This window comes from Mercenaria mercenaria, chromosome 7 (assembly GCF_021730395.1).
Source record: "Mercenaria mercenaria strain notata chromosome 7, MADL_Memer_1, whole genome shotgun sequence".
NCBI classification, from domain to species: domain Eukaryota; kingdom Metazoa; phylum Mollusca; class Bivalvia; order Venerida; family Veneridae; genus Mercenaria; species Mercenaria mercenaria.
The window spans coordinates 60,961,772-61,033,860 of record NC_069367.1 but is presented as its reverse complement, the minus strand read 5'-3'; the positions used below and the strand labels follow the sequence as shown (position 1 = coordinate 61,033,860).

The 72,089-nt window shown below is 35.8% G+C and overlaps 1 protein-coding gene across 1 annotated transcript; it reads left to right on the top strand.

The window, feature by feature from the left end:
* The first annotated feature begins 52,618 nt into the window (after positions 1-52,618).
* LOC123554078 (ubiquitin-associated domain-containing protein 2-like) lies at positions 52,619-65,848 on the top strand. Its single transcript, XM_053548502.1, has 9 exons — positions 52,619-52,743; positions 56,173-56,300; positions 56,756-56,875; positions 57,457-57,560; positions 58,072-58,240; positions 58,902-59,055; positions 60,412-60,512; positions 63,845-63,920; positions 64,362-65,848. Exons 1-9 carry the CDS (start codon positions 52,710-52,712, stop codon positions 64,508-64,510), a joined length of 1,035 nt encoding a protein of 344 aa, XP_053404477.1. The 5' UTR covers positions 52,619-52,709; the 3' UTR covers positions 64,511-65,848.
* The last annotated feature ends 6,241 nt before the right edge of the window (positions 65,849-72,089 follow it).

Below are 72,089 nucleotides of genomic sequence, written 5' to 3'. Positions count from 1 at the left end.
TGTAAATGATATACTACCATATCATAATTTCATAATGATTATGTAGCCATTTACTTCATCAAGTTTGGAGAAAGTCCTCAAGGAAGTTCAGTGGAGAACAGATAATTAATTTTGGTTATGACGTTCATCTGCATTTAAGGTACAGTTCAGACATTGTTAATTTTTTTTCATACATTAGTTTTAAGAACTGTGGTAGAGTTAGCCAGTTAATCATGTTAATCAAAAACTGGCTGCTGGTTATGAGTGAAAGTAAACTACCACTTCTTTTATATTTGGTAAAGGCATATGGTAGTATAAGCAAAGAAATATTGGCTACTGGTTACAGGAAACTACCCTATGACCATAATTTAAGGGCAATTTTGGCAAGGTCATCCTTAAAACAATTTTTGATTTCTGTGCTGTGACCGGCCTATCATTTGTCCCTACCTCCTGTTCTTTTGGACTATAATTAAGGGACAAAAAGGTTTTGTAATAGAAGTTGAAATGTACTTTTCAATATAACAAAAAATTCTATCCAAAACAAAGGAACATTGACCGTCCTTCAACATTCAGAGCACAGCAAACAAACAATTTATTAAGGATGGCCTTAACATGTATTTTTGGACTAAATTTCAAGTTATGGTGATGATATGGTAGACTTAATAAACAGAGATTACCAGCCATTGATTTTTTTATAAAATGGCACTATATTCACATTTTGACAGATATATTACAAAACTGAACATGCTTTTAGCTGCCAGCAAAACACACATTTTTTTTAAATGGCTCTTCCTACAACTCTTTCTTTCTAAATACTTACTTGTTGTTAAGAATAAGCTAATGTGAGTGAATTTCAGATTGCAAGGAATAATTTACCTGACCTAAGACTTCAGTGTTGATATTCATATTTAAATAAAGCTTAAACTGTTTAAGCTGTCAGACTTGACAGTGTAAATGATATACTACCATATCATAATTTCATACTGATTATGTAGCCATTTACTTCATTAAGTTTGGAAAAAGTCCTCAACTTGGAAGTTCAGTGGAGAACAGATAATTAATTTTGGTTATGACATTCATCTGCATTTAAGGGACAGTTTCAGACATTGTTGGTTTTTTTTCCATACATTAGTTTTAAGAACTGTGGTAGAGTTAGCCAGTTAATCATGTTAATCAAAAACTGGCTGCTGGTTATGAGTGAAAGTAAACTACCACTTTTTTTATATTTGGTAAAGGCATGTGGTAGTATAAGCAAAGAAATATTGGCTACTGGTTACAGGAAACTACCATATGACCATAATTTAAGGACAATTTTGGCAAAGTCATCCTTAAAACAATTTTTGATTTCTGTGCTGTGACCAACCTATCATTTGTCCCTACCTCCTGTTCTTTTGGACTATAATTAAGGGACAAAAAGGTTTTGTAATAGAAGTTGAAATGTACTTTCAATATAACAAAAAATTCAATCCAAAACAAAGGAACATTGACCGTCCTTCAACATTCAGAGCACAGCAAACAAACAATTTATTAAGGATGGCCTTAACATGTATTTTTGGACTAAATTTCAAGTTATGGTGATGATATGGTAGACTTAATAAACAGAGATTACCAGCCATTGATTTTTGTTTAAAAATGGCACTGTATTCACATTTTGACAGATATATTACGAAACTGAACAGGCTTTTAGCTGCAAGCAAAACACACATTTTTTTAAATGGCTCTTCCTACAACTCTTTCTTTCTAAATACTTATTTGTTGTTAAGAATAAGCTAGTGTGAGTGAATTTCAGATTGCAAGGAATAATTTACCTGACCTAAGACTTCAGTGTTGATATTCGTATTTAAATAAAGCTTAAACTGTTTAAGCTGTCAGACTTGACAGTGTAAATGATATACTACCATATCATAATTTCATAATGATTATGTAGCCATTTACTTCATCAAGTTTGGAGAAAGTCCTCAAGGAAGTTCAGTGGAGAACAGATAATTAATTTTGGTTATGACGTTCATCTGCATTTAAGGTACAGTTCAGACATTGTTAATTTTTTTTCATACATTAGTTTTAAGAACTGTGGTAGAGTTAGCCAGTTAATCATGTTAATCAAAAACTGGCTGCTGGTTATGAGTTAAAGTAAACTACCACTTTTTTATATTTGGTAAAGGCATGTGGTAGTATAAGCAAAGAAATATTGGCTACTGGTTACAGGAAACTACCATATGACCATAATTTAAGGGCAATTTTGGCAAGGTCATCCTTAAAACAATTTTTGATTTCTGTGCTGTGACCGGCCTATCATTTGTCCCTACCTCCTGTTCTTTTGGACTATAACTAAGGGACAAAAAGGTTTTGTAATAGAAGTTGAAATGTACTTTTCAATATAACAAAAATGCAATCCACAACAAAGGAACATTGACTGTCCTTCTCCATTCAGAGCACAGCAAACAAACAATTTATTAAGGATGGCCTTAACATGTATTTTTGGACTAAATTTCAAGTTATGGTGATGATATGGTAGACTTAATAAACAGAGATTGCCAGCCATTGATTTTTTTAAAGATGGCACTATATTTCACATTTTGACAGATATATTACAAAACTTAACAGACTTTTAGCTGCCAGCAAAACACAGTTTTTTTAAATGGCTCTTCCTACAACTCTTTCTTTCTAAATACTTATTTGTTGTTAAGAATAAGCTCGTGTGAATGAATTTCAGATTGCAAGGAATAATTTACCTGACCTAAGACCAGTGTTGATATTCATATTTAAGTAACTTAGCTTAAACTGTTTAAGCTGTCAGACTTGACAGTGTAAATGATATACTACCATATCATAATTTCATAATGATTATGTAGCCATTTACTTCATTAAGTTTGGAGAAATTCCTCAACTTGGAAGTTCAGTGGAGAACAGATTAATAATTTTGGTTATGACATTCATCTGCATATAAGGGACAGTTTCAGACATTGTTAATTTTTTTTCATACATTAGTTTTAAGAACTGTGGTAGAGTTAGCCAGTTAATCATGTTAACCCAAAAACTGGCTGCTGGTTATGAGTGAAAGTAAACTACCACTTTTTTTATATTTGGTAAAGGCATGTGGTAGTATAAGCAAAGAAATATTGGCTACTGGTTACAGGAAACTACCATATGACCATAATTTAAGGGCAATTTTGGCAAGGTCATCCTTAAAACAATTTTTGATTTCTGTGCTGTGACCGACCTATCATTTGTCCCTACCTCCTGTTCTTTTGGACTATAACTAAGGGACAAAAAGATTTTGTAATAGAAGTTGAAATGTACTTTTCAATATAACAAAAAATTCAATCCAAAACAAAGGAACATTGACCATCCTTCACCATTCAGAGCACAGCAAACAAACAATTTATTAAGGATGGCCTTAACATGTATTTTTGGACTAAATTTCAAGTTATGGTGATGATATGGTAGACTTAATAAAGAGAGATTACCAGCCATTGTTTTTTTAAAGATGTCACTATGTTCACATTTTGACAGATATATTATAAAATGAATGTAAAATTAATTTTTCAAGTTTGAAAATACTACAGCAATTTTTATACCCCCACCAAACATGTTTGAGGGGGGTATATAGGAGTCAGTTTTGTCGCGTCCCGTCGCGTCCCGTCCCGTCCCGTCGCGTCCCGAAATCTATTATCTCAGTTATTACCAAATGGATTTGATTCAGACTTAAAATACATGTTCCACCTTATCACCCACATCATGTGACACAAGGTGCATAACTCTTGACACCAAGTTTTCATGAATTATGTCCCCTTTTACTTAGAATTTAAGGTTAATTTTGTTGTATTTTCACTATATCTCAGTTATTACTAAATGGATTTGATTCAAACTTAAAATAGATGTTCCACCTCATCTCCCACATCATGTGACACAAGGTGCATAACTCTGACACCAATTTTTTATGAATTATGCCCCTTTTACTTAGAATTTAAGGTTGATTTGATGTATTTTCACTGTATCTCAGTTACTACTGAATGGATTTGATTCAAACTTAAAATAGATTTTCCACCTAAACACCCACATCTTTTCCCCCACACATGTACACAAGTGCTTTAACCGAACCAATTTTCAAAATTTAACCCCCTTTTACTTAAAATTTTTAAGTTAATTTTTTTTTTTTTCCCTTTATCTCGGGTTATTACAAAGGGATTTGTTTAAAACCCTTAAAATATTTTTTCCACCTAAATCACCCAGATCTTTTGGCATTAAGGTCTTAACCCCTGACACCAATTTTTCATAAATTTTCCCCTTTTTTACTTAATTTTTAAGGGGTTAATTTTGGGATTTTAAACTATACCCTCGTTACTACAAGGGATTTGTTTCAGACTTAAAATAATTCCACCTCATCACCAAAAACATGAACACAAGGTGCATAACTCTGCCCAACCAATTTTTTCTGAAAATCCCCCTTTTTTAAATTAAAGAATTTAAGGTTTTTTTTTGAGTTTTTTCACTATAACCAGTTACAACGGAAGGGATTTGATTCAAACCCTTAAAATAGATTTTCCCAAACCCTCATCACCCAAAACATGTGACAAAAGGGGGCAAAACCTGACAAAAATTTTTTTTGGGAATTTTTCCCCCCCCCTTTCACCTAGAATTTAAAGGTTAATTTGAGGGATTTCCCATTTAAAATCGTTTTCTCATTCTTTTTGGGCCAGACCAAAAGGGGAAGTAACCTTTTTAAAACTTTTGTACGGGGGTTTTTTCCCCCAAAAATTCCGGGAAATTAGCCCCTATTTTTAGAAAGGCTTTTTTTAGAATTTTTAGGTAATTTTTCTATTTTTATATATTCCCTGAAAAAGTAAATAAAATTTTTCTGGGGGAAAAAGGGTCAAAGACATTTTTTTTTGTATTCACTTTTAGTTATCCAAATATTAGAGTTTTAATATATTTACTTTTTTTTTACTAACTTTTTTAAAACTAATTATTATTTTTTATTTTGGAACCAAAGGTTGAATCCCAAACTAAGTATTTTTAAGATTTTTTAAAGGTTCCATTTTTCGTAACAAAGGGTATGGGGGGGATTATCCACTCCTTGACTTTTTCTAGTTTTTTAATGAATTGAAATTCTTATTTTAAACTTTAATTTGGGGGTTTTTAACTACTATCAGTGAATTTATTGTAAAACACTGAACAATAAATTTTAAATTGATTTTAAAAATTTGTTTTACTTTCAATTTTTTCTTTCAAAATACCCCCCTTATTTTAAAATTTCAAAACTTTGAAAAACAGGGGAAAGCCTTTAATTTTAAAAATTTTTAAATTTTTAATTTTATTAAAATTAATAATTTTTTAACAACACGGGTTGTAAAGTCTTCGGTTTTAAAATTTCTTTAAGTGATCCAAGAAAATTTTCAAAGGGTTCAGGCAAGGTTTTTTTTTAAAAGTAAAATTCTTACAGTGGCAAGGCCAAAAATTTTTGCAAAGTTTTTCAAGGGGAAATTTTTCAAGATGAAAGGGTTTTTAAAAGTAATTTTTTAAAAAAATCTAGGTTTTGAGGGCAAAATTTTTGAGGGTTAAAATTTTTCAAATTTCATAAATTTTTTAATTTTTAAAACAATAAAAGGGCTTTAAAATTTTAAATTTTTTTTTAAAAACAGTGGGATTTTAAATTTAGAAATTAATTTTGGTTAAATTGAAAAATTTGTAACACAAAGTTTTGGGCCCCTTTAAAGTAAATTTCACTCAGTTGCAAGTCTTTAGAACCTCCAAGAAAAAGAGTTTTTTAAGAAAAATTTTCAAACAGGGGAAAGGGAATTAATAAATTTTAAACGGGGCAAAGCCACTTTGGGGCAAAGTTTTTCAAGGGGAAATTTCAAAAGGGGCCAATTTTTTTAAAAAGTAGATTTACCTTTTTGCTGGGTTTTTTGAGTAATTTTTTCAGTTTGACATTTTTTTTAAGGAAAGTCCAATTTGCAAGTATTCAGTAAAATAAAACCCCTTTTTGCAAGTTCTTTCACCCAAAACCCAAAAGGGGGCCAAGGGTAATTATATAATTTTTCCCCTCGGGGGAAAGGACTTAAAGTAAAAATTCACTTGAGGGAAAGGTCCTTTGTAAAACCCTTATAGCGCATTAAAGTTTTAAGAAAAAATTCCCCAAAATTTGGGGCAATCATTTCAGCTGCAAAATTTCCTTTTCACTAAGGGACCGGGGGTTCTTTTTGGGTCGTTTTTATAAAATAAATGAAAAATTAAATTTTTTTACAATTTTGAAATATTAGGGCAATGTTTTTTAACTTTTTTAAACCAAAGATTCCCCCTTTTTTTTTAAAAGGGGCCTTTTTTGGTTTCTTTTTGAAATGTAAATTTTATTTTTAAGATAAAATTTTACATTTCAAAAAGAAAAAGTTTTAAAGGGTAGGGAGAATTTTAAGGGAAAATTCTTTTTTTTGGAATTTCATAAAGGGAATTTTTTGAAACTAAAATTTTATTTTTTTGAAACTTTAATTTGTGTGCTTTAAAATTTAAATGTTTACAAAAATTTGGGGGTTTTAAATCCCCAATAAACGGAAGGGAACAGAAAATTAGAAATTTTTAAAAACAAGCAAATTTTGGGGGTTAAAAAATATTTTGTTTTTTTATAACTTTTATACACAATGCTTTTAAAGGTCTTTAAAAAATATCAAACATGGAAAGGGTTTTTTTAAACTAAGTAAAAGGGTTTTTTTAAAAGTAAAATTAATACAGGGGCCCTTGTCCTTTAAGAAAGTTTTTTAAATTCACGGGTGGGGTTTTTTTACAAAAATTTCAACAGTAGAAAAAATTTTTCCCTTTATGCAAGGCCTTTAATTTAAAATTTCACCATTTTTTTGGGGTCTTTGGGAAAAATCCAGGGCTTTTGGGAAAGGGGTTTCTATTAAAGTTCCCCAGCCCTGGGGGGCCCTTTCAAAAAATTTTTCTTTGGTAATACCCACATAGTGGCAAGGTTTTCCCAAGTAAAATTCATGGGGTAAAATTCCCACTTTTTTACAAGGTTTTAAAGAAATTTAAGGTTTTCACATTTGCAACCCCTTAGAAATTTCACATGTTTCTAAACTTTAAAAAAAATTTCACTAATTTCCCCCAAAGGGGCGTATAAATTCACACTGTTGAAAGGGGTCTTAAGACAGTAAAAATAACAAAAGGCCGGGCCCTTAGAGTAAAAAAACAAAATTAAACAACTGAAAGTTTGGCCAAAATTTTCCACCCCAAACCCCAGCCCACTTTAAAATTTTTTTCCTTTAGTTTGGAAAAATTTCCCAATAAAAAACCATCACTGGAATATGTTCTTATTTTGGGCCAATCCATCACTTTGGAAAATATGCCCTTAAAGGTTTGGCAAATTTTCCAAAAAAAAAATCCCAGTCACAAGAGAATTTTTTTAGCTTGGTCTTTCCCAAATAAAAAATTTCCCATCTTTTTGGGAGAATATTCCTTAGTTTGGGCCAAATGCCAAAACAAAATCCCGTCACTTTGGAAATATTTTTTACTTGGTCAGTTGCCAAAACAAAATCCCAGCCCACTTTGGGGGAATTTTTCCCTTATTTGGCCAAATCCCCATCAAAATCCCAGCACTGGAAAAATATGTCTTTAGCTTTGGCATTTTGCCATACAAAATCCCATTTCACTATGAAATATTCCTTATTTGGGCCAAAGCCTTACAAAACCCCCAGTCACTTTGGGAGAAAAAGTCCTTAGTTGGCCAAATTCCCTACAAATCCACTTTTTGAAGAATATGTCCTTAGTTTAAACCAAACCCCAAAAAATTTCCCCACCCTTTTTGGAGAAAAATGTTTTTTGAATTACTCAAACAAAAATATCTGATTTTTTTTTTTTTTGGGAATTTAATTTTTTATACGTATACACCTATTGTTTTCACCATAGACTTCCAAAAAAAATTTTAAAAAGCAGTGAAAATTTTCAATTTTGCAAAAAAACACTTCTAAGGGGTTTTTTTACGGCTCCAATTGAAAGGACAAACATACCCCTTTTTCCCAAAGGTTTTACACCCTTCCCCTTAAACCCCTAATTCCCCCTTTCTTTTTAATTTTGGGGCTCTGAAACCCCAGTCTCTCGTTTAGTATTTAAACTTTTTTTTACTCCATCATTAAAACAAAATGTTTTTCTAAAAAATCCTTTGCCGGGGCCCGCCCCAGGGGGCCCGTTTTTTAGTAAGTAAACTCCACAAGGTTAAGGCCTTAAAGTTTTTTCTTGTAAGTAGGGTATGTTTTCGCACACAATGCTTTCTGAGGTTTATTGTGAATTTCTTTGGTTTTAAGGGGGGAAAAGTTTTTTTTCTAGGGAACTATAATAAAACTATAGTTAAATTTCACAATCAAACTAAATAAACTTGAAAACGATAAAATTTAAAAAATGTCTCAAAACTAATGGCCAATTTTCCTGCGCTTTTCCGTGCTGGAAAAAACAAATCCCTTTCTTCCGCGGCCTAAGAGGAAATTTTTAATAAATGCATGAAAATTTTCAAATTTTAAAACAAGACTTTGATGAAAAGATATTTAAACTCCCTGTAATTTTTCCCTGGAGTTTGCGCAAGTAAACCCTTTTAAAAACAATTACCATTTAAACCCGGAAGGGGCTGCGAAAACCGGGAAACAAATAAAAAATTCATTCATTTTTTTGTTTTTATTTTAAAAGCATTGATTTAAAAGCAAACAAAGAAACAAAAATCAGGTTTTTAAAGGGGCCCAAAAACTCAAACATTTTTTTTTAATGAACATGAACAATGTAAACTTGAAGTCAAGATGGAAAACATTTCAAATAAAAGCAGCTTGCTACAGCCCTGTAACTTGGTTTCATTTGTGCTTTTTGTAAATTGGTTTTCCCTCTGTCTTCCTTCGTCTTCCCTCTGTCATAATTTTGGGGTCCCCGACATATAAAAACATTTTCCCGGATTAAAATTGGGATTTTGGAAGATGGTGAACAATTTTTTTTGCAACACATAAGGGGTTGTATTTTAAAAGGGCAAAGGTTCCAAAAAAAATTGGGGCTTAAAGGTCAAATTTAACCCCCTTTTTTTTTGGTTTTTCGGGGCCGGACAAACTTAATATTTTTCAAGGTTTTTACAATAGGGAAACTGGGGTTGCGACAAAGTACATTTCTTTTTAATCAGGTTTGTGAAAAATCCCAAAGGGCACAAAAGAGCTCAAATTTAAAAACCAAATAGCATGGCAAAATAGGAATTTGGCCCAAGGGGTTTGATTTTTCAAAAGGGAAAGGGCCAGGGCATTAGGTCAAGCAAATCCAGCAAAGGGCAACTGTCCCGTCCATTTTGTGTCTGGAGCATAACTTATAAACAATTTAAGGGTTTTTACTCAAAATTTGGGATATGGTAGGTGCGATGGACCATTTTATGCACATTTAAATTTTCTGTAGGGCAAAGTTTTAAGGGCAAAAATTAAGTTCAAAAACATCCTTTTTTTTTTTCCCCTACCCCCCTCACCACCAACCCCACACAAAAAGAAAACTCAAACTGTGGTTATTGCCCGCCCTTTTAAGCTTTTTTTTTCTTTTTTCAAAGGGCTGGCCCCCTATTTATTTTAAAAATTTTCACCCAATATTTTTTTTAAAACTAAAGGGTTTAAATTTGGGGTTTGCATTTTTAACTGCATTACAACTTTACTCGTCATGCAATTATTTGTCAGTATGTTTTCTTCTTTAGGGTTATATCTCTTATTTGATAAAATTTTTCAAACTTCAAAAAGCCAAGGGTAAATAACATGTTTAAATTTTAAGGTGAATCTACCCCGCAAATGAATCTTTTCATCAATCTTTGCCAAAGGGAAAAAATTTTAGAAGAAAAAAAGGGAAAAATAAGGTAAGGGAAATAAAAAATATGTCACTAGGGGAAGGGGCAGATGGAAATACCTGGATATTGGGGGAAATGTTTTTGCAAAAACTCAGCAAGCCCCTTAACCGGGCCCAAACATTTTCCCTCCCAAACCCCGATATTTTCCCTTTTTCATCTTTTTAAAACCCAAAACAAGATTCTTAAGGGGGAACAACCAAGCTTAAAAAAAATATTTAAAAAAAGTTCTTTTCCCGGGCCCCCTTTATGTCTTTTAAATATTTCTTTGTCAGGGCTTTTTCTCCTTGGGGAAAAATTGTTAATCCTTTTAAAAAAACCTTTAAAAACATTTAATCTCCCCCTGTTAAATTTTGCCATTTAAGCTGTTTTTTTCACTCAATAATTCACCAATATTCACCATCAAACAGAGAACTATTTTCAATAAAACCCCTTCCTTTCTGTGGGGCAAACCAAAGGGGCCCCCCAAAAAAAATTTTAAATGTGATTTTTTTCCTTTTACACCTATTTTTCTCCAAACAAAAAATTTCAAATTTTTTAACAAATTTAGATCAGAAGTTTCACCTTTGGGTTTAACTTAACAATAAAATTTGCAGGGTTCAATTTAAAACCCTTTTTTTATCAATCTGAAGGGGGGAAAAAATTTTGGGACTTTTAAAATGAAAAAAAAAATGGGAAAATTTTTTTTTAACTTTTTTGGGTATCAGTTTTCCCCCAAAAAAAAAAAAAAAACCCCGCATGTTTCCCTTTTTATATATTTTTCCAAAATTTAAAGCCACTTTAAGTTTTAAATTTCGGGACTGGTCCCTCAACACTTTTTCCTTTAAAAAACAATCTCCCCTAAACCATTAGATCAATTTTGAAGAAAAAATTTACAGGGTTTTTTTTGGGGTGGGCTTTTTAAAAAAATTTTTAAAGAATTTAAATTTTAAAATTAAAAACTGTGCCATGGCCCAAAGAAAAAAAACTTTAAAAACTTTTTGTCCAAAACCCCAGGGTAGGGTTTTAAATTTGGGAGTAGCATCACAAAATGGGCCTCGCCAAGGTTTTTCAAATTATTCTCCTAGGGATCAAAAAATGGGCCTGCCCGGGGGCACATGGGTTTTCAAAACATATTGGGGAAAAATTTGACCACAAGCATAAAACCTCAATATTTTGATGTGACATATCAATGGTTTCCCCTATAAAGATTTTAAATTTTCCCCCAGGGGGAAAAGGGGGCCCAAAAAACCTAGACCTTTGATGTTTGTAAAGTTTGCACCTGGACTCTACCAAGATTTTTTCAAAATTTAAAGTCCCTGGGGGGGAAAAAAGGCCTTCCTGGGGGCCCCCAAAAATTTTCATAGACTCATATAGGAAAAAATAAATAAAAATCTTCTTGTCTGAAACTGTAAGGCCTAGGCTTTTGATTTTTGGTATGTTGCATTGCCTAGTGGTCCTTTACCAAGATTTTCAAATTATGCCTCTGGAGTAAAAATAGGCTCTGCCCAGGGGCTCCCAAGTTTTACTTAAATTACATAGGAAAAAACTTTTAAAAATAGTTCAAGGCCTAGGCTTTTGATATTCATTATGTAGCAGCAATGCCAATGCCTAATAAGATTGTTTAAATTATACCACTGGGGTGAAAATAGGCCCCACTTATAGGGTCACTTAGTTCTTATATAGGAAAAAATACTTCAAATTTTATCTGCTCCTATTTCCTAGACTGTTTAATTATAATTACCTTATAACACAGTTCTCAACAGTTTAAAAGTATGTACACTGCTTCACACTGTCTATGTTTCTTATAACAACACTGTTCATACTGTTTAAAACTATGTACACCAATACGTCGTGTATTGACCAGTTAAAATTTCTGATATATACTGTGCCCAATCAGCATGCTTGTTACGAAATGTTTAAAAATGGCTGCGCCAAGGCTGTATTATTTTCAAAGTTTTGAAGTTATTTTAATGAAAATGCAACCACATTCAAATTGCAACGTAGTGTTTTCCTGGAAGACTGGACAATTGTCAGTGATATGTGTTTAGTCTGTGTTTAGTATACGACAACGTTTACAGTAACTGTCGTCCCAATAGCGCGATGCTTATTACGGTGATTCTATGCACTGCTTATTACGGGGACTTAAAAGCAATTTTTCCGGAAAAACATCATTTATATACATGATGATAACAGACTAACAGTATTTTTGTTTTGTGATATAAACTGGTACAGGGGACATCAAAATCATGTAATTGTAAGGCCCGGTAAGCAAACGTTCAGCCTGCCAACTAGGGGTTTTTGGCATCCGGTAACCTGTTTGTTTATAAATTATGAATTACGTATTTATGTCTCCCACCACACAGTGGTGTGGGAGACGTATTGATTTACTCCAGTCTGTGTCTGTGTGTGTGTCTGTCACAAAGCTTGTCCACACTCTAAGTCGAACATTTCTCATCCGATTTTCACCAAACTTAAACAAAATGTGTTTGACCATAAGACCTCGGCCAAGTTCGATAACTAGCCAAATCGGTCCAGGCGTCTTGGAGTTATGGCCCTTGAATTACCAAAAATCGGTCTTTTTACTCTTGTCCGCACTCTAATTCGAATATTTTTCATCCAATCTTCACCAAACTTAAACAAAATGTGTTTGACCATGAGACCTCGGCCAAGTCTGATAACTAGCCAAATTGGTCCAGGCATTTTGGAGTTACGGCCCTTGAATTATCAAAAAATTGGCCTTTTTACTCATGTCCGCACTCTTAATCAAACATTTTTCATCCGATCTTCACCAAACTTGAACAAAATGTGTTTGACCATGAGACCTCGGCCAAGTTCGATAACTAGCAAAATCGGTCCATGCATTTTGGAGTTACGGCCCTTTAATTATTGAAAAATCTGCCTTTTTACTCTTGTCCGCACTCTAAGTCGAACATTTCTCATCCGATCTTCTCCAAACTTGAACAAAATGTGTTTGACCATGAGACCTCAGCCAAGTTCGATAACTAGCCTAATCGGTCCATGCATTTTGGAGTTACGACCCTTTAATTATCGAAAAATCGGCCTTTTTACTCTTGTCCGCACTCTGAGTCGAACATTTCTCATCCGATTTTCTCCAAACTTGAACAAAATGTGTTTGACCATGAGACCTTAGTCAAGTTCGATAACTAGCCAAATCGGTCCAGGCATTTTAGAGTTACGGCCCTTGAATTACTGAAAAAATCCATCTGTTTATTCTTGTCCGCTCTCTAAGTCGAACATTTCTCATCGATCTTCACCAAACTTGAACAAAATGTGTTTGGCCATAAGACCTTACCCAAGTTCGATAACTAGCCAAATCCGCCCAGGCACTTTTTATTTATGGCCCTTGAATTACTGATTGGATCCACTCATCCAGACCATCTAATTAGATCCACTCGTCTAAAACATCTAGAGAAACTAACATTTTTCATAGGGGCAGTTGTGGGAGACATGCGCTTTTCTCAAAAGCATCTCTAGTTTTTAATGAAATTATTGTATGTTATATATTAACATCAGATTAATGTTGATTGTTTTCTCAAGCAGCTATGACAAGACCCAAGGCTCGTTTTTAACCAAATATAACCAAGGTCACAGATCTTTTAGCTCACATCAAAGGTGAGCTTTTGTGATCGCTCTGTGTCCATCATCCGTCGTTGTCCGTCATCATCATTCTGTCATCATCAACAATTTGACTGTTAACACTCTAGAGGTCACAATTTTGGCTAATCTTAATGAAACTTGGTCAGAATTTTAATATCAATGAAATTTGGACAAGCTCGATATTGGGTCATCTGGGGTCAAAAACTAAGTCACCATGTTGGTCAAATTAAAGGAAAAGCTTGTTAACACTCTAGAGGCCATATTTTTGACCATATCTTAATGAAACTTGGTAAGAATGTTAATCTTGATCATCTTTAGTCAAGTTAAAATCTGGGTCAGGTAGAGTCAAAAACTAAATCACCAGGTCAAATCAAAGGAAAAGTTTGTTAACACTCCAGAGGCCACATTTATGGCTGTATCTTCATGAAAATCACAGAATGTTTATCTTGATGATCTTGAGGTCAAGTTCAAATCTGGGTCATGTGGGGTCAAAAACTAGGTCACCATTTCAAATCAAAGATAAAGCTTGCTAACACTCAAGAGACCTGATTTTAAGTTTGAAACTCATGGGAATTGATCAGAATGTTTGTCTTGATGACTTCTACGTCAGGTTCTGGGTCATGTGGGGTCAAAAACTAGGTCACCAGATCAAATCAGATGTTAACAATCTAGAGGGCAAATTTATAATTGTATCTTCATGAAACTTGGTCAGAATGTTAATCTTGATGATCTTAAAGCTAAGTTGGAATCTAGGTCATGTGGAGTCAAAAACAAGGTCACCAGGTCAAATCAAAGGAAATGTTAGTGAACTCTCTAGAGACCACATTTATGACCATATCTTTATGAAACTTGGGCAGAATGTTAATCTGAATGATCTGAAGGTTAAATTTCAATCTGGGTCAGGTGGGATCAAAAACAAGGTCACCAGGTCAAATGAAAAGTAAAGTTTGTTAACAACTAGAAGCCACATTTATGACTGTATCTTCATGAAACTTGGTCAGACTGTTTATTTTGATGATCTTTAGGTCAAGTTTGAATCTGGGTCATGTGGAGTTAAAAACTAGGTCACCAGTTCAAATTAAAGGTAAAGCTTGTTAACAATCTAGAGGGCAAATTTATAATTGTATCTTCATGAAACTTGGTCAGAATGTTAATCTTGATGATCTTATGCCAAATTGGAATCTGGGTTATGAAAGGGCCAAAAACAAGGTCACCAGGTCAAATCAAAGGAAAAGTTAGTGAACTCTAGAGACCACATTTATGACCATATCTTTATGAAACTTGGTAAGAATGTTAATCTTAATGATCTGAAGGTTAAATTTCAATCTGGGTCAGGGGTAAACAAGGTCACCAGGTCAGATCAAAAGTAATGTTTGTTAACAATCTAGAAGCCACATTTATGACTGTATCTTCATGAAACTTGGTCAGACTGTTAATCTTGATGATCTTTAGGTCAAGTTCGAATCTATGTCATTTAGGTACAAAAACTAGGACACTAGGTCAAATTAAAGGAAAAAGTAGTTGAAACTCTAGATGCCTTACTTATGACCATATCTTAATGAAACTTGGTCAGAATATTAATCTTGATGATCTTTAGGTCATTAGTTCAGGTGAGTGATATAGGGTCTTCATGGCCCTATTGTTTGAAGGAAAAAACTTCAAATATGAGAAAGAAGATTACAACATGCAGTCTGTGTGATGTTATGTAGAATTTACCCATATTCCTTTCAAAGGTCTGTTTCCTACAGAGAAAACAAATTCTGATTCTGTTTATTTTTATTTCATTTTTTTCTCTCACCCTATGACCATTTGTTATCCTGGCGGTTTATAAACCAAAGAGGCCTAATTCTAATTTCTACCTTTTTAGCTCCACCAATCGGAGAAAATGGAGGCTTAGTTCTACTCAGTCCTGTGTCGGCGTCAGCGTTTGTGTGAGCTTCTTGGTTAAAGTTTTTCGGCAACTTTTGTTTTCTTTGTTACTATTGCTTATATCTTACTGTAACTTAAGTATGTGCAGGGGTTGGGCCCATTATACCCAATGTCAAGGTCACCAAGGTGTAATACTTAGGTTATTTTTAAGGTTAAAGTTTTTCGGCAACCTGTTTTTCTGTCATATCTTTGTTACTATATATTGCTTATATCTTACTGTAACTTAACATAAACATTGTCCAGCATACAAACAAAGTATGTGCAGGGGCTGGGCCCATTATGCCCAAGGTCAAGGTCACCAAGGTGTTATGCTTGGGGTTATTTTTAAGGTTAAAACTTCGGCAACCTTTGTTTTTCTGTCATATCTTTGCTACTATTGCTTATATCTTACTGTAACTTCACATAAACATTGTCCAGCATACAAACAAAGTATGTGCAGGGGCTGGGCCCATTATACCCAAAGTCAAGGTCACCAAGGTGTAATACTTTGGTTATTTTTAGCTCCACTATTTGGAGAGTAAGGGGGCTGTTCTACTCGCCCCAGCGCCGACGTCAGTGTCTGCATTAATTGGCATGAGCTTTCTTGGTTAAAGTTTTTTGGTAACCTTGGTTTTTCTGTCATATCTTTGTTACTATTGCTTATATGTTACTGTAACCTAACATAAACATTGTCCAGCATACCAACAAAGTATGTGCAGGGGCTGGGCCCATTATACCTAAGGTCAAGGTCACCAAGGTGTTAAACTTAGGTTATTTTTAAGGTTAAAGTTTTTCGGCAACCTTTGGTTTTCTGCCATATATTTGTTTCTATTGGTTATATCTTACTGTAAGCTCACATAAACATTGTCCAGCATACAAAGTAAGGGTCTGGGCCCATTATATCCAAGGTCAAGGTCACCAAGGTGTTATATTTGAGTTATTTTTAATTAAGGTTAAAGTTTTTCGGCAACTTTTGTTTTTCTGTCATATCTTTGTTACTATTGGCTATATCTTACTGCAAGTTCACATAAACATTGTTCAAAATACAAACAAAGTATGTGCAGGGGCTTGGCCCATTATACTCAAGGCCAAGGTCACAAAGTTGTTATACTTGGAATTATTTTTAGGTAACATTTTTTAATATTTATTTTGCAGCACAGCATTTTAGCTATACAAAATCACATTTAAAACTTCTCAATATCACTCAATCAGAACATCTTTTCTATAAATCTGGCATAATCATTGTCCTTTCAATTCCCTTTTTTAATTAATTCATTTTTATCCCCTAAAATAAAACATTTTAAGCTTTTATACCCTTACTCTTGCGCAGTAGGGTAGTGTGCTAAAGTGTGATAGGGTGGTGTGCAAAATAGTTGTGCTGCGCGACTTTTGTACTATGCAACCCTTGCGCGGCATGACCACTGCGCGTTGCAACATTTACAACAATAACTCCTCCAAATCTCTGTGCAACAAAAGCTGCCCAACCTCTGGGCAACATTCATTTTAAACATATTTGCGGAAGAACCTAGTGTGCGTGACCAAGTTGCACAAACAGTGTCTAAATTGCACTTAAAAGTCTGAGTCAGCATATTCTATTACATATTGACTAGAAAAACAACTAAAAGTATATGATTTTATACTATTTAGTGCATTACACTAAATATTCTAGACTAGTAGGTATATTTCCTATATACTTCAATATAAACCTAACATAGAATACATAAATGATACAGAGACTATATAAAATAATAAAGGGGTAAAAGAAATAACTTTCTGATACTTGAACACTTAACCAAGTATTAACCAGTGGATATTTGTAAACAATCTTTTAACTGATTACTTTGGCATTTCATTCATGAAATCTGATAGCTTGTCCCAGTTTTTGCAGACCATGCAATGCTGGATGCTGGAAATAAAAATAGAACAAAGACCTCAAATGCGCGACATTACCCTGCGCGACCCTTCCCGCGCGTCCTTTCCATATTTGGTTGTCTATTTTTAGTATACAAACAATAACAACAAGCTGAGTCAGTTAATTTCAACCCAGAGACAATGGCTATTTGTAAATTTGTATATAACTCATCAAAAATGATAGCCCAGTATATACCAGCTTTAAGATACCCTATTTCTTGAAAACTTCCTTCAAACTTTGCAACAATATCTTCGGTACTTTAAAAGATAATGACTTGAAATTAAAGAAATTTCTTTATAATCATCATCTGCGTCTGTGGTTGCATTCCCCATAACTCTAATTGTACTTCTGACAGAATTATGCCCCTTTAAGTATGATTAAAGTTTTGTTTTTTTTGCAATCTTTGCTTTCTGGATATAACTTCAGTACAATATAAGATAAAGACTTGAAACTTAAAATGTATCTTTATCATCATCAGCTGCATAACAATCTCCATAACTCTGATTTGTATTTTTTATCAAATTTTGTCCCTTTCATACTTAAACTTTTTGACAAACTTTGTTTTCTGCACATAACTTTGGTACTTTATAAGATAATTACTTGAAACTCAACATATATATTTTTACAATCATCATCTGCATGTGTGGTAACAATCCCAATAACTCTTGTATGTATTCTTGACAAAATTATGCCCCTTGATGTATCTTCCTTTTAAAGAAGAGGTCTCTTATTGAGACATTACGTTCATTTTACTGTCAAATCTCCAAATAGTGGAGCGTGCTGTCCTACGGACAGCTCTTGTTAAGGTTAAAGTTTCTCAGAAACCATTGTTTTTCTATCATATCTTTGTTACTATTGCTTTTATCTTACTGTAACTTCATATAAACTTTGTTAAGCATGCAAACAAAGTATGTGCAGGGGCTGGGCCATTTATATCCAAGGTCAAGGTCACCAAGATGTTCATGTTAATTTTTGAAAGCTTTGTTTATAGACATAAATATTATCTTTGGTGATTTAAAAGATAATGACTTGAAATTAAAAATATTTCTTTATAATCATCATCTGCATGTGTGGTTACAATCCCCATAACTCTAATTGTATTTTTGACAGATTTATGCCCCTTTCAAACTTGAAGTGTTTTTGCTTTCTGGATGTAACTTTAGTACAACATAAGATAATGACTTGAAACTTAAAATGTATCTTTATCATCATCATTTGCATGTGGGGTAACAATCCCCATAACTCCAATTTGTATTTTTGACCAAATTATGCCCATTTCATACTTAAATTTTTTGACAGACTTGGTTTTCTTGACATAACTTTGGTACTATATAAGATAATGATGTGAAACTCAAAATTTATCTCTACCATAATCACCATTACCCCTTCCATACTTGACCTTTAACCCCTCTGACTAGTAGAGTCTTTTTATGTCTTGGTGTATCTTCCGTTTAGAGTAAAGTGAGGTATAAATTCATTTTACTGTCAAATCGCCGAATAGTGGAGCACGCTGTCTTATGGACAGCTCCTGTTTTCGCTTGCCGTTGCAATTTAACGAAGCTCAGTCTATTAAATTTTACAATATTACAGAAAATTACCCGATTTTTTTATTAAAAGTATCTATAAAGGAATTATTTACCCATTCACAACACCAAACAATTGTCATTGGTCAAATCTGAGAAGTTGTAGACTTATATATACAAAGGTAGTCAATCCATGTCTATGCGACAAACTTCACATTGTCCAAGTGCTCTCATTTCAGGCTATTAAGTATTAAAAATGTAAGAAATCCAACAGAATATGTAAATATACAGTTCAGGACCTCAGATATGATAATGTTTGCTCAATTAAGCATTAGGAAACCAATATGCAGGTCTAACTGTGTGAAAATCTGCCTGTTTTCCTTCAAAATCAATATAAATATGCCAATTTCACGCCTAATGTGTTCAATTTTCAAGTCTTTGAACTGATTTTTTTGCACATAGCATGAAAACCTGCAAAATTAGAAAATTTCCAAAAATATGTAAACTGAAAGAAGGATTTTTCACATTTTTCAAGTGCAGTGTATATTTTTTACCCAAACTGAAGCAATTTCAGTAAATGTAATGATTAATCCAAATACTTACCAGATTTTTATGCCTACAAGCCATTCACTATCAAAATTATAGCCATGTAGTTCGAAAAATATAACAAAAATATTGACAATAATTTACTTTCTGACTTTTTCCATTAGTTATATTAGGCATAAGACCACAGTTATTTTTACCGTATGTTCTATATAGGCACTGGACACTATTGCAATTTTGGATGTATTTCAACCGCACCCCCCTCTCCACCCCCACACAAAAAAAATACCTGAACTAACAGAACTGTTCAAGAGAAAAAATTCCAGTCACAATAAACATGGGGTTGACCGGCTCAAATTTTTCCACCATTTTGAACCAGATCACACTGTATGAAGAGTACTCTCTAGATGGCCGCAAACAGGCAAAACAGGCCCTATCAAAAAGTCGTGTTATGCATATTCTGACATTCTCATTCTGTCAAATTGTACATGTACCTACTATTTCATATCTCCTCTATTAAATTATGTCATCTATTGCAGGTCTTTCACTCAAAAATTCACCAATATTAACCATCAAACAGAGGAACTGTTTTCTGCATAACCACTTGAGGCATATATGAGTAGCAATAACCACATGAAAGATAACTCTGCAAACAGTTGATTTAGGATTTTCAAAAAATGTGTCCACAAAAAAATTGGAATGCTAGTGTTAAGTTTTTAAACCTAGCTAATTGTGTTGCATGTAAGGTATCTTAAATACTGTATGATTTTTAAGACAGGAAAGTGTGCAGATTTGAAATTATACACTGTTTTTCAAAGTGAAAGTACCATATATTTGAATGGGACTCGAATTTCATTTTCATTTTTTTTTTTATTGAATGGCTGCGTAATCTCTTTATGGAAACTAGGAAACTCTTCCTTTTTATACACCTGTTTGAAAAACGGGACGTATTATGAGAACGCCTTGGCAGGCGGGCGGGTGGCGTCCACAGACTTTGTCCGGAGCATATCTTCTACATGCATGGAGGGATTTTGATGAAACTTGGCACAGTTGTTCACCATCATGAGACGAAGTGTCATGCGCAAGAACCAGGTCCCTAGGTCTAAGGTCAAGGTCACACTTAGAGGTCAAAGGTCAAATTCAAGAATGACTTTGTCCGGAGCATATCTTCTTCATGCATAGAGGGATTTTGATGAAAGTTTGCACAATCGTTCATCATCATGAGACGGAGTGTCATGCACAAGAACCAGGTCCCTAGGTCTACGGTCAAGGTCACACTTAGAGGTCAAAGGATACAAGAATGAAAACTTTGTCCGGAGCATTTCTTCTTCATGCATGAAGAGATTTTGATATAACTTGGCACAAATGTTCACCACCAGGAGGCGGAGTGTCATGCACAAGAACCAGGTCCCCAGGTCTAAGGTCAAGGTCACACTTAGAGGTCAAAGGATACAAGAATGAAAACCTTGTCCGGAGCATTTCTTCTTCATGCATAGAGGGATTTTGATGTAACTTGGCACAAATGTTCACCATCACGAGATGAAGTGTCATACGCAAGAACCAGGTCCCTAGGTCTAAGATCAAGGTCAAACTTAGAGGCCAAAGGTCAGATACAAGAATGACTTTGTCCGAAACATTTCTTCTTTATGCATGGAGGGATTTTGATGTAACTTGGCACAATTAGACACCATCATGAGACGAAGTGTAATTCATGCGCAGTTCCCTTCTTTAGAATTACTTCCCTTTGTTGTTACTATAAATAGCTTCTATTGTAACTTTTTCACTACTAGTCGTAGGGAAAAATTGAGACCACTTTTCTGTAGTACAACATGCATGCTACATCCAATTTTGAGGTGTATTTTGACCAATCCTCTACCTGGTAAAGATTTTTGTGTGGATTTTTTTTTTTTTAAGATTAACTTCCCTTAGTTGTTACTATAAATAACTTATATTGTAACTTTTTTATAATTGACCGTAGGGAAAAACCAAGACCACTTTTCTGTGGTACAACATAGATGTTACTTTCCAATTTTAGGTGTATCTTAAGGTATCTCTTTCTGGTAAGGAGTTTTTTTGTGGACTTAGAAAAACAAAAGACTTACAATGATTACTAAACAACCACAAAATTAAAATTCCATTTGCAAATACAGGTGCTAGAGTAAAGAAATTTGCTGTGATGGGCATATATTGTGACATTCTGGCACTCTTGTTATAGATAAATAAGTCATATTAAAATAAATCAAATACTTGTAGCAGAAAAAATGCACTTAGCTGCTGTCACTTTTGCACTAAAACCTGAAAAATGTGTTATGTGTCAAGACTTTAACATTCTATAAATCTTTATCACTAAATGTTACAATTGATTTGTCATTCATACACATACAAGTGTCCAAAAACATATTTTTCATGTTGTAATTAAAACTAACAAAAAAGTGGTGGTTGTTGCTAATATGAGTACAAAACATAAGGACTGAATAAATGACAATCTTTAAGCCACTGATAATGTATAATTTTTTATTAGCTCATCTGATTTTTTGAAAAAAAATGATGAGTTATTGTCATCACTTGAGCGGTTGTCGGCGTCGGCGTCGGCGTCTGCGTCGGCGTTGCCTGGTTAAGTTTTATGTTTAGGTCAGCTTTTCTCCTAAACTATCAAAGCTATTGCTTTGAATCTTGGAATACTTGTTCACCATCATAAGCTGACCCTGTATAGCAAGAAACATAACTCCATCTTGCTTTTTGCAAGATTTATGGCCCCTTTTGTACTTAGAAAATATCAGATTTCTTGGTTAAGTTTTATGTTTAGGTCAACTTTTCTCCCAAACTGTCAAAGCTATTGCTTTGAAACTTGGAATACTTGTTCACCATCATAAGCTGACCCTGTACAGCAAGAAACATAACTCCATCTTGCTTTTTGCAAGAATTATTGCCCCTTTTGGACTTAGAAAATCAGTTTTCTTGGTTAAGTTTTATGTTTAGGTCAGCTTTTATCCTAAACTATCAAAGCTATTGCTTTAAAACTTGCAACACTTGTTCACCATCATAAGCTGACCCTGTACAGCAAGAAACATAACTCCATCCTGCTTTTTGCAAGATTTATGCCCTTTGGACTTAAAAATATCAGATTTCTTGGTTAAGTTTTATGTTTTGCAACTTTTTCTCTTAAACTATCAAGCTATTGCTTTGAAACTTGCAACACTTTTCACCCTCATAAGCTGACCCTGTATCAGCAAGCAACATAACTCCATCCTGCTTTTGCAATAATTATGCCCCTTTGACTTAGAAAATCATTTTCTTGTTGAGTATTATGATTTAGGCAACTTTTCTCAAACTATAAAGCTATTGCTTATAAACTTGCAACAGTTTTTCACAATCATAAGTGGACACTGTACTACAAGAAACTAACTCTATCCTGCTTTTTGCAAGAATTGATGGCCCTTTTTAGACTTAGAAAATCATGGTAGGACAATATATCTATTATACAAAAAAAACAGATGAGCTTCAGCACCCGCAAGGCGGTGCTCTTGTTTGACATAAACTGGCTCATTTAGATTGTTAATAAATGCAGTTGTGAAAATTTCCAGTATCCAGGATCAGTATAGCTAAGCAGGTTAAACTTGAAACCTGCATAAATGGAAGAAGAGGGGACACAATGAAAAACCTCAAGATTCAAAATAGTAGTCATAAAAGTCTGTAAAGTAGATAAGATAATAATGAAAATATACATGATATTCTCCATACTCTGCCTATTCTTCATGTTATATAAAATCTCTACAGACTCATTGTTTGTCAAAGCTTGTTTACCGGTAGTGCACAATTATGACATTTGTAAAAACACAGGATAACCTGTAAAAGCCTTGTGGCTTATTTCCAACAGGGTCCTTTGAAAATACTGTCATAATGGACAAGAGTATTTAAATAATTAAAATAATTTAAATAATAGTAATAGATACAGTTTATGCAGAGTAAGTGCACAATTATGTTGTCAGTACATAGACATACATATATTACACGAACAATATTGTCACATAAAATCTACATTTGACTATACTTACCATATATTGAACAATTGTTATCAGTTTTATAGCTATTTCTAGATATAAATAGCTAGATTTAGCTATATAGCTAATTTTGACTTTTTTGGATCTGATTACTATAAAATAAGTACTGCAGCTAAAACTACAGTAGCTATGAATGAAGACTTTGAAATGAACCACAGAGGTTCAAACTCCACCATATAAGCAAGCTTTTACAGCTATGTTGTTGAGTGTCCGCAATATAACCACATGAAAGATCATTCTTGCATATTACCCTAATGATTCAAGATTTCGAGAATATGTGTCAACAAAAAATTGAAATGACCTACTTCATTTGCTTTTCAAACCTATCTAATATATTGCATAAAGAGTGAGCTTGAACACTGAATGATGCACTATTACTATTATTTTTGCCAGCAAAAAAATGCATGTTTGATTCCCTAAGTCAAAGCTCAAATCAAATCAATATATTTATTTATTAATGGTAAACATTGTATATATTATATATATATTCACCCTGCTCAATTTGACCATCCCCTTTTGATTTTTGAAAATTATATCCATGTATTTAAAAATTAATAATCATCATTTCAAAAACTGTTTAATTTCTGTTGAGTCTTTTTAAAGGTTTTAAAGTTAATATTTAACAAAATCAAAGAAGGAATTGTTTCCGCCTTGGTCAGATTAGCGGGAAGGATTTGTCTGGGGTCTCATAGGCGGGGGTGGGAGGGCGTGGTGGATGAAGGAGGGTCGGACTTATGTACTACACTCTAGTAAAAACATAATACAACATGGCCCTGCTTTAGTTTTGCTGGTAACCTGGACAAACCGCAATGTTTCCACAGCAAGCGTATTTTAATGGCTTGAAAACTAAACCCAAACGACTGTTCCTTGATAAACGGCCACCTAGTTGTCACCACTGCGTTCTCTCTGATATCTAAAATCATCATTTTTTTTTGGTATGATTTTTGCTAAAAAAATTCGTATTTCTGGATAGATCGGCAACTCGAAAAATGTCTGTTCTAAAGTCCAAAAGCTCTCACAGGAAGCACTATTTTAAATCGCGATTTTCGGGTTCCTCTTGTTGAATGCAATACCGCAATTAACACAGGTTAAGTTTTTTTTCCATACCAACGGAATATCCTTTAAAGTTTACTGCATGTGGATAGTGATATTTCAAGAAAATGTGGGTAACTCAAAACATTGGCTCACAGCCAGTTACTTTAGACCAATGCTTTCACATCAAGCACAAATCTTTAGCTGACAGTTTAACCATTTTCTACTGTTAATTTTAAGATAAAGCAAAATGATTCTTATGAAATCTGCCACCGATTATATACCGTATCTCGCACTTGTGTAAGATGTTGATAAAATCCGTGGAGACCGATTGGTTCTTCCATTTTCCTGCCATGTATTTAACTGACACGTGGCGTTTATAATGCACTGATCTAGTACACATGAATATTCCGTATGTTTCCGTAATTAGTTTTCGGTGTGCGAACCTCAATAAAGATAATCACTGGAAAAACAACAACAATAAAATATATTTATTAATTAACTATAGATCCATCTCGAAGTTGTAGGAAGGAGTCCTCTGTGTTACCATATCATTTTGTTTCTTATATGTTAACTAAACAGGCACGCTTATCATGATTATCGTTAATTTTCTTGAAAAACTATTCTACTATTCAACATTCTTCTTCATGCATAATTGTTCCAAAAACCGTTTTATGAAATGTCCATATTTCGGACAGCACCAAAACTTAACCGGGAAAAGAAATAGAATGCAATACAGCTAACGAGAGTTCCAATAATGAAAACGAAGCTGAAACAAAAACGTGCTTGAATTGAGAACAAATTCTCTGTATAAAGATCACTTTTACCTAAAACTAGTCGATTTTTTCTTTGCTAATACAAATACTACGCAGTGAAACAATAGTACAGAATCCTCGTGATTCGCATGTTTATAAATCACATGTACCCATTCCATTATCCGGTGACGGCGTAGTGTCTTTGTATGATTGAATACCATATCAGTAATGGAATAATAGACGGTCTATGAAAACCACTACACTTTTTAGTGCAAAACGGCAAATAACAAAAATTAGTGCAGCTATAACAAAGCGCATGAATACCATCAGGACTATTTACGGCTATTTTTATATTAACAGCTATTTTTAAATGCAGTCGCCAGTGTCGTTATCGATATATGTTATGTATTAGTAAAGGCCATTTATGAAAAAAGGGGGAAAAACTCGCAAAGAATTGATTTTTGGTGAAAGCATTACACAATATGTACGTAACAGCATACTGAAAGTATAGAATGTTATCATGGTGCTAAATGCATTTTTTGGGGGTAAAAAGTTAAAAAATATGATTGAAACTGTGAATTTCTGGAATCGGCCCATAATGATGTCAATATTTTTATTATGAAAGTGAAATTTTGCATGGTAGTTGAAAATTATAACACAAAAAAATTAAGCTAATGACTATTTAAAAAAGTCCAAGATGGCCGCCAAAATCCAAGATGGCCGCCATTAAATCTCATTACACAGGAAAACTGTTTAAGCATTTCACAAAGTTCAAATAGTGTGAAAAATGACCAGCATCATAAAAGATACACACATTTTATCTCAAAACACACAAACTTCAGTCTTAAACAAATTCAAGATGGCTTCTCAATTCCAAAATGGCCGCCATAGGGTCAATTAGACTAAACAGACCCGAATAAAGAAATGGCGCTAAAAATGGTTCGACTAAAAATATTTTTCTTGCATCAAACATGACCCCCATTTTTTCTGATTTTTATTCAGCACTGACAATGTTCGTCAAGAGAATGTAAGATACAGACATTTAAAGTAGGTCCTGATGTGTGCTGCAGCCATTGGAAATATGACAATTTTATATAGAATAACGAAGAAAAGCTATTTAGTCTGTTGTAACATACAAGGGAACGTTGGCAAAAATTGAAATCTGGCTCTTTAGAGCTATTTTCCTTATTTTCTTTGCAATATTTGCTGAAATCAAATGATAGATCTATGCTTGACATGTAGGTAGCATTTTCATAATAAAATAGCAACACTACAGAATGTGTCATGTTGACTTAGATAATACACTACCACTGTAGTTTGGAATCTCATTGTTTAGCTAATTTTGCAGTTTGTGTGTTTGACTGAAAATATTTTTCTGTATCAAGCATGAACCCTGCTTCAGTACTGACAATATTCTGCAAGAAAATATAACTTACAGACATTTAAAATAGTTATTGGAAATATGTGAATGTTATAAAGAATAAAAAAAGAACAGCTATTAAGTGTGTCATAACCTTAAAAAAACATTAATTGAATACATTTTACTAAAGTACGATTCGCAATAGCATAGAAATTTATATCATAACAACACTTCAACATAGCATATGTAAGTATCAGGATACGAGTTATACGACACAGGAAAATGCTTACGCCTTTAGTATCTTGAACAATGTAATGTATCCAGTCGCTATGGTGACTGTGCTATGTTAAAACGTAGAGCTGTGAGACCATATACAGTACCTTATAAATATTTTTATTCTCTGGCTACCTCGCCTAAATGATTCATGACTGTAATGATTTCAGGGATCAGGCGAATCACTCAATGTTTCAAACTAACAACCTTAAACTAATGATAATCAGCTCAAACTCCTATAGGCTGGGAATACTGTATTAAACTTTTTTCTTTGAAGTTCCTGTCCGCCAATGAATCGACAACATACGTCCTTTCGCATAGATGTTCAGCCGGTGTTCTCTTCTATGAAGCACAGGTGGCAGTATCATTGATTGGTCACCCCCTCCTCACCCTAAGACCCCTGATACAACCCTGAAAAAAATTCTGACATTCTCAGGTGTTCCTTAATATCCCCGCCGTACAAGACCCCTGATACAACCCTGAAAAAAATTCTGACATTCTCAGGTGTTCCTTAATATCTCCGCCGTACAAGACCCCTGATACAACCCTGAAAAAAAATTTCAACTATCAAAACAGTTCTTATTCGAAGGTATAAAGTCTGCTATATGTCCATTTGCCAAACAAGGTGGAACATACGATATCATCGTTTCAGCGACTCGAACGCATTCTGACGGCATATCGCTATACCTATCACTTGAATAAAAAGGTCTGCAATTCGTCACTTTACCTAATTCAGATCAAATGAATGACTATATTCTAGCAAAATATTTCAATTTCATGGTATTTTGAGTTGTTGGAAGCCATCTTGGATTTGGCACTACCTGTGTTGTAACACACGATCTGATTGGATGAGCGTTTCAGTTTCAAGATGGCTTCCAACAACTCAAAATTATGTGAAATTGAAATATTTTGCTAGAATATAGTCATTCGTTGGAACTGAATTAGGTAAACTGTGGAATTGCAGACCTTTTTATTTAAGTGAATGATAGGCATAGAGTTATGCCGTCAGAATGTATCTAAATCACCGAAACGACGATATCATATGTTCCACATTGTTTGGCAAATGGACATATAGCAGACTTTATACCTTCTAATAAGTACTGTTTTGATAGTTGAAAATGTTTTTTTCAGGGTTGTATCAGGGGTCTTGTACGGCGGGGATATTAAGGAACACCTGAGAATGTCAGAATTTTTTTCAGGGTTGTATCAGGGGTCTTAGGGTGAGGAGGGGGTGACCAATCAATGATACTGCCACCTGTGCTATGAAGCTGCAACTCAGTATGATTGCCCTAACTCTCGGATGCTCAGTGCTTATATGCTATAAAATATAGCATTAGCTTTGGTTGTACTTCAGCGATAACGTTGAACCTCGTTCTCTTACTGACTCAGACGATTACCAAACCAAACGTCTCTGCCTCAGATTTCCGATGATCAGCCTATATTTTCTATCGTCTATCCCGTAAAGGTTTAATTTCTATGCGCTGGCGTTAACGCTCGAAACCTAGTTACAATACTGCAACTCTTCTTTAGTCTCAAACGTCTTTTTATATAATTTATCTGCCCAGACAGTGTAGCTGCAACAGCTTTTTTTCAGGGATAAATTATAAGTTGAATCCTTGATGTGTAGATACAGAATGACTTCATTGTTATTCATCCACTCATCTATACCCTAGCAGAGGTGTGCTTTGACTGGTGCTATTTATGGAACTTGTTTCTGATTGGCCCAAATTCGAACATATTTTACATTGAATACACGAGTATATGATCTAACAAATAGTTGGTCCTCTTTTACTATATGACTGTATATAACAAATCGGCGATGCTGAGATCCAGCTATGACTGTTATTAACCCAAGTCGTTCATAACGTTATAACACACTAAATAGCTGTTTGTCTTTACACTATATAAAATTGACATATTTTCAATGGCTGCAGCACACATCAGGACCAATTTAGAATGTCTGTAACTTACAATTTATTGAAGAATGTTATAAAAATCAAAAGAAAAGCGGCGGTTATGTTTGATGCAAGAAAAATATTTTCAGTCAAACACACAAATTGCAAAAATAGCTGAAAATGAGACCCCAGATTGTAGTGGTAGTGTATGATATAAGTTTCCATGACAAATACTGTCATGTTATTATTTCATTGTGAAAATGTTACGTGCATGTCAATCATAGATCTTTCATGTCATTTCAGAAATATAAATGCAAAATATAAGGAAAATAGCTCTACAGAGCAAAAAAAGAAAAGGAAGAAAAAGGCCGAGGACTATTTGTATGTGAAAAAGACGAGAACTGTCAGTGAACAGCACGCTCGACTATTCTCGGTGCTTGATAGTATAATATAAGCTATGAGTAAAACTTTAACATTACAATAAGCATATTCTTAGTCGAAAAGGGGCCATAATTGACTCAAAATGCTTGATAGAGTTGCCTCCTCCTTTTTACGACTGGGGTCATGATGGCCAACAAGTATGCAAAATATCAAAGCAATATCTCAATGGACTTTGAAAATATTTGGGGTGGTACGCAAATTTTAACATTACAATAAGCATATTCTAAGTCGAAAAGGGGCCATAATTCAGTAAAAATGCTTGATAGAATTGCCTCCTCCTTTTTACAGACTGGGGTCATGATGGTAAACAAGTATGCAAAATATGAAAGCAATATCTCAATGGACTTTGAAAATATTTGGGATGGTACGCAAACTTTAACATTACAATAAGCATATTCTAAGTCGAAAAGGGGCCATAATTCAGTAAAATGCTTGATAGAGTTGCCTCCTCCTTTTTACAGACTGGGGTCATGATGGCCAACAAGTATGCAAAATATCAAAGCAATATCTCAATGGACTTTGAAAATATTTGGGATGGTACGCAAACTTTAACATTTTTGTGATGCCATAATCATATGGGAAATGATCTTACTAAGAAAGAAAAGTACCCATACTCGTATATTTTGTTAATAAATAATTAAGTCATTGCTGCTTTACGACAATTTCTACTGCCGAATGACTCTGCAATTTTGTCTTTGTACTTCACTATTGCCCCGTATTGAATCTGCTGGCAGAATGTTTTCCATCTTATGTAAACTGCATACTGTAACTAACAATAATCAGCTTATTATATGTAAAAGCAATGATATGAGACAATTTGACATAAAATCGACGACAATTCTGGTTTAAATGTCGTTTTTATGGCGGCCATATTGGATTTAGGACGCCATTTTGTTTTCTTCTAAATTTCTAATTAGTTTACATTTTGCACAATATAGTAATCTAACGTTGTGCCAAAGTTGGACCTCGTTAGATGCATAAATCTGTTGTTATGAGCCGATTCCAGAAATCCGCAGTTTTATTAATATTTTGAATATTTTAACCCCAAAAATAGATATTTTGCATCATGATACTTTTCTATACTTTTTATATGTTGCTGCATACATCTTGTATAATACTTACACAAAAAAATCAATTCTTTGCGAGTTTTTTCCTTTAGCATTTTGGCCATAAAGGGCCTTTACTATATACCGCTTGATTAAATTGATACACACAACAAACACGATTGCTTCTGAGAAACTATTCCAAATAAAAACTTGACGGAAACTGTATTGCAAGGGCGAAACTTCGCTAAAATGATATAAATGAGCATTCGGTATTTGAGCTGAAACTCTGGCTTGAATGTGGATTACCTAACCGTGGAGATAAACCGAAAGTTATAGTAGAAAAGGTTTGTCGCCGTTCAGCAACACTTGTCGTGACTTGATTACACCTGAATCCGTAACTTATAATTGCAGATTCGAATGCTCGCTTTCATTTTTTAAACCTAGCTTATTTTGTTGCATGTACATCTTAAAGAGTTTTAAAACAGGAAAGTGCACACACTGGAAATTATACACTGTTTTTCAAAGAGCCTACTGACTATACTGTATTTGAATGGGACTAAAATTTCATATTCATTATTTTTTGAATGGCTGCAGTTGGTAGAGCATTGGTGCATTAAGTCGTAAGTCCGAGGTCCGGGTCTAGGCAGCACAACTTTTCCTTGGACTGTTACATTTGGATGTTCTATTGAGATGATCACCCTTGGAGCCCATGCGGAACAAAGCAGTTTGACCGGGGTGTGCATCTGAATTCGGTTAATAGTCTGCGTCAGACATTAGCAAAGAGAGCCAATTTTCTTGCAATAAGTGAAAAGGTGTGTAGCGGTTCTCGTACTGGTCGGCCATTGTAGCCATTGTAGGTTCGAATCCCGGTTTAGGACATTTTTTCTGAGACCGTTTCACGATGATAAAACATGACTTTCATCTGTTATCAAAACTGACTAAAAAGTAATGGTTGTATGTGTCCGTATATCATATATAATTTGTTTTTATACTGCAACCACTGCAAACCACGTACTTAGTTTGCAAAATATGTTTAAATCAACCACGCACTTTGTTTGTAAAGTATGTTTTCATCTTATGAAAATGTGTGGCAATTGGTCTGCTGATGCGTCAAGTGTGGTGTGGTGTGTGTTGTGTGCTTGTCACCTTCCGCTTTCAGCCTCCACCGCTGGCTAGCCTTCTGGTGAAAAAGGAGCCGAGTGCGTAAGTCTTCCCTGCCAGTAAATAGCCTCTCTGCAGACAAGCCCTTTTGCAGTGCCTCCGTGTTGGCGCCACACGGTAACGGAGCACCTTGCGGCCTCAGGCAGAACTGCAGGGGACTCGGAGGAGGTCTGCCCCCAGACATATGGCATGCCAGGCCCACCGGTGTGTGGACACGCCCTGATGCCTATGAACAGAGCCCCAGCTATGGGACAAATAGCTCCTGTGTTCCCAGGATGGGGTTTTAACTCGGAACTAAGGGTGAGGTAACCCCGAAAGAAACCTAGAGAGTTGAAGACAGAGGTGCTGGGCCATTGGCACTCTCTTAACGAACCACAGCACCATGCAATATCGCTATGTCTACACAGCCATCCGGTATTCAACAACGTGGTGCTGAATCTCTGAGGTCCCTCCAGGGGGATTCAGTGCCGGGCTCTGAGCCTCGACAGAGTCCACCCACAGCTACTGGGGGTCCCTCCTTCAATCCACAACATGCAAAGAGAAGAAGGAGGAACATACCAAGGAGAAGAATCAATCCGCATCAACCTTTCAGGCTGATGCATTAGAATGCGGAGGGTGTCAAGAAAGCTGAACTTGAGCATATCCTCCATGAGAAAGACATCAATGTCTGTTGCATTCAGGAAACTCACCTACAGCCAGAGAAATCCTTCAAAGTCAGAGGATACCAGTGTTTCCGCTGTGACAGAATTGGCAGACGAAAAGGAGGCATCATGACATTGGTCAGGAACAACATCAGCGCTGTCCAGACCAACACGCATACGGATGACTCCGAGTTCCAAGTTCTGAGTCTCAGAAAGAACGACTTCAGTTTGGAACTTGTGAACATATACTCTCCAAGTGACAAAGCTCTGTCCCTTGACAAAGTTACAACTGATGAAACCAGGTTCATCATTGTATGAGACATTAACAGTCACTCACAAAGCTGGGGATATGACCACCTGGATAAACGTGGAGAGGAAGTGGAGACCTGGCAAGATGATAACAAGCTAAACCTCATCAACAAGCCAGATGATCCCCCAACTTTTTACTCCAGAAGCTGGCGAACAACATCAACCCCTGATCTTGCTTTATGTACTGATGACATACATGGACATGTCAAGCGGGAAGTCAGTGAACAACTAGGAGGTAGCGACCATCGCCCAGTCCGACTTACTATGGACCGTATAGCCTCTACTTCACCTAACATCCCCAGATGGAACTACAAGAAGGCCAGGTGGACCTTTTACCAAAGTCTGAGTGATGAACTCTGTAAAGAAATCAGAGTGGAAGGTAGAGACATCAACCGGGTTGTCAAAGACTTCAACGCCAGTATACTTAAGGCTGCTTACAGCGCCATTCCAAGGGGAGCAAGAAAGGACTATAAGCCATACTGGAGTGATGAGTTGGAGAATCTACAGGCAAAGTTATCAGAAGCCAGGGAGGAAGCAGAAAACAATCCCTCACAAGAAAATAACCTCTCTCTACAGCAAGCCAAGGCCAAATTCCTCAGGCACAAACGGGAAGCACAGAGGAAGAGCTGGAGAAACAAAACAGCCTCGCTCAACCTAGAGCGAGATGGCCAAAAGCTGTGGAGATTGACGACACAGCTGAACGATGAAGAAACTGGAAGAGGCTCAGTAATTTTGAAAGAGAATGGTGAACTGTTGACGGGTAAACAAGCGGCAAACACTTTTGCCTCTAACTACAAAGATGTTTCCAACATCCCCATCAACAGGGAACGGCAAAGGGAAGCCCGAAGAGAAAAAAGGGAAAGGCAGACAAGCCAAGTGACACCAGAATGCATGAAGCAGGGTCTTAAACTGCATGAGCTACAGACAGCTCTTAGGCAGTTGAAGACAAAGAAGTCTCCTGGACCAGATGGAGTCACAAATGAAATGCTGACCAATCTAGGCACTGAAGCAATTTGCAAACTCCTCGAAATTTACAACTACAGCTGGACACAAGGACTGCTTCCACAGATATGGAAAGAGGCAGTCATGATCCCCATCAAAAAGAAAGGGAAGTATCCAAAGAAGGCTGCAAGCTACCGCCCAATCAGCCTAACCAGCTGTGTTGGAAAGACCATGGAGAGGATTGTGAATGCACGCCTGAAGTGGTACGTGGAGACAAACAACCTATTTGCAACGCAACAAGCTGGCTTCAGACAATTCCACTCCACTGAGGACCAGACCACTTATCTATCGCAAGAGATAGAGGACGCCTTCCAAGAGCAGAAAGTCGTGCTTACAGCATGGATTGATCTGCAGAGGGCGTTTGACAAAGTCTGGATGGACTCCTCGTCAAGCTGATGAGGACTGGAGTAGGAGGTCACATGCTGAGGTGGATTAAGTCATACCTCCACAACAGGAGAGCAAGAGTCAGTTTAGAACATGCCAGCAGTAGGAAGTTCCTGTTGCGTCATGGTGTCCCACAAGGCGGAGTCTTATCCCCTACACTCTTCTTGCTTTTCATCAATGATCTGGTGTCTGAACTACCGAAAGTAGTTCAGGCTGCTCTCTACGCTGACGATCTGATGTTATGGTGTAAGGAAGAACATGCCACTACAGCCAAATACAGGATGCAAGAAGCCATCAACAAGCTTTCAGCTTGGGCTGAAGATTGGTGTCTATCGATCAATACAGAGAAATCGTCCACCACACTATTCTCCCTGTCGTCAAAGCAGAGGGCGGGTAAAATCAAGATGGGAAATACTTCGCTGATTGAAGTAGACGAGGCAAAATACCTTGGAGTGACCTTTGACAAACGGCTAACCTGGAAGCCCCACATTAGTCAAGCAGAAGGGAAGGCCCGTAGGAAGCTTGCCATGATGCGCAAACTTGCTGGAACAACGTGGGGAGCAAATGAGCAAATACTCAAGACAGTATATCAGGGAACAGTGAGACCCCATTTAGAGTATAGCCAACAGGCTTTAGACAAGGTTCAGAACCAAACATTGCGGATCATGACAGGTGCTACAAAGTCTACACCAATCTCCTTCATGGAGAAGCTAACAGGCACACAGCCGTTACAAGACAGAAGACATGCAAAGGTTCTGCTTCAAGCAGAGAAGTTCAGGTCTTTTCAAGACCATCCCATGAAAACCAAGCTAGATGGCTACACAAAGAATCAGCTCAAACGTAGCAGCTTTGTACATGAGGCAAAGAAACTCAACCGAGAGTTCAAAACTGAGCTGAGCAATACCAACGACTCCCCTAGGTAGTGAAGACATCATAAACCCACTAGCGAATGATCTGTCCTCAGTGACTGTGAGACTTGCTGTTCCTCGTCTTGACCGCGGGAAGCAAGAGGATGAAGGCATTCAGCCTCACACTTGCTATGATCAATGAAGACTATCCTCTGGAATTATGGACTCATGTCTGTACAGACGGATCAGCCACATGCGCCGTCAAAGATGGAGGAGCAGGAGTTTTCATTCAATACCCATCTGGCAAGAGAGAAACACTACATGCAGCCACAGGAAAACACTGCAGCAATTACAAGGCAGAGACTGAAGCACTCATGAAGGCCGTCTCAATGGCTGAAGACTCGGCAGAAGAAAACTCCTCAGTCGTCTTTCTCAAAGATGCACTGTCTGTCATGGAAGCTCTGATCAACAATAAAGCTCCGCAGCTAGCCAGGAGAATGCAGAGCCTGAGTATAACCTGCAAAGTAGCACTTCAGTGGATTCCATCCCATTGTGGACTTGCAGGCAATGAAGAGGCAGACAAACTGGCTAAGCTAGGAGCTCAGTCAGAACAACCAACAGAACCTGTGAGTTACAAGGAGAAAGTCACCATCATCAAGGCACTAACGAGACAAAGGATGGAGGAAGATGCTTTTCATCTCCTTGATCGGTCTGAACAAGTGATGATGGTCAGGTTCCGGTCAGGGCATAACAAGCTCAATGCTCACATGTACAAGAAATACAGAAATCATCGCCAACTTGTCCATGTGGTGAAGAAGATCAGACTGCGGAGCATATACTTCAGAGATGTAAAAAGCATGACCAGGAGCGAGCTGCGACTTGGCCGATAGATACCTCAATCCACCAGAAACTGTATGGAGGCATTGAGGATCTTCGGCAAACCACAAGTTTCATCGAGGCTGCTGGTCTGACAGTGTAGACGCGAACGACAAGAAGAAGATCTTATGAAAATAGAATTTATGTGTAGCTAGCATGTAAACTTACTTGTGAATTAGTTTCATTACCAGCAGGCTAGGGGTCTGGTAATGACAAACGGACCCCTGAGACCTCCATGACCGAGTAGTCACTGACTTCAAATCACGTGCCCCTCATCTATGTGGGTTCGAGCCTTACTCTGGGTGTTGAATTCTTCATGTGAGGAAGTCATGCAGCTGGTCGGTGGTTCTACCCGCCTACTCATGATGAAATAATGCACGGAGGGGCACCTGGGGTCTTCCTCCACCATCAAAGCTGGAAAGTCGCCATATGACCTATGTGACGTTAAATCCGACCCCCCCCCCCCCCCCCCCCCCCACACACACACAAAATAAATAAACAAAACAAACAAACAAACAAACGGACCCCTGGCGGTGCGGTAATCAAATTATGTAGGCCTTACTTGTAGTTGCACTGCTATGTACCATGCAAACAATGTATATAATATTTGCTGAGGAAAAGCTATGATTTATTTTCATAAACATAGGCTGTAGTTTAAAAGTTTTTAAAATATTTTATGTAAACGCTCTCCCTTGGTGACATTAGTAACTGTTATAATCTACTCTGTTAGTAGAATGAATTAAGCAATGCAACAATTCCAAGTCTAAAATATTAAAAGTAAAAGTTTAACTTTATTATTCTAATCGCAATAACAAATGCGAAATAAATGTTGTTACCGCTTTTGTTACCTGTACATATATTTTTATTTGAAACCAAAATTAAACCATTTGACCAAACATGTTATTGATGAAAAAATGGACTCTATCTCAGTTAAAATGTACATACTTATAAATACAAGATGCCAGAAACATAAGTTTCAAATATTGTGACTGATCTCTTATAAGATGAAAAGAGTAACTTAATCAACTACTTGCCAAGTTTATCATTTCAGGTGTTTGGAGTGTATACCAGTAATAAGGTTGGAAGTTTTAAGACAGACATTGTTATTTCTGTTGACAAGGGAAGTGGGTATGAGCAGAAAGTAAAAGACATTTAACAGACTGCGAGAAAGGAGTTGAACGACCATTCCAGTTCTTCCAATAATAATTTGCAGTGCGGCGCTATCGCATGTTTGGCAAATATCTTTTAAAAGATGAATTTCATTTACAAGCAGGTTCTTCGTTTTCTTCGCAGAAGTGCTTATTTATTTAACTAAGTTGGTCTAGCACTTTCTATTTCCTTAATATGTTTGCACGAGATATCCGTAACAGCACTTTGATAAAGGATATTGTATGTGTCTTTTCATACTGAATTTTTAAACAAGTTGAATAATATAAAGAAATGCGAGGCTCTGCCAAGCATTAATACGATACATGTTAGCGTTTACTATTTATGCTGCTGTAACATGTTAGGAGAGTTAGATGCACGCTGTCATTATGGTCATATTCCACATTGTTGTCCTGTTTACCCTTACCCTGCTCAATGTAAATAATCAATATTTGCATCTTTGAATCTGGAAATACTACCATTAATTGTAAACATAGATGCTAACAAAAAGATACTAACTGGCTGGCAAACAGTTCAGATCATGATCAGGCTGTTCAGATGTTTATACTGATTATGATCAGACTGCACAGTTGTGCATGCTGATTGTGATCTACACTGATTGCAAAGGCAGAATCAGGCATGATATTCAGCATCAAATGGTTTCTGATACATATTTTATTTTCACATATAAATTTGACAAGCTTACACTTTATCTTTACCTCTCTTAATATTTAATACTTAATATTTTGACACAGATTCAAGCTATTGTGCAATATCTTCATCTAACATTGGAGTCATAAAACTAGGGCAGGGACGATTTCAAAATTTTGAAACCGGTTAATCTTTTGTATGAAATCGAGCCGAACCGGTTAATCTTTTGTATGAAATCGAACCGAACCGGTTAATCGGCATGCTGTTTTATTTTCTGACGAAGGTATCAGGGTACGTCCAGCAGCTGATTACATCGGAAACTTACGAACTCTATCCTTTGCAAACAATGTGATAATTAATAAGTCATATTTTGGTATATTTTATTTTACACATATCACGACTGGTAAATCCGCGAGACTAATGACTATGTTTTATGTGTTCTAGCGAAAATATACTGCGGGTCTATGTGCTAGTCAAAGGAATGTATAAAGATAAACTAAAATTCGTGATGTTTATTGTTTGAGAGCGATTAGCGGTTTTGCAAAATTTCACCTAGTAATCGAATTGGATCCGATTAACCAAGTAATCGTCCAAGTCTTACATTAAACACTCCAGTGACAGCTCCATTTTCCTCGGATGTGTCCAGTTTCTCTATCCTGCATCGACATAGTCGGGGGCGCAGTCTCCAGTGACACCTCTTGTTAGTTTTCGTAATGTTCACTGCAAATGAATAGTCTTAATCTGGGACTGGGTTTTCCCAAATCAGTGTAGGTACACTCATCGCAAATTTGTTTAAATTAAATATGTGAGTTTAACCTTTAATATACAAAACTTCTTTGAATTGACAATCCAAACTGATACTATTTACTAAAGACAGATATGTTAAAGTCATTATGTATAATAGGATTCATACAATAATGTTGAATTTGTGTTCGTTTGTGTGTTTAATATATTGACATATTTCAAAGCTACAAAGTACAACTTGTTTATAAACTGGTTTGTTTTTTATTTGTACCTACAGCGCGTGCATGAATCTTGGAAATGGCAGACATAAACCGATTTCTGGCGTAAATCTTAGGGTTCGCACAGGCCTTGGAAAGTGCTTGAAAACGAACTGCATCTTTAAAAGTGCCTGAAATGTCGATCGAATGGTAGAAAAGTAAATTTACTGATTCCTGTTGTGATTTACTGACAATTGATTTCAGAATGGCAAGTGCCGTTGCAAACTGAGTTGGCTAAAGGTGTGGTGTAACAGGGTCTAGGTTCACTATTCTAACTACAACAACAACAACTCTGTTCTCTATAATAACTACTGTTTAATATAGTACTATGTTCTGAGTTAATATATACAACAATGTCTTTCTTCACAATTCCCTAACATAATCTCTATTATTTCATTAATGTCTAACTCTAACAATAATAATTCATTATTAATTGCCTCGGCTCTAAACTATCTTAAATCGTATGGAGTATCGGCATACGTTACTATCATTCGCACGGGCAAATTTGATACTGAAGTTCTATCTAGAAATTAGCGGTATTTAAGGAAAACTTCATAGGGATGACTAAATTGTTTTTCTCAAAAAGGGCACGCATTTTGACCATAATAATAAAAACATGTCATTATTTCATTTAGTCACCTGTCATAACAATTAGTTAGAAACAAAACAACAATCATGACGCAGCCAATAACGTGGCCAAGGGGTAATTAACCTGGGCGAGATATCTTAACCTGTCATTTTCCAGATATGAACAAACGCTGAAGTTATTTAAAGTAGCATTCCGAAATTCTTTGTGTGTGACTTATAACTGACCGATGACTTATAACTGACCGAAAAACAAGATGATAAAATATGCTTATCTAAATAAGTATAATGAATTCATAAAGTCATTATACGACAAAGGATTAAAGATGGTGCAGAAAGGAAAAAGACGTCCACAAAGCGCATTGCCGAGTTTATAATTAAAAAAAATGAAAAAGTGCCACGGGCGATAGTTATGAATAATATTTATGGTTTAAATAGTTTGATAAATGTATTTTAAAGAAACAACGCCAAAGAAAAACTGTAACAGTCTCAAAAATTGGAGCTCGGTACAGGTCCTTGAAAATGCCAATTTGTCCTTAGAAAGTCCTTGAATTCAGTTCCCAGATTTCTGTATGAACCGATTTTTCTTCTATGTTATAAGTACAGCTGAATTGCCCCGACCCATCAGTACTCTCAGTGCTTTGATTTCTCTCATGACTGATGACAAAGTCAGCTGTTTTACAATGTAGTAAAAATTGTGACTTGCGAATTATTTGATATCGTTTCCGAAGCATTATCCGTCTTATTAACTGTTATACGTTAAGTAATATGTGGCCAAAATGATCGCAATGTGTTAATTTCGCATTTTAGCCATTTAATAAAAATGTAATAAAACATGTTTACTAAAACATGTACCTCATGATATCATTATTCTAAAATCTAGCGACTAATTTTCGATAAATGATGTCCAATGAAATGACAAACCTTGTCAACGCCGGGACATAATAGATACACGTGTGTATGCTTTAAAATAATGCCGTTGGCTCAACAGGACTTTTTCAAAACCATATTTCTGTAGAAACTGTGCTAGATCAATATCAGTGGGGGAAACTTCCCGATCGGGAAATTGGGACTTCCCCTTTTTTTGTTACTATATTAAGACATTTTATCCCGTTCGGGAAACAAAATTACTGTTTTTAATAGGGTCAGAAAAATTGATCAGTGCATAAGGATATATTCAAGTTACGGAGATAATGATAATATCAATATACACAAGAAATGTTGTTCTAAAATTCTACCGTTCAGAATATTTCTAAACGGTCTTGTTATTTTTTATTTGTCATCCGAAATAAGCACATTTGCTCAATCTTTGCTCAAAGCCTGCATTTCCCGAATTAGAAATGCAATTTCCTGATTGGGAAATGTAGCAGTTTACTGTTTTACTCTTGATTTCCCATTCAGGAAATGTTTAGACAAAAGTGAGTAATAGTAACTATTTTTATTGAAATTCTGGAGACAAAACATTTACACAAAACTCAAGGCGTGTATTCTCCGTATAATACTGTTGCATATCTTCATTCTTTAGCCTGTACAAACAGCTCTCAATTAACTTGTAAACTGCTTTCTTTGACTGATTATTTATGCACTCTTGAGTTAGTCTTTCAGTGGATGTTACATAGACAGGACCTATGAGTTACCTGATGATATTACCTTGTCAAAGAAAACTTGGTGATTAACTGTTGCAAAGTTGGTAAAATTTATGAGATATGAGACCAGAATCAAAATAATCTCGAGTAACTGACTCGTGCTATCCGTTCACTTTTGGTTGTTACAGATAACCTTTCTTCCTTAAAAACTGTTTCCATATAAAAATGTCATTGTCAAACTAATTCGTTTTTGTATCCATACAGGTTAGGTTGCATACTTAACACTTGCTCGTGCATATACAACTGATCTGGATTTTTTCACCTTTTACATCAATTTATGTATCCCTCTGCAGAAATGACATTATTGTTCTTAATGGCCTCCCTGGCATATGGTATTTAAATGATCCAAAATGAAATATTTTCAGCATCTGCCAAGATTTGCGATTATCACGACAGAGTTTGGCACAATTTAAAGCTTTTCCTGACTTAAACATAATCAAAACAGCAAGACTTTTTAAACAGGGTTCAAAATTTAGTTAAAAAATCATGTTCAGTTCAAAGTGACCTTAAAGTAAAACAACCCAATCAAATTCAAAGATATATTTGTGTTGTCCCTTTAAGTCGTGCTGTTTAAAACCTTCAATACCACGAATCGAGTCTCTACATTGTCATGTATAAGCTTATTTGCACATATAGTAAACTGTCACACAATACCGTGAAATACCCATTGCCGATTCTATTTTGGTTTCTTGTGACATAGAATATCTTTCAACACCAGCTTCTAAACCATTTCTACGATTAAGTACAAGTCTAACTGAATCGTATGAGTTAGGGTTCAAAGGTAAAGCATATAAAACGTGTTACTTTTTGTTTGCAATTTTTTGTCAGTCTAATAGCATCTGTAAAACGATTGATCGATGCAATCACTAACACGAGTGACATGACTGTGTGCCTGCGTTTGCTCTTCATAAACCTTTTTTTTACAAAATTGTCCAAACTTTTATATAACTCCCTATAATTAGTGTCATATATACTGTTTATAATATGAGTAACATGTCTCCACTGAAGTCAGGTTTCCCCATTACTTAATCATTATCAAAAGCTACTATACAGTCAACATTTAGGAAATGTAATGGCGGTAAGTGTTGTGAGACAGTTGTAGGATAACTGACAGAAGGACCTAATTTTGCATTCAGATTTATGACAAATTTACCCTGTGCAGCTTCATACTGAATTAGGTTCAAAATAAAAGACAAAGGTGCTATTAAGTATAAGAGTTACATAAACTGTAAATATGTTCAATTGCAATGCACTTGTTAAGTAAACAAGGCTTAGTGCTAATTTCTGAAGTAATGCCCTCTAAAAAGGCAATAATTAATAGCTTTACTCCACTTCCATTTATATACTTTCAAGTTGAGCTGTCTTATCAAATACACATCTTTGTACATGGAAGATAGTATTTTAGAGTCATCTGTTACAGATTTGGCTTCTGATTTTCCAACGGGGAGGGCAAGATTTTCTTTTTCCAGAGCAGATAGAGATCTAGATAGAAAAATTAACTGAAAAGACAACATTAACTGGAACGAAATACCTTAAATATTTTACCCAGTACTGGAACAATCCCATTAAAATGCTATTTTTACCAAAGCATATGTTTTATTCTATATTTCTGTGGTCGCAAAGTCCTTTTATTCAATTATAAGACCACCTGTTTCAATCCAAAATGTACATAATACCACACACCATAAAGTACCATGTACATCTGCCATATCTGCAAAATTCATAACAATTAAATATTCTAGATGGAAACAATTGTTTCATATTTATGTCTTTTGATTTGATCAAACCTGAATGATTTTTCATCACAGATATCAACATCTAGTATTCATGAATTAACATGACTTTAACATGACTTTAAAAAAAAACTTGGATAAAGAAAACAGATTTTAAATAGAATTCAATCAATAAAAAGTTTTTAGGCAATACGAATAGACCCTAGTAAATTACGGTTTGTTTTCTCAAGAAGATAATATATAGCAAAAACAGTCATATAGAAAACAAACTTCTTATTTCAGCTAAAAATAGTACGATCTACATTTTCTATACCCCCACACATTTATATAGTGTTGCTGCTGTCCGTACGTATGTCCGTCCGTCCGTCGGATCGCACGTCCCGAAATCTTGTGTGTCCAACTCCTCCCACACTATTAGCCTGATTTGCTTAAAATACTTTCACGGATGAACAAGCTAGATGTGCAGATGTCCATAAAGGAAGGCTTTTTTTCTGTGAATATTTTTACTGCAGTTATGGCCCTTTGTTAGTTTTTGCTATACAGAGGATGGCACAGTTTGTGGGGCATCTGTGTCCTATGGACACAATTCTGGTCCTATGTAAGTTTGTATCTCCATAACGACTGGTTGGAATGGATTTAAACTTCACTGTACAGGTTTTGTAACTCTTGCTTTTTTACAAAATTATGTCTGTTTTTCAACTTAGGATTTTAGCTTTTAGCTCAGAGTGCTCTAGTTTAAAACTGTGTTGTCAGTGGAAAGCATTCAAAGTACCTACATTTCTATAGGTTAATAATCAATACACAAACAGACTGAAATGTCAATGGCTGTTTGTATGCTATGTTTCATTGTTCGTACAAAATGAATGACTGGTCTAAGCTCTCAAAATGCAAATAATGATTTCACTTCTTACATTAGAAAAACATACTCAGTATGATGGCAATACTAGTAGACATGTACTAATGCCTTTAAGATAAAATTTACATTTCTACATCATTTGAAAAGGAAACGCGATTATAAGATCACCCAATTATTTAAAGAACTGCAGTTCGGACTTGAGAAAATTATGGTAAATTGTATATAAGCTGCAACTATAGCAACTTAATCACAGCATTTGCAGTGTACGTAATTCTGATATGACAATGATCTTTATATCAGCAGTTACATTGCTATTAATTATCTTTGCCCATCATACCAAGCCTCTGTTTGTGTTTCTATGCTGCTGTTGTTGAGTATTGTTCATCTTTGCAAATTCTATCCAATGGCATCAACGACTTTGTATATTTCACTTGTATGTTTCTCCGTATTCCAGTACTTCCGGCATTGCCAGTTTTTCAGAGAGAATAAATGACATGGGTTCCAGTTTTTTTTTAGCAAAATGATATCCAACACTTTTGGAAGCCATTTACCTTTCCCAAACGGGAAATTGCATTTCTAATTCGGGAAATGCAGATTTTGCACTAAATCTAAGTAGAAATGCTAACTTTCGAGGACAATAAAAAGATAACAAGAACATTAAAACAAATTCTGAACGGTAGAGTTTTAGAACTACACTTCTTCTGTACAATGGTACCATCAATATTTCTGTAACTTGAAAATCCTTATGCACTGATCAGTTTTTCTGATCCTATTAAAAAACTGTGATTTTGTTTCCCGAACGGGAAAAAATTGTCTTAATATAGTAACAAAAAAAGGGGAAGTCCCGATTTCCCGATCGGGAAATTTCCCCCACTGAATATAGATCTTCTATATATTTTCGTCAACTGACCGACAGATTTTACGAATATTTGGTTGAACGTGGGCGTAAGCCTAAACGACTTAAATATGCGTAAATATCGGACAATCTTATACGCCATAAAGGATTTCCAAATGGAACGGGAAGCAGACGTTTCTTTAATCATTTTAGCGGGAAAACTGCACTTGCATGATGCTCCTGTGGTATAGTATTTGCATTATATCCTTTGATTATTCAAGTGTTGTCTCGATACAACTAAATTCATGTGAAATCCAATTTGGAAATGACTATATGTCAAATAAGAATCATTTTACATTATCTTCTTGGAAAAAATAACAGTAGAAAACGGTTAAACTGTCAGCTAAAGATTTGTGCTTGATGTGAAAGCATTGGTCTAAAGTAACTGGCTGTCAGCGAATGTTTTCGAGTTACCCACATTTTCTTGAAAATATCACTATCCACATGCAGTAAACTTTACAGGATATTGCGTTGTTAGGGAAAAAACGTAACCTGCTTTAATTGCGGTATTGCATTCAATGAGAGGAAAGAGAAAATCGCGATTTAAAATAGTGCTTTCTGTGAGAGTATTTTAACTTTAGAACGGACATTTTTCGAGTTCGGCGATCTGTCCAGAATTACGCCAATTTTTTAACGAAAATCATACCAAAATGATCTTAGATATCAAAGAGAACGCAGCGGTGGCAACTAGTTGGTCGTTTATCAAGGAACAGTCGCTTAGGTTTGGTTTTCAAGCCATTTGAAAATACGCTTGCTGTGGAAGCATTGCTGTTTGTCCAGGTTACCAGCAAAACTAAAGCAGACATGGCCATATGTTATATCACCGGAGGTACGCATTGATATAAGGACTTGCACTAGCTAGGTGTCATTTTACAAAAATATATCTTTAAAAACTTTACCTTATTAATAAACACCGTTTTGGCTGCGAATTCTGCTTGACGTGATACCCAAGTTGAAACGTCACAAGTCACGTGATTGTGCACCGTGGTACTGGACCTCTAATTCCGCTATCAACACCGCTGTGATGTAAAGTCAGTGTCCATTTCTATGCCGGAATTTCAATACACATTTGTTATCAGTTTAAATCTATAAAAGTGTTAAATAATGTTTTGAGACTTAAGCTATTGTCCAATATCTTTATCCACATCTGAGTCATTAAACACTCCAGTGACAGCTCCAGCTTCCTCAGATGTACCCAATTTCACAATCCAGCATCGAAATAGTCGAGCGCGCTGAGTCCTGTGACAGCTTTTGTTCAACATGCTGTTTGTAATATATGCCATTATATGACATTCTAATGTTATAAACTGAAATAAAGATTATATCATACGTTTTTTTGTCACTTGAAAAAATTGAAAAAATTGCCAGTTAATACTATAATCTGATTGACTGGTGATAAAGTGTGCCTGGTTGTTCAGAAAATATAAGCAGAATGTAAGTGTGGGTGAAAATGCACAAGATACTTTTCATTATCTATATACTTTTTGAAATGTACACGGTTTTAACTGCCACATACAGCCAGAATACAAGCTGAAATGAAATGAAGAGAAAAGTTGGTGTCATGCATCTTGTTATATTTGTTGAACAAATTACTTCTTCTGTGACCTGGTATTACTACTCACACAAGTTGAGTAATACTTTCCAAAATACAAGCGTCTCCCTCAGTTTTTATAATATGTACATACACTATAACATTTAAACAATAACTGACTATGGCTTTTCCCCATTACCGGGCTAGTTATGTCTCCCACCACACAGTGGTGTGGGAGACATATTGATTTACTCCAGTCTGTGTGTGTGTATGTGTCTGTGTGTGTGTCTGTCACAAAGCTTGTCCGCACTCTAAGTCAAACATTTCTCATCTGATTTTCACCAAACTTAAACAAAATGTGTTTGACCATAAGACCTCAATCAAGTTCGATAACTAGCCAAATCGGTCTAGGCGTATTGGAGTTATGGCCCTTGAATTACCAAAAATCGGCCTTTTTACTCTTGTCCGCACTCTAAGTCAAACATTCCTCATCCGATCTTCACCAAACTTGAATAAAATGTGTTTGACCATGAGACCTCAGCCAGGTTCGATAACTAGCCGAATCGGTCCAGGCATTTTGGAATTACAGCCCTTGAATTACCGAATATCGGCCTTTTTACTCTTGTCCGCACTCTAAGTCGAACAATTCTCATCCGATCTTCACCAAACCTGAACAAAATGTGTTTGACCATGAGACCTCGGCCAAGCTTGATAACTAGCCAAATCGGTCAAAGCATTTTGGAGTTACGGTCCTTGAATTACCGAAAAATCGGCCTTTTTACTTTTGTCCGCACTCTAAGTCGAACATTTCTCATCCGATCTTCACCAAACTTGAACAAAATGTGTTTGGCCATAAGACCATATCCAAGTTTGATAACTAGCCAAATCCGCCCAGGCACTTTTGATTTATGGCCCTTGAATGACTGATTGGATCCACTCGTCCAGACCATATAATTGGATCCACTCGTCTAAACCATCTAGAGAAACTAGACATTTTTCATAGGGGCAGTTGTGGGAGACATGCGCTTTTCTCAAAAGCATCTCTAGTTCAGATGGCCACTGCAATGTTTCCTTAAGTATAACTAGGCCTAGGAGGCATATACTAGTGTTACAGTTGTCCATTTGGCAAACTTTCTTGAGGACTGAATGCAGCCATTCAGTTATCATCCAACTTTTGCCCCAGTTTGGACTTTAAAATATTTCATATTACATATTGTAATAATTTTTTCCACTTTTCTTTCAAAAAAAAAATGCTTAAGAGTTGTGACATCCAGGGTTTTAAGCTAGTGAATCTTTAGTCAGCTTGGGTGTTTGAACATTACAGAATTGCATCAATAGAAGTTGGTGGAATATTGTGAAATCAAAGAAGTTTGTAGGTTAGTTTCATATAAAATCTAAAATCTAAAATGTTCATGTTATTAATGGATTGAAAAGGCAAAAGGTTTTTATTTTGGTCTAATTGGGAGGAAGAATTCAATTTATATTGTCTCTAATTTTTAACCTGGCACTGACGAATATTTAGTATGTCTGTATTTATAGTAATGTTGAGAAAATGACCCTATAAACCAATACAATATACAGAACTAAACTGAAATCATTTCCTATCCATGGATAAAATGTCCAGCTACCAGTCTTCTGTTATGAGTTTGAGTCTTACGTATGACCCTATCATATTCTTTTAAAAATATTATTCTATGCAAACTAACAGGCAGAAAATTGCCACACCATATGATGATTTTGTTTGTTAATTTATTGGAAGAATGATATGTTTAACATGCAGTAATCCATGGTAGGAAATGTTGACCATGTTTGCATTTTTGTATGGATGAATATGTTTTTATAAGAATGAAGGACAAAATAAATCATGAAAAAAGATGCTAAAACAAAACAATAAAGATAAATCAAAGGACACAATTACACTGGAAATTATTTCACAATGATCCTTTATAAGGTTTGATTAAGTTCAGTGGTGTACAGTATGTAGTGTAAAAATTGTTAAATGCAACAAAGGGCCTTAACTATCTGAAAATCTTAACTGGAACATGTTAATGATTATAAGATTCTTTCACTGGTTGTAGGTGCAGATGGGAATTTCCGGTCTCGAGGGTAACTGTTTAGGCGGTAACGAGGCTGGAGCCTCGTTACCGCCTAAACAGTTACCCGAGAGCCAGATATTCCAATCTGCACCTACAACCAGTGACAGAATCTTTTTCTTGCATACCGATATCAAAATAATAATAAAAATAAAACCAATCGGATGGCTTTCTTTATAGAACTATTTCTTATAGCAGCGTATTTAAACAAAGCGCGGGAAAGCAACGTCCGTAAACAGGAAAGACGTCATGACGTTCCAAAGACAAATAACAATGTTTAGTTCCGGTTTTGTTTTATCAGTTGCAGCGTAACGTTATGAATTTTTGATAAAATAACGTGTTTTGAATCGAGAAATATAGAATCAGGAACAAAGAGGAACTGTCAAGGTATTGGATTTTTATTCCATTTTTGAAATAAAATTTAAATAACTGTATAAATCTTCTACGTATATGTAGTTCGTAATACGTCATTTAAAGCACGGGAGTCATCTTACACCCCGGGGTGTAAGATGGAGTTTTCCAGCACCGGTAAAAATACCGAAAATCCCCGTCTGGTATGCAAGAAATGCATTTCTTGCATACCAGACGGGGATTTCTGGTGATTTCACCGGTGCTGGAAAACTCCATCTTACACCCCTGGGTGTAAGATGACTCTCGTGCTGTAAATGACGTGTAACGAACTACATATGTATACAGAAGATATGTGTAGTAATAATAATGTTTTTTCGTAAAACGGGATAAAAATTAAATACCTTGATAGTTCCTTATAACATATTTCTCGATTCAAGAAACGTTATTTTAAGGAAATAACACAACGCTTCATTGCAGATGATAAAACAAAACCGGAACTCTTACGTTGTTTTCGTCTCTGTAACGTCATGACGTACTACCTGTTTACGGACGTAAAGTTCCCGCGCTTTGTTAATACGCTACTATAAGAAAAAGGTGCTATAAGAAAATCATTTGTTTGAATTTATTTTTTACTCTTCTTTGTTGAATATGGTATGCAAGAAATAGATTCTATCACTGGCTGTAGGTGCAGATGGGAATATCCGGCTCTCGGTTAACTGTTTACGCGGTCACTCGGCTGGAGCCTCGTAACCGCCTAAACAGTTACCCTCGAGACCGGAAATTCCTATCTGCACCTACAACCAGTGAAAGAATCTTATAATCTAGGCTTGGCACTGTAAGTGATTTAACCATTTTTATCCAGGTTTTCAAAAAAACTGGTTATTAGATTTCCGAATGTCGTCCGGGTGGGCGGGCGGCGTCAACTTTTGGCTTCAGCTCAGTAACTTGAGTTAGGATTGGCCGATTCAAATGAAACTTGGTGTATAGGTAGCTTGCATAGAGACGGAGTTTGGGATTGCATATGAGGTCTCTAGGTTCAAGGCTGAGGTCACTGTTGCTAAAAAAAGAAAAAATGGTCTCCTACTCAATGACTTTAGTTTTTAGTATTGAAATTAAACTTGGCCTATAGTTAGCGTATAGAAAAACCAAGGTTGAGATTGCATATGGGGTCATTTGGGTCAAGTTCGAGGTCAGGATAACTTATTTAATCTTCACACTTAGAAAATTCCACGGCGGCGCAGTGGTCTAGGGCGTTGGTCCGAAAGCTACATTTTGGTCAATGGAACGGACGAGTGTCTGTTCAATCCCCACTCAGATCCCCCACCCCACCCCTTCCCCCCCCCCTCAAAAAAAATCTCTTTTTTGTGTGATAAAAAAGGTTATTTTAAAGCCATTTGGTAAAGGTCAAGGTCACAGACACTAAAATTTTTTTTTTTCTCCCTATTTTTTTTTTCTCAATTGATGTGATCATCAAAAAGGTGGTTTCCTCTTTATAATTTTAGTTTGAACTTACTTACTGCCACCAAAATTTGCGTACAGCAAGCTTATCTGAAAAATTAACTTTGCATGATATTTGGGTTCACTGCTACTATAAATAGAAAAATGGCTTCCACTCAATATCTTTGGTTTGTGTACACTTATTGTCAGTATACTTGGTGTGTAGATAGCTTTTATAAAGTACATTGGGAATGTATCTGGGGTCACTTGGATCAGGGTCAATGTCAATGTAACTAAAACTAGAAAGATGGGGTCATATTTGAAAAAATAAGATTTTTGTGCTGTGGAATGGAGATCCAATTTTTTTCTTCTTCTTTTTTTTGTTGGTGATAAAAGGGTCATTTTAATGCCATTGGGTAACTAAAAATAGAAAAATATGATCATAGTTATATTAAAAAATAGATTTTTTATCACTCTGAACATCAAAAAGCTGGTTTCGAGTTTATGATTTTAAATATAAAATAGAAAAAGTGGAAATTCCACAGGTCGCTCAACACAAGAAAAACGAAAATGTTGCAGGCTCTAAGACTGTTTTGGGTCACTGTTACTAAAAGTAGATAAAATGGTTCATACTCAATATTTTCAGTTTGGGTGCACCTGTTGTAATCAAACTTTGTTTAGACAACTTTTATCAAAGAATCATAAATTACATAGGGCAATGACATTTGTACTTTTCTTATACCTGTACTTTTGAATGGCATGATTGGATGCAGTCAGGTATATATAATATAACATGACCATTTTTCTAAAGAACCTGTTGGCGTAGTGCAAAGTTTGAAAACCTGGAATTTCCACGTTTCTTGTTTTAGTATGAAATTTGACAAAAAGGGCCATAACTGCACTGAATATCACTGAACTGGATTATCCAAGTGGTATGCATAACTAAGCTTTGCTATGACCACTTTGTGAATTTGGCTTAATCCACCTCTTGGTGTCAGAGAAGTTGCCTTGTTCTCGGTGCTTCCGAGTGATCTACTTTTCAGATTTTATTTACACAGACAACTTTGTGACACACATATAGACGGACAGAAAGCACAAAATCAATATTACTCTGCTCCACTTTGTGACGGGAGACATGCATAACGTACAATAACGAAAATGCGTGAAAATATTGGTTAAGATTAATGATGGCCAGGTTGATTCTTTATGTAAATAAATCTCTTAAATACAAATGAATGTATAAATTTAGCTTGATAGGGGTTGTCATGACACGAAACATGGACATGGTCTTCCATATTTTGTTTGTTTGGATACATTTCTAATGCCGGCAATACAAATTTGTTCATCTGGACAGCAAATCATCAACTCTACAGTCACGCTGTTCAAATACAGATATTTGGTCTAGAACTCTTTAAACATGGTCATGTCATTTTGAATATACCCAAAAGATAGAAGAACTTATAAGCAGAAATGGTGACTTGTTTTTTCTATTATCCTAAGTAAATGATTATAAAGCACGTATTTGCGAAGTAACCCATGTTTACCAAAGAAAAAGAAGGGTAACCAATTACTAATAACAAAGTCATGTTTCATTCTCATAGACATACATTTGTATATGTTCAATTAATGATTTAATGTTGGAGTAACTGCTAGTAATCAATAGTAACCAAGAGGACTTCAGTAAGCCTACTGGCTTCCAGTCCAGTCCAACTTTTATGTACGTATACCTTATCATCTAACATGTACATATTGGGAAATATGCCTGATCAAAGAATTAATAACAAAGTTTTCAAACAGACATATCGATTAAGAACATCCAATAAAAACTGGTGCTTTCATGTCGAGAAACAATTTGAAAAGTCTACTGTTTTGCTGCCGATTGGCGAATTCAAAAGTAGAAGACTACGTAAAAGAATAGCGAACAGTGTGACAAGATATGCATTTAATGACTATAAACATAATTGGTTATGCATTGTGAACTCAGACACTGGACTTAACAGGCAGAGTGGAAATAAGTTACGGACATATAAATCGTTTAAAACGGGATGTGAAACTAAGAGTTATGTAAAAATAACGTTTTTTCAAGAAATCAGAGAAGTGTATTTGCTAAGTTTCGTTGTGGGGTTGCGCCCTTAGAATAGAGACTGGAAGGTACGTGGGAATAGCTCTTGAAGACAGTAAATGTTTTAATTGCAAAAATGAAATAGTAAATGGAATACACGCATTGCTTATATGCCCATTGTATAATGCCTTGAGATCTCAGTTACTACAGAAAGCAAATGATATTGATACAAACTTTTCTAATTTTTCAATTTTTGAGAACTTTATATTTGTTATGTCTGAAAGTAATCTTGTTAAAATATGTGCCAAAATTAAACCTGCTTAGATATTTTAACTACACGTCGTAATATACTGTATAAGTAAAATAGTAAGTGTTTTATTTGCTGTCTCGGTGATTTTGATTTACCTTTTAAACTCTTACAGCAATGTGCTTCCATGTTTTTAAGTTTTATGAATTGCTTTAAATATAAATTATGCGTATACTGAATATGGATTTTATACAGATTGTACATATTGTAAATGTTTCTTATATAGTCTCTCATAACTCATAATGAGTAGTTTTATACAGATTGTACATATTGTAAATGTTTTTATATAGTCTCTCATTACTCATAATGAGTAGTTTTATACATGCGTTTTATCTTTTATATTCTATGTATTGTATGAAAGTTAGACTTTAATAAACTTTTTCTTCTTCTTCTTCTTCTGTTTTTTTACTCAAATAATCTTCAATACATATTCTATAGGTATTTGTTCTAATAATCAAAAGTAACCAGGTGTTACCAAAGAAAAGACCGGTAACCCAGTAACCAGAAAAATACACACTTTTAAAAAAATTCAATACATATTTTATAGGTATTTGCTCTGTAGTAACCAGGAGTAACCGAAGAAAAGAAGAGTAACCCAGTAACCAGAAAAAGAGACATGTTTTCCACCTCCAAAACTTATTATATTCATTGCCTATGTGTATTGCTGCACATTTAAAAAAGAGTAACCAAAGCAATAGAAAAAGTAACTCCAGTAACCAAATGGGCTCCCTTGCAGTATTGGTGCCCATATGGGTCCACCATTAAAAGAAAGAAAACAAGTTAAAAACTACCGTTTTTAATCCTAAAACGAAAAAAAATCCTACAGTATACAATTCACAAAGTCTTTTCTTTTGTTTGTTTCGTTTTAGGGTTAAAAACACTCTCTTTTTTAATGGAGGGACCCACACGGGCACCAAGTGCAGTGGTGCACATTTTGTGCAGACTAACTGACGAATCAAGTCCGCTTTGTAAATATTACAATTCGTAAAAATTACGATTCGGTATAGCCGGATGTTATCAAAATGTCTTCTTCAAATGGTGCATCAGTAGGTTTTCGTGAGTATTCTTTGATATTTCTTCATGTTGTTATCTTTTGGTATCGTCTTTCATGTCGGATGAAACTTTAGAATCGTGGAAGTTTATTGTCAGAGCGAAATATAATCGTGTTGGAAGTTGAACGCGGATGAACACGTCAGAGAGGTTCCTTCTAAGTTCTAGATAGCCACAGACACTTGGGGGTCAGCACCCCTCCCCCTCCCAATCCGCCCCTGCCAACATTCAGCCAATATATTTTCGTCTTTTAAAACAAACTGAGCACATGTCTCGTTCATACAACAACTTCTGTTACCATTTCAACATGTTTAAAAAACTCCCATATTCTATCAGTCCTTAAGGCTTAGAAAAACTAAAGACAAAACTTACTCCTAGCGTTTTCAACACAATTTTTAATAGCTTGTCCAAGGAATACGAGAATAGATCCCAGCTTGGTGTTGCGCAGTCAAATTTACTACACAGAGCCGGGACACAGACTATATATCGTTAGTGGTTATATCGTTGGAAGCCCCAGAGTCGTCCCTTCCCTTGACCCGTCACCATGTTAAGTTTTGACTTACATCTCGCAAGATCTATCACCGCATATGTGCAAACTGTGGAAAAATTTTTTACTTTCATTTTAAACTTTTTCTTGGAAGATGATGAATTATGCAGAGAAAACATGAATTATTAGCATTTATAATTTCATTTTTGAATCAACTAAAACTTACTTTTTTTCCCATCCTCTAAAGATTCATCGAAGATTCTTTGTAATAAAAGCTAATTTTTCAGGATAAAATTTACGTCTGCTTTGTTTACATTTTCTTAATGAAAGTCATGTTGAAGTGACAAATAACTTGGTGTGACGTCACAAGGGCATTCCAATATGGCCGATATCTAACTCACATGGGCTGTTTTTCTGTTAGTTTCTTTTTATAACTTGGAAAACTATTCTGAAAATATTGCATGGATTGAAAGGAATAGGAACATTTACTAAGGTAAGATTAAAATTTTCCTAAAGTGTTATAGATTTTAAATGCATTTTTGCTGGAAATCATTAAAGGGACGGCTCACAGGCACCTGAGGATAATAAAAATACTCGCTGCAAAAGTGAACTGCCGCAGTGGCTGAGAGAGTACAGGCGCTGGTTCAGTAAACTGTTTTTTGTCAGGGCCATGGGTTCGCTCCGCGCTATGGGCGATCTTTTTTCTTTTTTTTAATGTAATATTTTTATTTTCTTTGAGCTTAATATTAAAGAAGCATTAATAGATGCATAATGGCGGATCGATAACACAAAATAACACAACAGGCATGAAAAATCGCTATTTTAAGTGAAATAAATAAGTTTACAACATCATTGCATGTCCTTACATATATTTGATGCCCCTTAAATACTTCCGTAATCCTAGCCTATCCTCATAGGGTTGTCTAGGAATACGGAACTTGTAACCATTACCTGCTCAGTCAAGTGTGAAATGTCAACCATAAGAACAATCAAGTTGGTTCATACAATGGAACCATATAGCAATGTATATATACATATAGGATTGATGTAAATATAATGTTGCATGTGACAGCACACTTGTAAAAAATTGTGCTTAGAAACTAGGTGATGATTGGTTAATTGGTAGTCCAAATAATTAGAGTCTTTAGATGTGAAAAAAAGTTGTCATAAATTTGACATTCAACATTATTTCTGACATAAGCTTTGTTAACAAAAGAAAGTAGAAACAAATTCATGCATACCAGACTGGGAGTTCTGGTGAATTCGCCAGTGCTGGAAAATTCCATCACACTCACTGGTGTAAGATGACTCTTGTGCTGTAAATGATGTGTAACAAACTGCATCTGTATAGTAGATTTGTACAGTAATAATTATGTTTTACGTAAAACAGGATAAAAATCTAATACCTTGATAGTTTCTGTTTGTTCCATTTAACATATTTCTCAATTCAAAAAACATCATTTTACAAAAAAAACACTTTCACTGCAGACTATTAAACAAAAACGGAACTATTACGTTGTTTTCATCCTTGTAACGTCTTAACTTACTTCCTGTTTATGGCATTTTGTTACTAGGCTACTATAAGAAAAAAGTGCTGTAAGAAAATCATTTGTTTTCATTCATTTTTATGCCCCTGGCATCTACTGATGCGGTAGGCATATATTGATTGTCCTGTCCATCCATTCGTCCATCCGTACGAGGTTAACCAAATGGGACTGTTTCGCCTAACATCAATACCCCTTACTAGAATGACTTGATACTAATGCAGATGTCACCTGTGACCATTCCTCATCTTCAGACATCACCTGACCTCAGTTTGACCTTGAACTTGACCTCGTTTTGGACTTAGGTTGCTTTGTTTCGACAAGGATGCCACGGGGGAGGGGGTGGGGGGGCGGCATCAAGCGTTTATTGAAAGCAGCTCCTTGTTACTATTTTTGTTGAATATGATTCATTTGGAGAAGTCAGCAGTTGCTTGCAGGGAACAGGTTAGTACATGTTGGTAAAGAATCTAGGAACACTGCTTACTATAGTTAACAATAACTTCCCACCATTACATGACTGAAATTTTATTGAAAAACAGGGCTGTTAACCCCGAACAAAATTTTTTAGTATTTACTCAAGGTAAGATCATTTACAGTTTCATTGTCAGACTCTTTGTCAAATGTTTTTCATGACTTAACATTAGTCATAGAAAGATTAATTTGTTAAAACAGAAGACTTGTTCTGTTCCCTTAAATTAGCTGAGTAATATGGTAAAATTAAATCATGCATCTATTTCTTGATAAATACCCTTCAACACCTGTCTCACCATACACCATACAACAGGGTATTAATAATTTAATTCGAAGAACATTAAATTTTTTTCAGTCAGAACTCTCTCACTTACTTTGATTCAGTAATAATTACCAAATACCCATACTTCACACTATACAAGAAAACTTGTCTGACATTTTTGTTAAAAAATAACTAGATATATTGGCATATCGAGGTAAGGAAAGTGATTTTGCCATCTAAAAACAGTCAAAAGACTGATTCCAGCTAGCTTATGTTTTCTGTGACAATTTGATACAACACAAGATAATAAGTTTGAAATGCTCGAAACATTTTTCCTTCACCACTGATTTATCAATTGCAGAGAACAAGTAAATATGGGTAATATTATGGTATCTAGAAGTCCATTGACATAATTGTCACTTTTCTATCTTGATTCTTGTCAGTTCTTAACTTCAAGTATATTCATGGTAGCAAGGGGGCAAACTGTCTGATGGCAGATGTTTCAGCCCAGATACCCTCCTGTGTCTGAGATAATTCCCAGGCAAAAATTCTACCTCTGAGATCCCAACTATAAAGCTGACATGCTTTTTCTAATACTAGCTGCATTACCCTAAATGTTAAAGTATTTGACACAGTTATCATCAGCTCAAACTATTACCTCTGTATTTCAGGCAGTGCTCCAGTATGCAAGTTTCTTCTTGGATCAGCTATTGGGTCGTCATTCTTACTGAAGTTTCCTCTCAAACAGCACCAGTCATACTTCATTTACACGCACAACCAAGTGTTTGATAAATATCAGGTAATTGCAGGATGTTCGTTTGAATGGCATTCTACAAACAGTATTGTTAAGCGGCCTTTTTAACCTTTGCCCTGCTGGTGGCAAGTGATTTTACCTTTGACCAGTGCAGACCAAGGTCAGCCTGCACAACCATGCAGGCTGATCATGGTCTGCACTGTTCGCTATTCAGTCAGTAAATTTACAGTGAACACCACTTTGAATAATACTAGTAAGTGGTACTGCCCAAACTGAATGAAGGAACAGGCCATTTTAGAAATTTAGCATGGTAAAGGTTAAATGGTATTTTAAGTTGTATGAGAGAAAAATAAAGAACATTTAGTTTGGAAAGAGAGGGACAGTTTTTAAAAACATTCAGAATATGCTAAATATCAAGGTAGATTTAAGATACTTAAGATTTGCAGATACATGTACCTGTATGATGTATTTGAGTTTTAAATTAATATATATATTTCCAGATATGGAGAGTGTTGACTTCAAAGCTGGCCTTTCTGGATTTAAAGGACCTGTTTGTGTGCTCTATTCTCATATACTACTTCAAAATCTTTGAGAAAAGACTTGGCTCCAGGAAGTTTTTTGTATGCACTTTTATTTTTTCATATCATTAATATATCTATAACAGTTGTTACATTAGAAAAGTTAATTATGTCTATTATATTTGAATAAAATACGTCATAGAACATTGTAATGATTGCTTTTAAAGGGATATTCTTGATAAGTGGTTGATAGCTCATACCACAAAACATTCAGCATCTTTGATCTTGTGGTTTCTAAGAACAAGAAAATATGATATCAAATATAGTCGGTTGATGTCAACTCGTAATCTAAAATATGGGAGGTAACTGCAGAATAACCAAGGTGTACATTGACGTTTAGTGAATTACGCTGCACACTTGATAATACAGTATGTGAATTAAGTGTAACACCTTGCTTTTATATTGTTAGGATTTTTGAATGTCTTTTTACATAAAATATTAGATCAGATGTGGTTGCACTTGTTCTAGGGGTATGTATGGTTCCATTTAATGTGTTGATGTGTACAGTTCTAATTAAAATATGCATGTTTTGTTCATATTAGAAAATGTATTCAGACATATAAGTTAAGAAGGTTTGTCACATGAAATGATAGAATTATAGCATATTTTACCAATATTTTCAGTCCCATTTGCTGGGATCAGGAATCCTGTCTATATTACTGGAACTAGTGTGTGTGTATCTGTGTCGAGTGTTTGAAGTACCACTACAACCTTTGCCCACAGGACCGTAAGTATGATAGCAAGGTTTTCTTTCATTTGCATTTGGAGTGAAAAATTCAAATCTCATTTTAGGAGACTAAAAAACGGTTTCTATCACGTCTTCTGTTTTTAGAGATGACCTCATAGGGCAAGTTACATAATTTTATATTTTGTCAAACTTCTGCCCCTTTCTAAGTTTTTTGGTTAAAGTCTTGCATCTGAATCTACCAGGCCTAACACTTTCAGATGTATGTCTTAAGCATCATGACATCTCCCTGCAAGACAGATTACATAACATAAAATTATGCCCCTTTAGAGAAATTCTGTTTTGTAAGCAGGACTGTCAGAAACTGCTTGACCAAGTACTTTCAAACTATTCACACATCTCGGGCAACATGAGGTAACCCCATGTGACAGGTTTCATAACTTTGGCTTGCATTTTGACAAACAACGGGATCAACACACTTCTAGTATAACATTCCATATTTACCTCAATTAACAAGATTATTTTGGATTAACACAGAACTATTATTTTTCAGGTTGTGCATAATATACCCGATGTTTGTGCCATTTTACTGTGATATTCCACGAGTTGCACTGTCACATATCTGGGGCGTACCTATGACTGGGAAATCTATATCATATATACTAGGTTTACAGGCAGCAAGTAGTTCTCCAGAGTCGTTGCTCGTTGCACTTTGTGGTTTGGTAAGTTCAAATTTTTATATTTATTACACATTCGAGCAGGGCCTTCCCTGGGCCTCAGAAAGTTGTAGCCACTTTTTGAGAGAAACTGCCAAATTGAAGCTGACTTGCTAAAATTTGGCCACATTTTAATAAAATTCTTGCAGCAAATTCAAAAATCTGTAGCCAGTTCTTTGAATTTGTAACATGTGGCTACATTGGTGAATGGCAGAGGAGGCCCTGATTCAAGGCCTAAAGGTAAGACAGTTTTCACAATTTTAAGAGTATAATATGTACAGCTGCCGAGTACCTTGGTTTTTAAGAGCAAATGCTGACTATTCAAAGGAATTGACTTTGAGTCCTGGTCTGACTGCACCTCTGTTTCCCATATTTTAAAACAGTACTTACTTTGCTTTATCAGGAAAAGACTTGGTACTAGTTTTGAGAATGTTGATACTAAACATTTATAACCTTTTTCAGATGCAATACACTTATACATGCCTGAGATGGCCTGAATGCAGGCATGGAAATATTATTTTAAATATAATATATATATTACAACTTGACTTCAAAGAAATTTCATAGTTATTCATCTATCTGAACAGATTCTAAAAAGTATAAATGTGTTTAAATTTAGATGTTTTGTTGTCACATTTTGTGTTTGATAATAATTGTTGTTTTACAGATGGCTGGTGTGTTATGGAGAGTGAATTTTTTATATCTACAATCTGTCATTAAAGTACCACACTGTTTAGCGAGATTATGTAATTCAACAATTGGCAGACTTTTCAACACAGCAGACATATATGAGAATAAAAACCACATAGGAGCTACACTTGGTAACTTTTTTGCTAGTATTATATACATTATACTCAAAGTAGTATAAAATGAATCCTCTTCGTAGAGCAAAAGGACTTTTAAGATCGATGGATGTCTGTCATTCGTGCGTGCTTCGTCCACAATTTATATAAAGATCATCTTGTTCCTTTGCCATTGTTCCCCATTCTAGCCTAGGTCATCCATGCAGAATTCTGGTTGCCATGGCAAGCAAGAGGAAGTATTTTGAAGATCTCCTCAGAAACCACTGGCCAACATCTGAAATAAATTCATAGAAATATTCCTTGGGTGACCCTCTGCCAAATTGCTTCAGGCAATTGTGTTTCGTTAAACAACATGGCAGCCAGGGGGCAGGAAGAATTTTTTTCTTTATGGAAAACTTTGATAGTTTTCCATGAAACTGCTTGCCCAGTTTCAGATTAATTTTACAGCAATGTACCTTGGGTAACCATTGCCTAAATTCCTTCTGTTTCATAAAAGAACATGGCAGGCAGGGGATGGGGCTAGTGGCTATTTGAAAAAGTTTAGGAATATTCCCCTTTGAGCCTGCTGGCCCAATTTTTAAATAATTCCTTAGCATTTTTCCTTGTTCCAAAATTATTCAATCTAGCTGTGAATATCAAGGTAGCAGCTTTGCAGGTGCTTGGTCTATATTTACAGGTTATAATTTATACATAAGACATGAAATTAGCATTCTTTGAAGCCAAGTTGTCTGTGTTGATATGGTCTTTTGCTCGGGTTTAATTGTATAAGCCTAGCTAGCGCTGTCAGAGATGTAAAAGTTTGAATGCATGTATCAGATGGCAGTTATCTAGAATGCATCAGTATATTGACTGGTTAACACGGGCAGCCATATCCCTTGTCAGGATTGCTCAGGTAGGAACCACTATACAGGTCAACAGTTACTATAGCAGAATGGGAAAAGTGAAATTATTTTTATTGTAGCAGATTAGAAATGCAGCATTGACTTGCATTTATTCTTTGCAGTTTTTGAAACACTAACAAATAATTGATTATTTGGTTCTAAATTCTTCAAAAATATGTCAAAAGTAGATTGTACTTTGGTAAAAATAATTGTTTTGAATTCTTTGCAGAAATCCATAGTTATTTTGGAAAAAAGATGGAGAAATCTGAGAGTTACTGAAATATTCAACTTGAAAATGATCAGTTAGTCTCTTTATTAAAGGGCATGTCTCAAGTGCTGTGAAGATAACCTGTAATTGTACAGTATTAAAAAGCATGTATTTTGTAGAAAAATGGATACAATTGTAGAGGTGTGCCCCTGTAAATGAAAAGAAATATTTGAATTTTGCACTCCAGATTGCTGTTGTTATTATTGAGATATATTTTTGGTATAGAGATTCAGAGGCAAGAAGCAATGGAAAGGTTAGAACAGCAAGTGATATGGAGATCCTTACAGAACTCAAGAGGTACTAATATGGGACGGCATCAACCTCAGGTTTGTAACTTTGAGTATTTGATAAATGTGTCTGAAATCATTTGTTTTCTACCTGTAATTAATATTGAAAAGTTGGCATTTACTTGCAGAGAACAGGTTAGTACTGGTACAGAATCTAGGAACACATGTTAGGTTAACTGCCAGTCTTAACATAACTGAAATACTGAAAGCAAACAAAGTCCCAATAATTCATGTAAAATGAAAGTGAAAACTAACTTTGTTCTTGGTTTAGTTTTACTTCAGACTATTGAATTCCTTTACATTGCACATGGTTTTGCCTATTGATTCAGAGCACTAATCCAGAATTTTCATGGCTGATAATGTTTTAGGTGATACATCAGTTATTTCTTACATGTACAAACCAGGATTTTCAGGCTTTCTATGTGGGTTAAAGTATCTAGATTCAGATTATTTACCTCTTACTGCTTTGAGGTCAGGAGCCAATTTTGGATTTAGAATTGTGAGTAAGCTATTCTGCATGCTTTCAGAAAGTTGTTGTTTTACCTTGGTGCTAGCCATGCCAAAATATGCAGGCTTGTGGAAGGTTAGTGGTAGTAACCAGGTGCATGACCTTGCTCAGAATATATAAATGTCATGTGGAAGGTCTGTGGTTGTACCCAGGTGCTTGCCCATGCTCAAAATATATGTCTTGTGGATGGTTGGTGGTTGTAACTACGTCCATACCTATGCTAAAAATAATATAAATATCTTTTGCAAGGTTGGTGGTTGCACCCTGGTGCATGCCCATGCTCAAAAATTCAAAATATATAAGTATCTTGTGGAAGGTTCGTGTTAGTACCCAGGTACATGCCTATGCTCAAAATATATAAATGTCTTGTGGAAGGTCGGTGGTTTTACCCTGGTTCATGCCCATGCTCGCAGTACTCAGCAGGCTTGTGGAAGGTCGGTGGTTATACCCTGGTTCATGCCCATGCTCGCTGTACTCAGCAGGCTTGTGGAAGGTCGGTGGTTATACCCTGGTTCATGCCCATGCTCGCTGTACTCAGCAGGCTTGTGGAAGGTCGGTGGTTATACCCTGATTCATGCCCATGCTCGCTGTACTCAGCAGGCTTGTGGAAGGTCGGTGGTTATACCCTGGTTCATGCCCCTGCTCGCTGTACTCAGCAGGCTTGTGTAAGGTCGGTGGTTATACCCTGGTTCATGCCCATGCTCGCTGTACTCAGCAGGCTTGTGTAAGGTCGGTGGTTTTACCCTGGTTCATGCCCATGCTCGCTGTACTCAGCAGGCTTGTGTAAGGTCGGTGGTTTTACCCTGGTTCATGCCCATGCTCGCTGTACTCAGCAGGCTTGTGGAAGGTCGGTGGTTTTACCCTGGTTCATGCCCATGCTCGCTGTACTCAGCAGGCTTGTGTAAGGTCGGTGGTTTTACCCTGGTTCATGCCCATGCTCGCTGTACTCAGCAGGCTTGTGTAAGGTCGGTGGTTTTACCCTGGTTCATGCCCATGCTCGCTGTACTCAGCAGGCTTGTGGAAGGTTGGTGGTTCAAACAAGGTGCTAATCAGGTCGAATGTGAAGAATGAGAAGATCACATAGATTTTCAGAAAGTTGCCATATTTCCTGAATTGTGTTGATGTGGCTTTTAAGATACAGATTTATTTTCAAGCCCATACCATTGTTATGATTCTGCCCTTGCATTGTGTAAGGTAATGTTTTTGGTGCATTTATGTAAGAGGATTTTTATAATACTCTCTTTATTCATCCAAAGTCATCTACCACTTTAATTAATTTTTCTGTCCTCATATTAGTTGTTTTTTTTTTTTTAGCTCACCTGCTCAAGGTGAGGTATTATGACCAGTCATTGTCCGGCATGTGATGTGCGTTGTGCATCAGCATTTGCCTTGTGAACATGCCAGAGGCTACAGTTATGACCCAATCTCTATGAAACTTGGTCAGAATGTTTGTCTTGATGATCTCTAGGTCAAGATTGACATTGGGTCATGTGGGGTCAAAAACTAGGTCAGTAGGCCAGATCATAGGAAAAGCCTGTGAATATTAGAGGCCACAGTTGTGACCCAATCTTTATGAAACTTAGTCAGAATGTTTGTCTTGATGATCTATAGTTCAAGTTTGAATCTGGGTCATGTGGGGTCAAAAACTAGGTCAGTAGGCCAGATCATAGAAGAAGCTTGTGAACACTAAAGGCCACAGTTATGACCCAATCTTTATGAAACTTGATCAGAGTATTTGTCTTGATAATCTCTAGGTCAGGTTTGAATTTGGGTCATGTGGGTTAAAAAAACTAGGTCACCAGGTTAAATCAAAGGAAAAGCTTGTGAACAGTCTAGAGGCCATAGTTATGACCCAGTTTGTATGAAACTTGGTCAGAATGTTTGTCTTGATGATCTCTAGGTCAAGATCGAATCTGAGTCATGTGGGGTCAAAAACTAGGTCAGTAGGCCAGATCATAGAAAAAGCTTGTGAACACCCTAGAGGCCACAGTTATGACCCAATCTTAATGAAACTTGGTCAGAATGTTTGTCTTGATGATCTGTAGGTCAAGTTTGAATCTGGGTTGTGGGGTCAAAAATAAGGTCACACAGTCAAATCAAAGGAAAAGTTTGTGCATGCAATAGGGGCTGCATTTTTCATTTGATGTGCATGAAACTTCATCAAAATGTTTGTCTGCATGAAATCTTGGACGAATTTTTATCAGGGTTTTGTGGGGTCAAAAACTAGGTCAGCAGATCAAAGAATAACCTTGTTTACACCCTAGGGAGAACATGTTTGATTCTATCTTCATAAAACTTGGTCAGAATGGTTGTTATCATGAAGTCTTGGATGATTTTAAATCTGGGTCATGTTGGGTTAAAAACTAGGTCACTAGGTCAAATCAGAGGAAAACTTTGTATACACTCTATTGCCCACTTTTTTGCTCCAGTCTTCCTGAAACTTCGTCAGAATGTTTGTTTTCATGGAGTGGACAAGTTTGCATTGGATCATATGGGGTAGAGAACTAGATCACTAGGTCAAATCAAAGAAAATGCTTGTTTACACTTAAGAGGTCACGTTTTCGTCCAGTCTTAATGAAAATTGGTCAGAATATTTGTCTCCATGAAATCACTAGGTAAAACATGTTTACACTGTTATAGTGTGTTACTCAGGTGAGCAACCTAGGACCATCTTGGCCCTCTTGTTTATGAGTAATTTTAGAACATTTTTTATATTGCTTTAACTGAAAATAGTCGTTTTTAGTTTTTCTTATTACATGCAGGCTTATTTCTGACATTTTCCAGTGCATTTTTGTAAATAGGTGGAATGTTGAAGGTCTAGAAGTATTCCCTGTAGGTTAATCTTGTTCTGCTCTGTTTCCAGAACTTAGTGGATGGTCCTGGTATATTTGGTGGTGTAAATAACAATGGTCAAGATGGACTCAGACAGAGATTAGAAGGTAACTGTTTCCTCATTACTAGAAAATTAATCTTTGGCTTTATGAGCTTTCTCTACCTCTAGCACTGTATAGTGTCCACTGCCTCTGATAAATGCGGGGAAGTTGTCAATTACTTAGAGAGAATAATAGAATACTGGTATGTGATCTAGGAAGACTGACTGTGCTGTATAACTGAAATACCGCTGAAAATAGCAAAAATGTTAGAGAATTACCTTGGGTCATAATATTTGGCAGTTATATTCTTTTGTATGAGGAAACCACTAAGCTGGGTTAAGAAAGGTCGCGGCCTGTGGCTTAAATAATGCTTGGAGTGGCATCGTGGATGTCCTTTACCATTGAGGTTGAAAGTCCCCATATGACTTTAATTGCAAATTTGTTGATGTGATGCAGAAAATTACAACTTTCAACTCATGACTCCTTACTGTAAATTTGTTTTTCCAGAAGACCTTGAGGAAGCAGAGGAAGTGTCGGAAGAACAAGTACAACAGATGGTGGAAATGGGTTTCAGTCAAGATCAAGTTAGACATGCTCTCCATATGTCAAATAATGACGTTTCCATGGCAACAAATTTCTTACTGCAACAAAATTAGTGCATTCAGGTTATAATCAGCAGTGTGATGAGCTATAATGGACAAAATAATCCAGACATGAATCCTGAAAGTTCAGCAGTGGTCACATTCTGATGGTGGTGAGGGCATCTGATTGAAATACAGAATGCTTGTGACTTTACCCAGGACGTTTCTGTATCTGAAACAAAGGGTGATCGTGGTCTTACTCCATTATTGCATTTAAAAACTCTCCATATAACATAAGCTAATGGAGTAGCTTTAAACTCTACAAAACTCAGAAACAGTGATTGGAATAACTTCATAAAGTTTGACGAAATTCATAAAATTTCTTCTGTAAAAAATTATGTTTTATAATTTCTAACATGATCATAAAAACAATGGTGAAAAATATTTCTATTGGCTATAATGTGCAGTCTGCATAAAGCATTATAGACTTAATATATGATAAGTAAAATGTAAGCTCAGATTGAACTTTTGTAATGGTGTCTGTAGTAGTGTCATAAAAGATTGACTTTTGAGTTGTACATGTACATGATTATGTCTCCCCCCATAGGTGGGGGAGACATATTGTTTTTGCCTTTGCCATCTGTCTGTCTGTTTGTCTGTCTGTCCATCCAGCTTTCACAGGTCAAACTACTGGCCGGATTTCAACAAAACTTAACAGGAGTTATCAGTATCAAGCCTAGTTGTGCATATCGCCGGCACATTCCGCTTCGCTGCACAAATGGCCGCTAGAGCTAAAGACAGAAAAATCTTTTCCGGCTTTCACAGGTCAAACTGCTGGCTGGATTTCAACAAAACTTCACAGGAGTGATCAGTACCAAGCCTAGCTGTGCATATCGCCGGCATGTTCTTTGCAGCACAAAATAGACACCAGAGCTAAAAATAGAAAAATCTCGTCCAGCTTCCACAAGTCAAACTGCTGGCCGGATTTAGACAAAATGTCACAGGAGTGATCAGTACCAAGCCTAGTTGTGCATATCGCCGACACGTTCCACCTCGCTGCACAAAATGGCCGCCAGACCTAAAGATAGAAAAATCTTGTCCGGCTTTCACAGGTCAAATTGCTGGATAGATTTTGACGAAACTTCACAGGAGTGGTCAGTACCAAGCCTAGTTGTGTATATCGCCGACACATTCAGCTTCGCTGCACAAAGTGGCTGCCAGAGCTAAAGGTATACATAGGAGGAGGACATATGTTTTTGTGATAAAAACACCTAGTTGTTTTATAAATTGACACTAGAAAGTTAATGATTGATTAGATATTCCAGTCAAGCAGCTTTTACTGAAATGGCTTTATATCCAGCTGTAGTTGGTTCAACTTGTATAAAGTTTTTTTAATAAAAGGACTGCTTATTACTTTTGTGCTTTTAGTTTTCACTGACGTTGTGTATTAACAGCTTATACTTACATGTCCTTGATTTTTATGCTCACCTAAGAGGTGAGCAAATAGTCACCACCTTGTCTGTCTGTCCATGTGTCTGTCTGTTCGTCTGTCACACTATTTGTCTGGAGGATAACTCAAAAAGTATTGAAGGTACCAAGTTGTAACTTTATACAAAAACGGAAGTGCATTGACAAGGAACCTTAACTCTAGGTGGTCTCATTTTTTAAAACCTTGTCTGTGGCATAACTCGAATACTGTCAGATATTGACTTGATACATTACATATTGATAGAGGTCACTGAGAGGGAGTGCAGTGACAAAGAACCATAATTCTAGGTGGGTCCATTTTTGAATGATCTCCCTTTTTTGAAAACCTTGTCTGGGGCATAACTTGAATATGATTTATACTTACATATTAATAGGAGTTCAGTGACAAGGTACCATAACTCTAGGTGATCCTATTTTTGAATTGTCTTCCTTTTTTGTCGAGCCCGCTTGCTAAGCGAAGATGGCTGTTTGGTGTATATGAGTGCGTGCGTGCATCCGTCCGGATTGTAACTTTGACATGCATGGAGCTATCTTGTTTGTATTTGGCATGAGTGTTAACTTCAGTGAGTCATGTGCAAACCCCCAGGCTCCTATCTCAAGGTCACAGTTGGAGATCAAAGGTCATGTCAGATCTGGCCCATAACTTTGACATGCATTGAGGAATCTTGTTTATATTTGGCTTGAATATTAACCTCAGTGAGACGGAGTGTCAAAGGCAAACCCCAGGTAACTATCTCAAAGGTCAAGGTCACAGTTTGAGGTCAAAGGTCATGTCACATCTTGTTCGGCCCGTAACTTTGACATGCATTGAGGAATCTTGTTTATATTTTGCATGAATGTTTAATTCAATAAGACTGACTATCTCAAAGGTCAAGGTCACAGTTAGGGGTCAAAGGGCAGGCTCGACATGTTGCCCGTGGGCATATAGTTTGAAAACCTTATCTGGGGCATAACTTGAATACTATGTAATATATTAGATTCATACTTTACATATTCATACTTTACATATTGACAGGCGTGCAGTGACAAGGTACCATAACTCTAGATGGTCCCGTTTTTGAATGGTCTCCCTTTTGTTGAAAACCTTGTCCGAGCATAACTCGAATACTAACTTAAGGTATTGACTTGATATCTTACATATTCATAAAGGTCAGTGAGAGAAAGTGCAGAGACAAGGAACCACATCTCTAGGTGGTGCCAGTTTTAACTCGACTATGCAGAGTATAAGGAGAGCTATCCTACTCAACCCAGCGTCAGTGTCGGCGTTTTCCCGTGTCCCCACCTTAGTTTATGTTTTTTTACACTTTCTCTTTTTTCATCATGTCTCTGTAATTACTTGATGGATTTGATTCAAACTTAAAATAGTTATTCCTCATCATCACCCACATCAACTGACATAAGGGCCATAACTTCTGCACCAATATTTCATGATTTATCCGCCTTTTCACTTAGATTTTCAGGTTAAAGTTTTGATGCACTTTCACTCTATCTCTGTTATTACTGAATGGATTTGATTCAAACTTAAAGTAATTGTTCAACATCATCACCCACATCATATGACACAAGGTGCATAACTCTGGCACAAATTTTTCATGAATTATTCCCCCTTTTTACTTAGAATTTCAGGTTAAACTTTTGATGCACTTCCACTCTATCTCTGTTATTACTGAATGACTTTGATTCAAACTTAAAGTAATTGTTCAACATCATCACCCACATCATAGGACACAAGGTGCATAACTCTGGCACAAATTTTTAATGAATTATTCCCCCTTTTTACTTTTAGAATTTCAGGTTAAAGATTTGATGCACTTTTACTCTATCTCTATTACTGAATGGATTTGATTCATACTTAAAAGAATTGTTCAGCATCATCATCCACATCATGACACAACGTGCATAACGCTGGCACCAATGTTTCATGAATTATGCCCACTTTTACTTAGAATTCAAGGTTAATTTTTATGCATTTTTACTATATCTCAGTTATTACGAAATACATTTGATTCAAACTTTAAGTACTCGTTCCACATCATCACCCTCATCATGACACAAATTGCATAACTCCTGCACCAATATTTTATGAATTATGCCCCCTTTTTGTTTAGAATTGTAGTTATATAGTGTTTTGATATACCTCTCTTATTACTTAATATTTTTGACACAGACTAAAGCTATTGTGCAATATCTCCATCCACCATTGGAGTCATTAAACTCTCCAGTGACAGCTCCAGTTTTCTCAGATGTGCCCAGTTTCACAATCCAGCATCGAAATAGTCGAGCGCGCTGTCTCCTGTGACAGCTCTTGTTTAATTATCTCCCTTTTTTGAAAACCTTGACCTGGGCATAAGTCGAATACCATATAAGGTATTGACTTGATACTTTACATATTCATTGAGATCAGTGAGAGGGAGTGCATTGTTAAAGAACCACAACTCTTGCTGACCACATGTCTCCTTAACATATTCTTTGTGGCTGAAAAGACCTTTATGCTTCAGTAATTTCGGGGAGATTCCATTGTTGTTACCGATCGCTTTGCGTTAAAACGGAAGGCTGAGGCTCTGAAGTTTAGAAAACATAGTAAAGAGACCAGTCTCGAATGCAGGCTTGCCATAGGACATTTTTTAGATTGTAACTATAGAGACCAGTCTGCGAATGCAAAAAAGCCATTGGTCAGTTTTAAGATTGTAAGTATAGACACCAGAGTCTGAATGCAGTCTTTGCCATTGGTCAATATCTAGATTGTAAGTATAGAGGCCAGAGTCTGAATGCTGTCTTTGCCATTGTCAATATCTAGATTGTAAGTATAGAGGCCAGGGTCTGAATGCTGTCTTGCCATTTGTGGAATTCCAACCTGTGGTATAGAAGAAGCACAGATTAAAGAATTTGACAATTTTAAAATTGTGAGACTTGGTGAAATTCAGCCTAATTGTAAACAGCAAGTAGTGTTAACACTGTAAAATGTAACAAATCAAGGGCCATAACTCTACAAAAAAATCACTGAAGTGGACCATACAAATGATATGCATAATGAAACACTGATTGCTCCTGTAAGGTTTGGTGGAAATCTGCCCTATTGTGTAAGAAAAGTGGCTAGAACATGATCAAGGGCTATAACTCTGTTGAAAAACATCTAACTGGAACATGCTGACTGTATGTACAACTATGTTTGGCAGTGATTACTTATGCAGTTTGATGCAAATCCTCCTGGTGGTATTGGGAACGTTGCCCGGACAAGGTAAAATACGACGAATCGAGGACTTAAGTCACTGAAAATCACTGAACCGGAACATGCCGACAGTATGAAATGAGGCTTTGTATTCAAAACTCCTGTAAGGTTTGGTGGAATTCCGCTCAATAATAAAAGAGAAGTGGCCGAAACACCATAACATTTTATTGAATCAAGGGCCATAACACTACTGATAATTGTCAAACAGGAAAATGTCGAAAATAGGTACAATGAGACTAGGCATCGACTACTCCTGTGAGGTTTTGGGGAAATCTGCCCAATAATGTAAGAGAGTCTGCCCAATACTAAAGTGGCCAAAATCTGAAATTTGATGAATCAAGGGCCATAAATCTGCTGAAAAACAAACTAGAAAATGCCAGTGATATGCACAACTAGTCTTTACAATGATCACTCCTGTGAAGTGTGGTGTAAATCCACCTGGTGGCTCCGGAGGAGTTGCGTGAACAAACTTTGTGACAGACAGACAGACTGATGGCACTAACTCAATGTCTCCCACACTCCATGACTGTGACCTTTGATGCCCCCTTCCCTCCAATATAAACAGAGGTCTGACTAACCACTGGCTTGTTCATGAGAAGTGTGATGGCTTCTCCAGTTCTTGATTAGAACCACTTTTCAAGGTCACTGTGACACTGACTTTTGGCATACTGACTAACCTCAGAAACATTTTTGGTCATCAACTGACCACAGTACGTTTAAAGATGTGTGACAAAATGTTAGGAAATTATTTTCAGTCCAAAGGCCAGTGTGACTTTTATCTCTGGCACAGACCCTAGCCACATGATTTGCCTATGGAATTTTTCTTAATAGGGTTAATAACAAGAACAAACAAATTCATCAATTTTACAAAATATGTTCTTTCACAAAATCATTCAATAATGAAAATCTGAATCTTGTGATAGAAGTTTTCAAACAATTAACAAAATGCTTAGCTTTCAATTACAGCCACATATTAGCATACAGTCACTGAGTAAACATACTTCCAAAATAATAAGTGCTGGATATATACTTAACACCATTAAAAGCACAGTTTCTAAGAGCAGTATCAGGTATTTTCACATGTCCAAAATAAACTGAAATTAAGAAACATTCAAATAAATAATTACATCCCATTTAATCTTGTAAGTCTTAGTAAGCATAAAAGTAATAAAATTGAAAATTTCCATGAGGACTTAACTTTTATATTTTAATAGAAAAATTTAAACCCTCACAAGCATTTCTGATTTCACAACACAAAGATAGTGGAGGTTTAACGGATATTACATTTAGAAACCTTGTGTTCATTCTGACAAATACTGGCAGTACTGTGAAATCATCAATTTTTGTTGGGGACTAATTTCTTCGTGATTTTGCGACCGAGTAGATCCACAAAGTTTTATCCCACTGAAAATAAAATTCCATTCATTTTATGTAGAAAGCTCAAAATCCACCAATGTATATCCCTATGAAACTGCCGTTTTGGCAAAAAAAATGCAATTTAGCGCCCTCGAAATTAAATGATTTCACAGTATATTGTATCCATATACCAACTGATAGATATTAACAATACATCTATGTATATATTAACTGACTTTTGCAAAGATTTCAGCAGGAATATCTATCCAAATCAAATGTCATGATCAAAGAATTGTTTCTGAACTTGAAATCTGAGAAAATTTGATATAAAGAACAAATAATAAAAGTCAAGTTTATTTAATAAAGTCCTTAAGCTCCAGTTTTAAGTACATGTACAGTGAGAACTTATTCTTTTATTGACATTAAGTATATATCCAGCTATAACTAATCATAGTCCAGACTTGTGTTTTCATTGGTATACTATTAAATTGTCCTATCTCCATTTTACAAAAACATGAGGTAAATGCAACATTAATTTCACTTCAACTTTTAAGCATTTGGTTACATGCACTAGTGTCATGTACATGGATTACGCGCATGGTCATTTGCACATTTTTCATCAACATTTTATCTGTGCTTTGCTTTATGTTTGTAACATAGGACTATTTAAGGTTAAAGTAGAATTGTGCCCATGGACATGGATGCCCCAACATACGGCACCATCCTCTAAATAGCAAAGTTTTTAGTAAAGACCAGACCATCTTCACATGAAAGATGTTCAACTAAAAGTTTGAAGCAAATTGTAAATATTTTGTCATCTATCCATACCAGTTTTCAATTTTTTCTTTTCAATCAGGTACATGGAAAATAGATACGAGTTGATTATTTTAACCCATTTTTCTTGAAAAACCAAACTGATAGATATAACAATTCAAGAATAAGTGACAATTTATGGTCAAAGAATTCTGAATTGTTAAAGGAGAATACATAATGACACGGAAAATACCAGGTCCATTAATTTTGCTTAATATATATATATCAAATGTCCTCTGTCATTATACAAAAGATACAGTTCAGGAATTTCCAATATTTCCATAACTGTGACTAATATTGACTACACATCACTATACTTTCAACATGACTGGTCACTGCAACTGTAAAATTGATACACAGGTCAAACCAGTGTAGAAAGACAACACTTGGGTGAGGTAAAAAATGTACTTCATTAACTTAACTGTTGTATTTAATTAACAGTATGCACCACAAATATTTAACGCAGAATGAACCTAGTGGCCTGAAGTGTCAGGTGGTATTTAATATAGGTTTGACTGTAATAACTTATAAATGAAAACATTTTTACACAGAAAAAAAACCACCAATATTTCCCAATTAATTGAACCAAGAGTTATCTAACTTGTTTTTTTTTAGTACATAGGGAAGGAAGCATTGTGATAAGTTTCAATCAATTATATGTAGGTGTTACTAGGGTATCGCATGATTGTTGCTTTATTAAAAACTCTATTAATCAAATTTTCTAAGTAAAAAAACAACAATAGCCTAATTTAAACTAGAAGCTTTTAG

What these genes read in the sequence shown, in the direction of transcription:
- LOC123554078 (XM_053548502.1), top strand. Translation starts at nt 52,710, where the DNA reads ATGTCTTCTTCAAATGGTGCATCAGTAGGTTTTC. An exon ending in TGGTGCATCAGTAGGTTTTC is followed by an intron (nt 52,744 to 56,172) that starts GTGAGTATTCTT and finishes TCTGTATTTCAG; the next exon opens with GCAGTGCTCCAGTATGCAAG. An exon ending in CCACATAGGAGCTACACTTG is followed by an intron (nt 59,056 to 60,411) that starts GTAACTTTTTTG and finishes TTTTTGGTATAG; the next exon opens with AGATTCAGAGGCAAGAAGCA.